Source organism: Mercurialis annua, linkage group LG3 (genome assembly GCF_937616625.2).
Source record: "Mercurialis annua linkage group LG3, ddMerAnnu1.2, whole genome shotgun sequence".
Classification (NCBI taxonomy): domain Eukaryota; kingdom Viridiplantae; phylum Streptophyta; class Magnoliopsida; order Malpighiales; family Euphorbiaceae; genus Mercurialis; species Mercurialis annua.
Genome location: NC_065572.1, coordinates 35956679 through 36028767, shown reverse-complemented (window position 1 = coordinate 36028767; position 72089 = coordinate 35956679). Strand labels below are relative to the sequence as shown.

Here is a 72089-nt window from a genome sequence, read left to right as displayed (position 1 = left end):
TCCATATACTAAGGAGTATGGGGTTGCACCAGTTGACGTTCTTGTTGTTCTTCTGTACCCGTGTAAGGCGTATGGTAATTTCTTTGACCAATCTCTGTATGTCTCCACCATTTTAGCGAGAATCTTTTTAACATTTTTATTCGCCGCTTCCACTGCTCCATTAGCCTGAGGCCTATACGGTGAAGACTTATGGTGCTCGATCCCATTTTCACGCAATAGTTGTTTCACTTCTGCTTGGAATTGTACTCCATTGTCGCTCACAATATGGTGTGGAATCCCATATCTACATATTAAGTGAGTTTCAATGAATTCAGCCATTTGTTTTGCCCCCAATGTCTTGTAGGATTCAGCTTCCACCCATCTTGTAAAGTAATTTATGGCAACCACGATGAATTCGTGACCATTTGATGCGGTCGGGTGAATTTTTCCAATAATATCGATTCCCCAAGCAGAGAAGGGCCATGGCGAAGTAAGACTATGCAATTCTGATGGCGGAATATGGCTTGGATCCCCATGAATTTGACAGTTATGGCACCTTCGAACGAAATGGATGCAATCGGCTTCCATCGTCAACCAAAAATATCCTTATCGCATGATTTTACGAGATAATTCCTTACCGTTCAAATGAGGTCCACAAACACCCGAATGAACTTCCTCCATAAGTTGTTTGGCTTTTTCTTCATCTATGCACAACAGGTGTAAGTCATGATGACGTTTATATAGTTTTCCATGTAATAAGAAAAATTGTTGAGCCAATTTCTGAATCAAATTTCTATCCTTTGTGGTAGCATCTACTGGATAATGTTTATCTTGCATGAACCTCAAAATATCATGAAACCAAGGCTTTTCATCTTGCGTGATGTCTAATATTTGTGCAGCTTGAAAGCATGGAACCTTACTCCTTACCATTACTAGTGGCTTGACAAACAATCTTCCAGGATCGTCCCATACTGAAGCTAATCCAGCTAAAGCATCAGCTATCTGGTTTTCTTCCCTAGGGATATATTTGAATTCAACTACATCAAAATGTGTCTTGAGAACTTCAGTATATTGGAGATAGGGTTTTAATTTTTCTTCTTTTATTTCCCACTCCTTTCTCACTTGTTTTATTACTAGACTGGAATCTCCAAAAATTTCTACATGTTTGATTCCTAATGATATCAATGATTCCAATCCAAAAATACAAGCTTCGTATTCAGACATGTTGTTGGTGGCCCAAAATAGCCTTTTGGATAATGGCATCCATTCACCTTCTGGGGAAACCAAAATGACGCCAATACCAGCTCCACTTTTATTTGCAGCACCATCGAAGTACATTTTTCACTTTCCAATATCTATTAGTCTAATATCTTCATCTCGGAAGGAAAAGTCAATTACTTCACTATCATCTACTGGATTTTGCGCTAGGAAGTCAGCCACAGCTCTCCCCTTAATTACCTTCTTTGGTATGTATTGTATATCAAATTCCGACAGTAGAAGTAACCACCTCCCAAGCTTTCCTATCAGGGATGGATTTTAGTATAAATATCGCATTGGATCAATTTTTGACACCACATCAATTTGGTAATTCATAAAATAGTGTTTTAATTTTTTAGTGAGCCACACCATTGCCAGACACATTTTCTCCATCATTGTATATCTCTATTCATTTTCACTTAGTTTTTTACTGAGATAGTATACGGCATGCTCCACATATCCCACGTCTTCTTGTGCTAGCATAGCTCCCATTGTTTGATCCTCTATAGAAAGATACAACGTCAAAGGTTTTCGTGATTTGGGAGGCTTTAGGATCGGAGGATTAGACAAATAGTCTTTGATCTTGTCGAATGCTTCTTGACACTGTTTTGTCCATATCATTGGCTGATTCTTTCTTAGCAATTTGAAAATTGGACCACACACGGTTGTTAATTTGGCTATAAATCTGCTGATATATTGCAATCTTCCTAGAAATCCTCTAACCTCAGTTTCCGTCTTTGGGGCCGGCATTTCTTTTATAGCTTTTTCTTTATCGGGATCAATCTTTATTCCTCTTTGGCTCACCACATATCCCAATAATTTACAAGATCCCACACCAAAAATACACTTTTTGGGATTTAGTCTAAGGTTGTATTTGATAACCCTATCTAAAAACTTTTCAAGGGCTTCAAAGTATTCCTCTTCAGACTTTGCTTTTACTACCATATCATCGACATAAATCTCCACTTCTTTATGCATCATATCATGAAATAGAGTTGTCACAGCCCGTTTGTCAGTGGCTCCTGTATTCTTTAATCCAAACGGCATAACTTTGTAGCAAAATGTTCCCCATTCAGTAATGAATGATGTCTTGGCTTTATGGATTTGGGCAGTTAGTATTTGATTGTAACCTGAAAAACCATCACAGCAAGCGTACCACAACATTTCTGCAGCTGAGTCAACCAGAACATCAATGTGAGGCAATGGAAAATCATCCTTTGGAGAGGCTTTATTGAGGTCCCTATAATCCACACACATCCTAACTTTTCCATTCTTTTTAGGTACCAGAACAATATTGGCTAGCCACTCTGGATAATCGATCACTTCAAGAAAACCTTCTTTTATTTGTTTTTCTACTTCATTTTTAACTTTTTGTGCCCACTCTGGTTTCATACGCCTAAGCTTTTGTTTGACTGGTTTAACATGGTCATGTGTTGGAATGTAATGTTGAGCAATATCTCGATCTATTCCTGGCATATCTTCATAAGTCCATGCAAAAGCTATTTCTTTTTCTTTTAAAATTCTCTCATGTCTCTAACTAAATTCAGGAGTGCAATTTCCACCTAAGAGTATTTCCCTAGGATTTTCAATTGTACCCAAATTAAATGAAATGTGTTCCATAGAATTGATATGAAATATGCTATGAAAATAATCTAATGCGCAAATGCTTCCATCAGGAAAAACATCAAACAAATAAACGAAGTTTGCTTTTATTGCATTAAACTTGGAAAGGAATACATCATTGTCATCCATTACATCAGAAAGAAAAACATCATCCTCTAAATCAAGAGGCTTGAACTTATTCATAATGCAGTCCTCCATGGAGATGGTCCCAACTTCATCTTGGATCTCGAGAGCATGGTCTAGACCAATTAACATCTTGTTAATATTCCACTTTTTCTTGGTGCAAACATCCTTGACCGCATCGTTGAAGATTTCCCATCCGGGACACTCCTTTCGCGGTATCATGTTTGCATAATTTTTTCCAGTTCCTTCTTTCACGAATATGCCTTTCTCAGTTTGCATCGCACTTTTGTGAGCATTTCTTTGGTCATAACCGAGTTCATCCTTAGTGTTTTGTCCTCAAAAATCAGGAATTGTGGGAATGCCTTGCTGATTCTTGCCTAATCCAAGGCCAGGGAAGAATTTCATATTCTTCATCATCATGGCAACTTGTGGGTCCATATAGTCTTCATATATCCCACCAACAAAATTAAAACCAGTGATTGGAGGGATTTCTGCTCCTAAATCCACTTTCGAGCATACTATATCTTCCTCAGCCGAGATGGTAATAACTTCATCATTAAATGGAAATTTAATTTTCTGATGAAGGGTGGAAGGAATCCCTCCCAGAGCATGAAACCATGGTCGCCCAAGCAATAATGCGTAGCTGATTGGTATATCCACCACCATAAACTCCACTACAGATTCAATGGGTCTTACTTTAATGACTATCTTGAAGGTTCCTTCTACTTGTCTCCTAGACTCATCATATCCCCTTATGATTAACTCCGTTTTCTGTAAGTCATCTTTAGTCATTCCCAACTTTGGTAGTACTTTCAATGGACATACATTTAATGCTTAACCATCATCCACCATGACTCTAGGAACGATTCTCCTTTTTGTTTCCACTTGAATGTGCAAAGCTCGAGTGTGATTTCTACCTTCAGACGTAAGGTCTTTATCAGAAAAGGTTACATCTTTGCTTTCTTTTACTAAGTGGACCATGTCTTGCAGAGTAGAGTTGACATCTATCTTCATACATGCAAGTGCTTCGAACATTGCATCTCTTTGAGTCTTAGACGCGACCAACAAATTCCATACAGTAGCATTTGCTTTAGTGTGTCTTAGTTGTCTCAACACTGAATCTTCCTCAGACTCTTTTGTTGTATCTCCCGCAAGCTCTTTTTCTTCGCCTTTTTCTTCGTTATAGAAGCGGCCACTACGAGTGATTGGTTTCACAGTTTCAGTCCATAAATCTTCAATTTGTTCCAAACATTCAAATTATGGTGATATATTTTCACACTCATTTTCTAACGTTTCCCAAAAATCAGAAGGTACAAGATATCCAGAATCAGGTGTTCCTCTAACCATGTTAACAACTAGATTTTGATCTCTTTCATTATTTGAAAAGATGGCTTCTTTCCATGTTGGTCCTTGTTTGGAGAGCACCACCTCCTTTTAAAAGCCTCATATGCTTCATCCTGACCAATTACGGACATCAGAAGGGGTTTATATGGTGTGACTCTAATGGAGCTTAAGATGGTCTTCTCGTTCGTGACATCAGTTGAGAGCATATAAATGCTCGGCACAGCCTGATGATTTCCATTATTGTTATTTTGGTGGTTGGGCAAAGGATTGTGTCTAGTTGAAGGTCTGTTTGGGTCATCGGGGTTAGGAATATTGCCAGAATCGATGAGATCTTGTAAGGCGTCTCGAAGCTTGTAACAGGTGTTTGTGTCATGTCCGATTTGTTGGTGGTACAAACATTTCAAGTTTGGATTGAAACTTGGTGACATTTTGGGTGGTAAAGGTTTTAGGTCTAAGGGTTTAATGAGATTTCTCTTTTTAAGATCCTCAAAGAATTTTGACATGGGAAGCTTAAAGTTAGAGTACCTTCGAGAAGGATTGTTTAGTGCTTTTACATCGGAAAATTTTGGATGAGGTGTTTGGATTTGAGGTAATATTGGTACCCTTTCTATTATTATTATTGAAGCCCCCGTATACCTTATTTCTTTCCTTTATTACCTTTTCAACCTGAAGTGCAGAATCACAAAGGTCCCTAAAATTTTTAAAGGGAAAACATGCTATCTCTTTCTTGATAGCAGGTAACGATCCGTTTATCATAAGGTGGATTTGATCTTTTTCACCAATTTGATTTTTGAGCTGGGAGGCTTTTTGTAACCATCTTCTGAAATGATCCATGAATGATTCATCAGCCTTTTGGGTTGTTGCTTGCAAATCCATTAAAGTAACCTCGATGTAGGAGGTATAATCATACCTCTTCACAAATTGAGCTATCATTTCTCTCCAATCGCTTCTCACAGCCCGACTCAGTCCGTAATACCATTCCAAAACTGGTCCTTCTATAGACAGAGAAAATAAACTCCATATGGTATCTTCATCAGCACTTGTAGTATCCATATGAGTTTTGAAATATTTGAGATGGCTAATGCAGCAACCGACCCCATTATATTTTTTTATGTCGGGATACTTGAATTTTGCCGGTAATAAACTCGGAGGGACTAAGCTTAGATCATCAAGGTCAAAAGCTTCTTTCTTTTTGCATGCCATATGAGTCTTCAATTTTTCAAGCTTCTTCGTGATCTTTTCTATCTCAGGATTGGCTTGGACTGGATTAACGACTACTTCAACAGGTCATTTTTCTCCAAATATTTGTTCCCAAACTTCTCCTTTGTCAGCCATGACATCTTGGTTCATTTGTTTTAGAAGGATTTGAATTAGCTGCCGGAGATGATTCAACAGTTACAGTGGAAGGTTCTACATGAGCTTTTCCCTTTATTAGCCTTAAAGCCTCTAAAATTGGAGCTAACTTAGCATCAAGAGTATTCTCAATTATCTTTTCCAGTTCTTCCCTTAACATAGGTTCAGTTTCATGGCTAAGATATGATTGTACTCCTTGCGATTGTGGATTTTGAGCCATTTGTGCTTGTTTGACTGGCGTTTCGAAATTGATTTCAATGGGTTCAGATAATCTGTCTAGACGCTTTCCGTGTCTAGACCAAGCAACTCATTTTTGTGACTGTTTGCTTCTTTTATACTGAGTAGTGCGAGGCAACTTTGGGGGCGCAATGATGGTTCCTAAATAAATATGATGCATGATTAGAACATTGCAATGACGTGCTCATTATACTAGATGCATGAATAGGATACTGAACATAAATGGGTGATATGCCAAATATGATATGCCAATGCATGAGGTGCATGATGTATCGACTTTGGCATTCCGAAACAATCATACAAAAGAATGTCTATACTCGGTTCGGTTAGCACTTATGTTCCCCTTTTATCCTTACCATAAAAGGACATAAGGATAAGACTCTAAAGGAAAGTGTCTAGTTATTCCTATGTGAATTTAGGGCATAAAAAGATTAACTCGTATATATTCAAATAGCAAACGATGGATATTTTTAAAATTATTTCCAATTTCCCCAGTGGAGTCGCCACTGTGATGACCGCATGCGTTTTTAAGGTCGTGTTTTCATTTTTAATGCAGGCTCACACGATTTTGGCGAATTTCGTATAATACAAATGAATTGTGAAAAATAAATATGGAGTCGCCACCCGAGGTTAACCGGGAAGGAAAAGACGGTTAAAGCATTATAACCATCTTCACTTCTTCAGAGATTCGGGTTCGGAAATACTATTTTATTCAATCCATCATTTGTTTACTGATATTTACGAGTTAAGTTTTTGATTTCTAATTCTAAGACAAAGGGGTCTCAAAACTAATATACCCTCACTGCTAATCGTATCCGAATTTAACAGGAGTTAGTTTTGAGTGAAAACTTTCGCGCAGAGGTCCGGGCTTCCCTCGAAGATTACGGTACTCATTTTCGTCTATCCTAAAACAGGGTGAATAGATCATCCGTTCCATTTTGTGAGTGTGTGTAATTAGTGAAGTTAAAAATTAATAAATAAACTAAATTAAACTAAATCCATAAATATAAGTACACATATGTATTACGAATCTAATTGCAAAAATAAAATAAATTATAACTTTACTGCTAAAACAAAATTAAATAAAAAAAGGACTATATTTGAGCATATATAAATAAACACAAAAATATATTAAACATGGAACTAAAAGTAACTTCAATTATAATACGAATCCGTATTATAAATGACAGATAAAAAAATATGATAAAAAAATCTAGATTTAAATCTGTATAAAAATAGATTTAAAAATAAATTAAATACAGACAAAATCAAAATAAATTATAATATGAATCCGTATTATAAGTGTGAGATAAAATAAAGTTATAAGAAGTCAGAATGGAACTCATATATAAATTAATGCAAAAATATACTGAACACTGAAATAAAAGTAACCTCAATTATAATACAAATCCATATTATAAATGAGATGAAATAAATTATAATTTTTATTGAAATAAAATAAAGTTTAAAAAGGCGAGACTTGGATCTAGGTCCCCAGATGCCTACGTATCCGGTGTGCCGGAATCAAAGTCGACGTACTTCGAATGAGAATTTTTATATAAAAAAAGCGAGTGTTTGAAAATTGGTTTTGAGTCCCGGTTTGTGTGCCGAGATGCCTACGTACCCAGTGTACCGGGATCAAAATCCACGTAGTTCGTTTAAACTGTATTTTAGAAAAATGAAAATATTTTTAGAAAAGTGGGTTTGAATCTCGGTTTGTGTTCCGAGACGCCTACGTATCCGGTGTGTCGGAATCAAAACCCACGTAGTTCGTTTGAACTGTAAAACATAAATTTATAGAAAAATGGATTTGAGTCTCGATTTGTGTTCCGAGATGCCTACGTATCCAGTGTGTCTGAATCAAAACCCACGTAATTCGTTTGAACTGTAAATGGATTAAACAGTTTGGGTTTTTTTTTAAAAAAAAAAATAAAATTTAAAAGTTTATTAATTTTGATATCTTATCGAAGATACCGTTAAAATTATTTATTTATATTAAACGAAAAATGAAATCCGGAATCCTATATTTCTTTTTAATAATAATAATAATAATAATAATAATAATAATAATAATAAAAAGCAAATGAAATTATAGATAAAAATCAATCATCTTGCAAAGGAGGTTGGCCATTGATGGTGTTATGTGTTGAACGCATTTTTATTTACTGAGTCCACTTAATTAACTAATATATAAGCCAATTTATTAAAGCAAAAGAAAATCATGTTTTTTATTTAATTAGCAAGACACCGTATATGATAATAAAGCCAACAATTATAAAACAAACTCAAATGTGGTAATAAGTCCAACTAAGCCCTTTTTCAAATTCACTTTCTCCTTCATCTCTTGACCTAGCCGACTCTGATATTTCCATTTTTTCCATCTCCTTCTCAATTCAATACCTTCACTCTGTTCTTATTATTATTATTTTTGTCTTAGCACCCACCACTTATTTAAATCACTAATCTCTCTCCAATTTCAAGTTCAGGATTTTCTTTTAGCCAAATAAAAAGATTAAAAGAAAAAGATGGTAAGCCATGAACAACGAAGCATAAGAAATCTGTAATCTTTTGTTTTTATTTATTATTTTCTTCTATGCTTAATCTTTGATTCCTGGTTTCTTTTATTAATTTAACTTTCAAGTTTGGACCGATCTAATCAAATCGAGGTGAGCAAATTTGATGGCAGCGATTGTGCCGTGGCTCAGTGATATCGATTAGATATGAGCAAGACCGTATGGACGAGCGACTAAAACCTACAAGACGGGTTCGAGGCACTAGAAGCAGAATTGGGAAGATGGAGGTACAGAGAGGATGAGGTAAGTAGTTATGTCTTTTTTTTATCTTTACTCTGGACTGTGTTGTGATGCAATTATATTGAGTTTTAGTATCTTTTGAACTCTAATTCATTTTGCAACTCATTCATTTTTAATAGGGTATCCACCCAGTTTGCTTGTTTAGAATAACTAAACGAAAACGGGTATCCACCCATTTGAAGTCACAACAACAAATATTCGATGAAAATGATATAAATTTATGCTAATAACCATTCACAGAGAAGAAAATAAGAGCATAATGTTATCTTGATGCATTAAAGAAAATGATAAGACATTGATTTTTAGAAGAACAATATACCTCTTTTCTTTTTTTTTTATGTCTGTTTTTGGCGTTGAAATGGAAATTCCAAGTGAGTGTGTGGTGTGGTTGGTTTCGATTCTATTCTGTGATGGATGCCCTATCACCTTTGTGTCTTGATAAGCTGTTTCTTCTAGTTGCTGCTTCAACTATTACTGAATAACTATGCCTATTTTTAACTCTTTTTTTCCTATCTGTGTTTCAGCAGCTTTCTGCTCTCTCTTTTTTTTATGTATTTTTCTTGCTATTTCTGCAGTGTTCCTCCCTCTTTTTAGCGTATTTTCTTGGTGTCCTTTTTTGCAATTGGCTGTACTCCTTATATATAGGAATAGGAGATTTCCGATTGGTTATAGGAACGGTTATTAACGTCTGATTGGATGCTGAGTGAGGTTCATTTACTTGAAGATTAAGGAGCTAAAGGGAGAGAGGATTAGGTGTTGGCTGGTTGTCACGACCCATTTTCATGAATCGCGACCGGCGCTAGGGTATGGGTAATGTAGTACCAAAACCCGTAGCTAGCCTTTCAATTAACAAATAAACACATAAACATGCAGAAAACCAATGCTCGGGGGCAACCGAGACTTCAGCCTAAATCTAGCAGTTATAATATTCAACAGTTAATATAACATGCTTATCCAATTCCGAGTCTAAAATAGATTTATCATAAACCAATGTAAATAATATAACATGCCAAAGCAATATAACCAGTCGAACCAATCCGACAAAATAAATAATAATAATAAAGACGTCTAGTTACTACTGCGGTATAAGAATAAAACAGTTTTACAGTTTATCAAAAATAAATGGAACCTCCGAGGAAAAGTAAATGCGGAGATCACCAGACTCTCTCAGATCATAACCCTGGGAAAAATTGGAAAAAACAACGGGGTCAGATATACTGAGATGAGTTTATACCACTATCTACATTTATTAAGTGGAAAATCTTTAAAACCGTTTAAAACATTTAATAACGATATTATGAATAATAGTTGGAACCCTAATCCACAATTCTAAATAAATAACATAATCCAATAGGTCTGGTCCCGAGAGCTGAGCTACACCGAGTTACCACTGACCACACTTATACCAGAGTCCCGATAGCTGAGCTACACCGAGTTACTCTACTTGGTCCCGAGAGCTATGCTCACACCGAGTTACCACATTACCATAATTACCTTTCCCAGATCATTATTGGTGCGCACGCAGTCCTAATGTCACGACCGGATTTCTCGAGCCGCAACCGGCGCTAGGGAATGGGAGTGGTAGCTCCGAAACCCGTAGCAAGCCTAAAACCTGTGTAAATTTTTCGCAAATCAAATTATTTTTTTCATATATCAAAATACATGTGACCCCATTTTACAAAAATATCAGAGTTAAAATGCGCTAGTCAAATACATAGACAAAAACATCTAGACTACTGCGGACTGCTAGAATGAAAACCTTCTTTCACTTCTTGTGCAAATGACTTCCGAGAATTAAAACTTCGGAAGCTTGACTTTCCAAATAATATCTTGCTATCCCTGAAAAATGGGAGGAGCAACGGGGTCAGTATAAAACTGAGTGAGTTCACCAAATTACACGCAATATCACATAAAGGGTTAAAACCGTTGAAAACCCATTTTATATATAGAAAATACTCTTTTAAAATCATATTGCATACCCTCTTTACTTTCCTTCATAGCTCTTTGTTTATTTCATAAACTTATAGTTTATACGTATTTGACATCTTCGATTTCTTATTATGGTTTTGATATTTTTCTTCTCTCGTTTTGTTTCATTAGTTTTCGACCGAATCTTAAATCTTAGTTTATATCATCATGATTCTAAGTCGAACTAAATCATTGGCAAGTCTCTTGTGACTTGATCCTTATGGTTGGGTCCCGAGATAGTTCAACCGAGTTACCCATAACCATATGGTACAGTCCCGAGATAATTCAACCGAGTTACTTGTACCATTTCTCAATCCCAAACGATCGATAGGAGTCCCGAGATAATTCAACCGAGTTACTCCTTATACACGGGTCCCGAGATAGTTCAACCGAGTTACCTTCGTGTCTGCATTCGGACTCTGCATCCTGCAGGTCTTTTGAACTTAACTGTCGATTCATATGATTCCTATTGACATTTAATAGGAGTATTTGTTCACATTGTGTCTCGATCTTGTTTCGTATTGATTCTCGATGTATCACACTTACTTTTTATTTCGTATGAGTTCCGAGGATTATCATCGAGAATGGATGAGATACAGGTCCCGGGATAATTCTACCGAGTTCAACCTTGTATCTCGGTTCTTATTATTTTGTGCACCATAGTACAATTCTCATTTTACGTTTTTGTATTTTTCATTCTGTTGTATTGATCCTTTATGGACCATGGCATGCACATTACAATCTGCAAGCATACATCTATAACACACGCACGTATGGGTATTTATTATGTTTGATAGTACATATCGGAATGTACTATATTTCCTTATTCATATTTGATCTGATACTTGTATATTATTCGATATTCGATTTATTAGTACATATAGGAATGTACTGTACTTTTCTTATTTATATTTGGTTCAATTCACATTTTATTACTTTACCCATCCCCGGTGTTTAAATATATATACTCTTTTCATTTACTTGTATTATTATCAAAATAGCACAATACGATAAAACATCATTTTTAAAACATACATATATATGCATTTTAAGAACATACATTTAAACATAAAAATATTCATATAGCTTTCGTATTAAAATACGTAGTTTTACGAATATTAGCGAGTAATTTAAAGTGTACTCACCACTTGCTATCCAAATTCTTCAAATAAGCTTGACAATATCTCGATCCGTTTTCCTCGAGCCTTATCGATAGTCGCTCATTCGAGTCTACGCAAATTCGATAACGCTACGAATTAATAACAAATCTAATTACGATTACGCATCTAAAACTAGTTCGATCAACCTACTTCGGTCATTAAAAACGCTTATCTAAAATCGTTTGACCCCTGAACGAAATCGGCATTCTTAAAGTTTAGAACGCCGCCTACAACTTTCATTTAGGTCTCAGACCATGAATTGCACCCGAAGGTGTCGAAAACAAGCTCAGAAGTGTTTTACATAAGGCTGTCCTAAAACTGCAGACCTGCTTGAGCAATAAAATGTTCCGCTCAATTTAACCATCCTAGAGGCAGAATTAGAGAAAGTTTAAAACTAGAAAATTGTAGAGGACACATGCAAGTTTCTGTACAGTCAAACAGAACCTGATTTGGAGTTATATAACTCCAGATATGGTGCTCGTAACATGACTGTTATGCAGAACAGTTTTCTGCAATTCGTCAATCTAGTTCGTACATTTGATTCGTAACTATAACCCGTCAAGACTCACACCTATCGACATAATGTTCCTATATAAACACAATTCAGACCTTATACATCAATACCAATCTCAAATCCAAGATATAACATTGTTCAAGTTCACTTGAACAAGAACTTCACATCAAGGTCAAAACACTAATCCATTTTTTATTCAATTTTTATAATCTTCTTTACTAACCAAACACAACTTGACTTCAGCTCTAATTGACTCATAATCAATGCCTATATTCATACTTGAATCTCATATAATCATCATAGCTTAGGGGCCGAAACCCTTAGCCCTTTCTCCTTTCAAAGTTTCAATCAATCTTACTCAACACTACACAATTTCTTACAATCAATTCATCAACCACCTAGAGCTCATGTTTATTGCCAACTCTATATGCCATTTCCATCATTCAATACATCAATCAACAATTCACAAATTTCAGAATTCAAAAATCTCACCTTGATGATTGTCTCTTGGCCGAAGGTTCCATGCCCAAATTCATCATCAAAAACCTTCCATGGAAGCTTGTAAACACCTCACAAAACAAATTAATAAAAATTCTTAAATTAGCTCATGAACCCTAACCAAGAACAACTCTCACACTCATCATAATCAAATCAATTTTCATCCATAATCACTACAACTAATCAACTACATAGCATAAACATCAAGTCTTACTTAATCAAGCATCATCACCATCAAACTTGTAAAATCCGAAATATATCTCTGAAACCTTAACTGAAATTCGATTTCCTTACCTAAAATTCAACCCACAGAGCTGTAGATAATCGTTTCCTCGTTCCGTGGCCGCAAGAATCGCTAAATTTCGTTGAGAAACGAAGAAGTTGTGATCATTTAAATTTTGGAGAAGAATTGAGAAGAAGGGTTACGGATTTGATCCTTTGTTGCTGCAAATTTTGGCTTGAAATGAATGAATATTCATTTGTGAATGATGATATTAAGTGGGCAAAGTACCTCTTTTAGTCCTTGAAGTTTCCACCTCCTTTCGCTTAACTTTCTAACTTTTCTTTCGTCCAATTTCGTCCACTAATCTTTTAATCATTCAATTCTCGATGAATTCCCTATTATTTATTTTCCAAATAAATAATATTAGTATCATATCTTATAATATCACCTTCCAATAATTTATTTTGGCAATTTTGGCCAAAAACGCTCAAATTTCCATTTTGAGCTAACTTGCACTTTTTCTCACTTTTTCGTCCAATTTTCATTTTAATGACTATCAATAACAACTTTATCAATATTATTTTCTTATCTTGAGAAAATAGAGTAAAACACAACTTCCTCCGAAAGTTTGTGGTTAAAAGTCCACTTTAGTCCTAAAAGTGGCTAATTTGCACTTTAACCCTTATTCTTATCTAACCGTCAAACTTTCTTCTAAAACGATTTCGTACACTTACGAAACTTGACGATCATTTATTAATAATATTTCACGGACCTTGACGTGAATATTATTAACTCTGGCTTTCCAACTTATTTTATCTTATTCCATTTTTGTCCCGATTAAATCCAATTCATCGCATAATAATTTTCCATTTAAATTATTATCCTACGATAATTCCAATAGACCCTCTTCGGTCTAAGTCCTTATTATCCAATCCTAATCTGATTTTCTCGTTCTTAATCTTTACGATTATGCCTCGTGGCACTACACGTAATACCTCAAAAATTTAGGTTATTACACCTAATGATGCCCATTAGGTAGCATGTTCCAACTAAGAGCCATAATATAAAAACAGTTCGAAATATACGTACAGTATATATATTTAATATTAAAAAAATAATTTACTTAATAAAGCGGTAAATAGTAAGTACAAACTCACTGCTTGCTAATTCACGTGAATACCGGCAAACAATTAATCCTGGTTCGCCTCTGGAGCACGAACAATAGACGGGTCTAGACAAATAAAATAATTATTAAAAACAGACCCTAACTCTAGAGAGTACTAGACACCACATAGGACTAGCACAGATAACACGTTGGAATAAAACAAACCAAATTAACACAAAAATACCCATTAGGTAATAAAGCCCAATTAATACAAGTCTATTGAGTTCTCGCTTAAAATCCAATTTATAAGTATTATTTAAAAATCTTTAAATAATAATTAATTTTCCAAATAGTGGGTTAGCCGAGTTATCATTAACTACCAAGTTAACCTCACTTGTCGAGTGACCCAAGTCTAACCCGACTCAAAACGTTTATCAATATAAACCCGAGTTTATATTTTAATTCAATAAAATAATAACCCATTTTAAAAGCGGAACACAATAACTTCAATTTTAAGTAACCCGAGTTACATTCCAAAAATCTAACCATTTTAAGTTTATAAAAGTTTATGGACTAAATTGCACTTTAGCCAATTAGGGACTAAACTGTACTTTAGCCAATTAGGGACTAAATTGTACTTTAGCCAATTTAATATCCAAAATCCATTTAATTGCTTTTGTTTATAATTAAAACAAAATATAAAGTTACTAACCAAAAACTTAATTAAATAAGTTTTTTAAAAACATTTAGGGGCTAAATTGTAAATTAGCCAATTTATACCAATTCGAAATTCGAAGTTAATTATAATTACCCGAGTAATTATATTAGCTTAATTACAAATACCCATCGTTTTAAATATATTACTTATAACCATATCTAAATTCAAAAGTTATTATTAAACAAATTATATGGTAAAACTCAAGGAATTCATTTGTTTTAGTTAAAATAAATTGATAACCTTTATGGCTATTTAGCCATCACCATCATTTTAAAACCCAAAATCCCCGCCTAGCTCAACCTCCATTTGCAGAAACTTAAATCTCTAGAATAACTCAACCTAGGCTTCCAAACAAAACTCTCATCACGGTTTAGACAATTTCAAAATCCTCACTTAGGCAACAACCACAAACGTTCAGAAATCAAATAAAGAACATCTCAATAGCCATCACCGTATTGATTTGTTTCAAAAAGACGAAGAACAATATTTCCGGAAACGATGAAATGACTTCAAACTGAGTTTATTCAACTAGCATCTAACATACCAAGTGTTTTATAACCATTAATATGAATGAATCAAAGCCAAACATCAAGAAAAGAATCGGCAGTAATATCAAAATGTCAAGAACAGTTAACTCATTTCTAAAACGGAAACCGCACGGCGAATGGAACGAGATCGATAGCCTACCGTTTGGCGTAAACGAGATAGGGACACGTAGAGAATTGAGTCCACAACGTCTGAGATCGAACGGAATCAATTTCGATCTAGAAACGAGCAAGAACGATCTAAATTACGTAATGCCGTTCAAATGTTAAAACTGAAATCAAAAGAATTAAGGAAGCTTACCAAGGCAGCGACTTTGAAGGACGATTACAGCTTCGATACTCAGCGAATGGACAAGAGGAAAACGGCTAGGGTTAAAGGGAAATGTGATGTAGGTTTTCTGTTTAGAAATCGATCTTAAATATCGAGAGGAACTAGGTCGAAAATGAGTTGGAAGGGGGCCGGACGCAAGGCTCGTAAGGCCTGCTATGTTCTCGAACGAGAACAGCCCATTTGGGCTTGGTTCTCGTTCGAGAACCACCTGGTCTCGTACGAGACCAGGCCTTGAATCATGATTCGCGTTCGAGAATCTCAATTTCTCGAACGGGAAATCATTAAATCCCTTTTTTTTATTTAAAAAAATTAATGGTTAAACCACAAATTAACCCACTCACGAACCAACACGAACCCGACCATTAACCTCGATTTTTAATTCAAAACGATCGGAAAATTTGTCAGAAAAACGCTGAAAATTTACTAGGTATTACACTGGTGTATACAGGAAAGGGGTGTTTCAGGGCTGGAGTAAAACTGTAGCAGGCTTGAAATTGGGTTGGGGCATGAAGAGGATGTGAATATGGATATTGGCCAAGACTTGTTGGGTCCAAAGTTTATTTCTTTGTATTTTAGATTTTTTTTATTCATTATTATATTATTAGTTGTAATTTGAAACTGAAATTGATTAAATGACCAATGCATTTTGGCTCACCCTTTTATTTCAAATTTAATAAAATAATTTTTTTAAAAAAATAAAATAAAAGACAATAAATATGCAAATTAACAAAAAAATAAAATTTTATAAATAATGTGAAAGTAAATCCTAATTGGTAAAGAAATTAAATCAGTTTTTGAAACTCAAATTTAATTGACTAAGAGTTCAATAGTTATATTAATTTTATAATTCAAGCCTGAAAATCGAACGCTTAAAGTTACGTTTGGATTAAATAGCTAAAAATGTGAAACATTTGGATTTATTTCGTAACGTTTATAAATTTTTGGCTTAAATCGCTAAAAGGGGAAACATTTGGATTTGTTTCGCATCGTTTGTAAACGTTCCGCTTAAATCAAAAAAAATGAGAAACGTTTGGTTTTATTCCCTAACGTTTGTAAACATTTGGCTTAAATATCTAAAATGGGGAAATGTTTGGATTTGTTTGCAACTTTTGTAAACGTTTGGCTTAAATCGCTAAAATGGGGAAACGTTTGGATTTGTTTCGTAAGGTTTGTAAACGTTTGGCTGAAATCGCTAAAAAGGTGAAACGTTTGGATTTGTTTCGTAACGTTTGTAAACGTTTGGCTTGAATCGCTAAAATGGGGAAACGCTTGGATTTGATTCGCAACGCTTGTAAACGTTTGGCTTAAATCGCTAAAATGAAGAAACGTTTGGATTTGTTTCGTAATGTTTGTAAACGTTTGGCTTAAATCGCTAAAAATGTGAAACGTTTGGTTTTGTTCCGTAATGTTTGTAAACGTTTGGCTTAAATCGCTAAAAATGTGAAACGTTTGGTTTTGTTCCGTAACATTTGTAAACGTTGGCTTAAATCGTCAAAAAGGTGAAACTTTTGGATTAGTTGCGTAACGTTTACAAACGTTTGACTTAAATCGCTAAAAAGATGAATGTTTGGTTTTGTTTCGTAACGTTTATAAACATTTGGCTTAAATCGCAAAAAAGTTTGAACGTTTGGTTTTATTTCGTAACGTTTGTAAACGTTTGGCTTAAATTGCCAAAAAGGTGAAACACTTGGATTTGTTTCTTAATGTTTGTACACGTTTGGCTTAAATCGCTAAAATGGGGAAACGTTTGGATTTGTTTCGTAACGTTTGTAAGCATTTGGCTTACATCGCTAAAACGGGGAAACGTTTGGATTTATTTTGTAATGTTTGTAAATGTTTGGCATAAATTGCTAAAAATAGGAAACATTTGGATTTGTTTCATGACGTTTGTAAAAATTTGGCTTAAATCTCTAAAAAGGTGAAATGTTTGGATTTGTTTCGTAACGTATGTAAACGTTGGGCTTAAATCGCTAAAATGGAAAAACGTTAGGATTTGTTTCGTAACTTTATAAAAGTTTGCCTTAAATCGCTAAAAAGGGGAAACAATTGGTTTTGTTTCGTAACATTTGTAAATGTTTGGCTTAAATTGCTAAAAAAGGGAAACGTTTGTTTTTGTTTCTTGACGTTTGTAAACGTTTGGCTTAAATCGATAAAAAGTTGAAACGTTTGGATTTATTTCATAACGTGTGTAAACGTTTGGCTTAAATTGCTAAAAAGGTGAAACACTTGGATTTGTTTCTAACGTTTGTAAACGTTTGGCTTAAATTGCTAAAAACGTTAAACGTTTAGATTTGTTTCATAACGTTTTAAGCGTTTGGTTTTATTTCGTAACTTTTGTTAAAGTTTCACTTCAATCGCTAAAAAGGTGAAACGTTTGGATTTGTTTAGTAACGTTTGTAAACGTTTGGCTTAAATCGCTAAAAAGGTGAATTATTTGGATTTGTTGTGTAAAGTTTGTAAACGTTTGGCTTAAACTGCTAAAAAAGGTGAAACGTTTTGATTTGTTTCGTAACGTTTGCAAACGTTTGGCTTAAATTGCTAAAAAGGTGAAACGTTTGGTTTTGTTTCATAATGTTTCTAAACTTTTAGCTTCAATCGATAAAAAGGTGAAACGTTTGGATTTGTTTCGTAACGTTTGCAAACATTTGCCTTAAATTTCTAAAATGGTAAAACACGTGGATTTGTTTAGCAACGTTTGTATTTGTTGTTGTAACGTTTTAAACATTAGGTTTTATTTCATAATATTTGTTAACGTTTGGCTTAAATTTCTAAAAAGATTAAACGCTTGGATTTGTTTCGTAACGTTTGTGTTTTGCTTAAATTGCTAAAAAGGTGAAACGTTTGAATTTGTTTCGTAACGTTTTTAAACGTTTGGCTAAAATTGCTGAAAAGGCGAAACGTTTGAATTTGTTTTGTAACGTTTTAAACGTTTGGTTTTGTTTGGTAATATTTGTAAATATTTTACTCAAATCGCTAAATAGGTGAAACAATTGGATTTGTTTCGTGACGTTTGTAAACATTTGGCTTAAATCGCTAAAAAGGTGAAACATGTGGATTTGTTTCGCAACGTTTATAAATGTTTGACTTAAATTGCTAAAAAGGTGAAACGTTTGGTTTTGTTTCGTAACTTTGTAAATGTTTGGCTTAAATTGCTAAAAAGGGGAAACGTTTGATTTTGTTTCGTAACGTTTGTAAACGTTTGGCTTACATTTTTAGCGATTTAAGCCAAACATTTAAACGTTTTCCCTTTTTAGAGATTTAAGCCTAACTTTTACAAACATTACGAAACAAATCCAAACGTTTCACATTTTTAACGATTTAAGCCAAACGTTTACAAACGTTACGAAACAAAACCAATTATTTCACCTTTTTAGCGATTAAAGCCAAACGCTTGAATTTAAAACATTTGAAATGCTTGGATTTATTTCGTACCGTTTGTAAACGTTTGGCTTCAATCACTAAAAAGGTGAAACGTTTGGATTTGTTTTATAACGTTTGTAAACGTTCGGCTTAAATCGCTAAAAAGGTGACACGTTTGGATTTGTTTCATGATCTTTGTAAACGTTTGGTTTAAATCGCTAAAATTTTGAAACGTTTGGATTTATTTCGTAATTTTTGTAAACGTTTCGCTTAAATCGCTAAAAAGATGAAATGTTTAGATTTGTTTTGTAACGTTTGTAAACTTTGGCTTAAATCGCTAAAAAGGTGAAACGTTTGGTTTTGTTTCGAATCGTTTGGAATTGTTTAGTAACGCTTGTAAACGTTTGGCTTAAATAGCTAACAAGGTGAAAAGTTTGGATTTGTTTCGCAACATTTGTAAACTTTTGGCTTAAATTGCTAAAAAGGTGAAACGTTTGGATTTGTTTCATAATGTTTGTAAACGTTTGGCACAAATTGCTAAAAAGGTGAAACGTTTGGATTTGTTTCGTACAGTTTGTAAACGTTTGGCTTAAATCGCTAAAAAGTTCAAACGTTTGGATTTGTTTCGTAATGTTTGTAAACGTTTGGCTTAAATCGCTAAAAAGGTGAAACGTTTGAATTTGTTTCGTAACGTTTGTAAACATTTGGCTTATATAGCTAAAAAGCGGAAATGTTTGGTTTTGTTTCGTAACGTTTGTAAACGTTTAGCTTAATTTGCTAATAAGGTGAAATGTTTGGTTTTGTTTCGTAATATTTTTAAACGTTTTGCTTAAATCTCTAAAAAGGTGAAACATTTGGTTTTGTTTCGTAACGTTTATAAACAGTTGGCTTAAATCGCTAAAAATGTTAAGCGTTTGGATTTGTTTTGTAACATTCGGTTTTGTTTCATAACGTTAATAAACATTTAACTTAATCGCTAAAAAGATGAAACGCTTGAAAATGTTTCGGAACGTTTGCAAACGCGTGGCTTTGTTTCGTAACGTTTGTAAACGTTTGTCTTAAATTGCTAAAAAGGTGAAATGTTCGGTTTTGTTTCGTAACGTTTATATATGTTTGGCTTAAATTGTTAAAAAAGAGAAACGTTTGGATTTTTTTCGTAACGTTTGTAAACGTTTGGCTTAAATTGCTAAAAAGGTTACGTTTGGATTTGTTTCGTAACGTTTGTAAATAATTGACTTAAATCGCTAAAATGGGTAAACGTTTTGATTCGTTTCGTAACGTTTTAAACGGTTGGCTTAAATCACTAAAATGGGGAAACATTTGGATTTGTTTCATAACGTTTGTAAATGTTTGGCTTAAATCGCTAAAAAGGTGAAACGTTGAATTGAGTTTTGTTACTTTTGTAAACATTTTGCTTAAATCACTAAAATGGTAAAAAGTTTGGATTTGTTTAGTAAAATTTAAATATTTGGTTTTGTTTCATAACCTTTATAAACGTTTGGCTTAAATCGCAAAAAAGGTGAAACGTTTGGATTTGTTTTGTAACGTTTGTAAACTTTGGCTTAAATCGCTAAAAAAGTGACACGTTTGGTTTTGTTTCAAAACGTTTGGAATTGTTTAGTAACGCTTGTAACGTTTGGCTTAAATCGCTAAGAAGGTGAAACGTTTGGATTTGTTTCGCAACGTTTGTAAACTTTTGGCTTAAATTGCTAAAAAGGTGAAACGTTTGGATTTTTTTTGTAACGTTTGTAAACATTTGACTTAAATTGCTAAATAGGTGAAACGCTTGGATTTGTTTCGTAATGTTTGTAAACGTTTGGCTTAAATTGCTAAAAAGGTGAAACGTAGCTCACCTGCTGGTCTCTAACGAGACATGTTCTGTTAAAGTGTTGGTCTCGTTGGAGACCTGCTGGTCTCTAATGAGACCTCATGAATTTACAGCTGATCTCGTTCAAGACCAGCAGGTGAGCTGCGTATCAGACGTGTAGTGGCACGCTATTTCTCCTCTAACCTAATTCTACCCTAATTCTTATATATTAATATCGTTTTCGAAACCCTAAAACGCTTCTCTACACATTCTTTAAACTCTAGCCGTCTTCCCTACTCCATAACTTCTGGAAATTCCTAAGAAAATCATCAACCAAAGTTGGCGTTGATCGGAAAGTTTTGTTCGTAATGTTTTCAGTTTTATTCATTATCGACACCTCCGTATTTTGATCCGTTCTCAATCGTTTCAGAATGAAATTCAGAACCGTTTCGTCTCAGTCATTGTAGACTCGATCCCCTACATTTCCAAAGTTTCAGATTCGGATCTGGTAAGTTATCCTCTCCGTATTAGCCGCTGACGTTTTACCGTTTTCGAATTATATTCTGTTTTGAATTCTAAAACGATACATTCGTTTTTAGATCCGTTTGCAGCCGTTTTTAAATCGAATTCAGAACCGTCTCGTTCCCGTAGAATTAGACTCATTCTTCTACAACTTTGCTTTCATTTTTTCGCTAATCGGTACATGAATCGCTTCGCTATCGTCGATGCCGTTTCTTCATTTGATGCCTATAATTTTCTTTTGTTTTTGAATGGTTTTTGCCGATTGTTGGGTTGGTTTTCTGAGATGATTTTGTGTAAAAAAAAATGATTACAATGTACGGTGTTCTTGATTTGTTGTTATTAATTCATAGTGTTATTTGTTAATGAATTGATGTTTGGTTAAACCTGAGATTATTTTTTGTAGTTCTGCATAAATGCATAATTGGGTTCATTGTTGTTGAAGATGAAGATGTGTCATTGGCTTATTGGATGTTTTGATTTCTTATTGGTTAAAGGTTCTTTTAGGTCACTGATTTATTTTGCTTAAAACATATTGATTCCTTAACTTATTTATTAACTGTTTTATAATTGATTTTAAATTTTAAGTTACGGATTTAGTTTCGACTATTACTTCGGCGATTTAAATTATTTATTTGGATTATATTCAATGGGAATTGGACATTATTATTTCATTACTATTTTAGAGAATTAAGCTTAGCGTGCCAACGTTACTAAATTTTTAATTTAGCTTTTAATTATTTATTAAATTATTTTATAGAATTAGGCTTAGCGTTCCAATGTGGTTTATAATTCTTGCATATTGGTTGGGTCGGGTTAGACTTGGGTTGCCCGACATTTGGGTTTAGCTTGATAGTTTTAGAAATTCGGCTAACCCAATTTATTTAAAGTTATCATTTATATATTATTTTAATAATATTTTCGGATTTGATTTTGAAGTGTGAATTCAATAGACTTGAATTGTTTTACGGCATTATAATTTATTTGAGAATTATGTTTCTCGGTGTAACTTTTATCTGTCTTATTATTTGTGCTAGTCCTACGTGATGCCGACATTTGGGTTGGAGTGATTTTAACTTATTATTTATTTTTAGACTCTTCAACTATTCGCGCTCAGGTGTCGAACCAGGGTTAGCTGTTTGTCAAAGTTTCACGTGGATAAGCAAGCAGTGAGTTTGTAGTGCTATTTACCGCTTTATTAAGTACTGCATCTTATTCTAGTATTATAAATGTTTTTGAACTGTTTTAAGCGATTATGGATCTGGATTGAAAAAAGCTGCTCGATAGGCTAGTATAGGGACTGTGTGCACCGGTAAGTACTCTTGGATCGGCAAACTAATGTCTTGCTTACGCTGGTATATGATGAGGGTTTGTTCCCGTCCACTCTGGGTTTATTAGTATGCTATATCATACTTACGCTGGGATCATTTCAATACTGTTATTCCATAATCATATTATATTAGAATAAAAGGTTTTGATTTAAGGGTTATAAACTTAATTAATGTAAATATTATTGCGAACTCATCTCAGTATATCTGACCCGCTGTTTTCCCAAATTTTACAAGTTTCTGATTTGAAAGCTGGTCCACTCCGATCCTTTTGATTCCTCGGAGGTTTTAGGTTATTTAAATTAGTCACTGTTTTCGAATTCTTAGACCGCGGTAGAACTAGATTATATAGTACTTTGGTTATTGCATTTTGAGATTATCGGTTTATCCGATTGATTATTTCTAAAAAGGTGAAACGTTTGGTTTTGTTTCGTAAATTTGTAAACATTTGGCTTAATTCGGTAAAAAGGTGGCTTAAATTGCTAAAAAGGCGAAATGTTTGGATTTGTTTCGTAATGTTTGTAAACGTTTGGCTTAAATCGCTAAAAATGGGAAACGTTTGGTTTTGTTCCGTAACGTTTGTAAACGTTTGGCTTAAATTGTTAAAAAGGTGAAACGCTTGAATTTGTTTCGTAATAATTGTAAACGTTTGGCTTAAATTGCTAAAAAGGTTGATTAAATTGCTAAAAAGGTGAAATGTTTGGATTTTTTTCATAATGTTTGTTTGTTTGGATTAAATCTGTTAAAAGGGGAAACGTTTGGATTTGTTTCGTAAGGTTTGTAAACGTTTGGATTAAATCGCTAAAAATGTGAAACATTTGGATTTGATTTGTAACGTTTGTAAATGTTTTGCTTAAATCGCTAAAAAGGGGAAACGTTTGGATTTGTTTCGTAACGTTTGTAAACGTTTGACATAAATAGCAAAAAAGGTGAAACATTTGGGTTTGTTTCTAACGTTTGTAAACGTTTGGATTAAATTGCTAAAATGGGAAAACATTTGGATTTGTTTCGTAACGTTTGTAAATATTTTGCTTAAATCGCTAAAATGGGGAAACGCTTGAATTTGTTTAGTAACGTTTGTAAACGTTTGGCTTATATCGCTAAAATAGGGAAACGTTTGGATTTGTTTCGTATCGTTTATAAACGTTTAGGTAAAATCGCTAAAATGTGAAACATTTGATTTTGTTCCGCAACATTTGTAAATGTTTGCCTTAAACCGCTAAAAAGGTGAAACGTTTGGATTTGTTTCATAACGTATGTAAACGTTTGGCTTAAATTGCTAAAAAGGTGAAACACTTGGATTTGTTTCATAACGTTTTTACACGTTTGGCTTAAATCGCAAAAATGGGGAAACGTTTTGATTTGTTTCTTGACGTTTGTAAACGTTTGGCTTAAATCGCCAAAAAGGGAAAACGTTTGGATTCGTTTCGTAACGTTTGTAAAAGTTTTGGTGAAATCGCTAAAAAGGAAAAACTTTTGGATTTGCTTCATTACGTTTGATAATGTTTGGCTTAAATTGCTAAAAAGGTGAAACGTTTGGATTTATTTCGTAAAATTTGTAAATGTTTGGCTTAAATCGCTAAAAAGGTGAAACGCTTTGATTGTTTCGTAACTTTTGTAAACGTTTAGCTTAAATCGCTAAAAAGGGGAAACGTTTGGAATCGTTTCTTAGCGTTTATAAACGTTTGGCTTAAATCGCTAAAAAGGTGAAACGTTTGGTTTTGTTTCGTAATGTTTGTAAACGTTTGGCTGAAATTTCTAAAAAGGTGAAACGCTTGGATTTGTTTCGTAACGTTTTAAACATTTGGCATAAATCGCTAAAATGGGGAAACATTTGGATTTATTTTGTAGCGTTTATAAACGTTTGGCTTAAATTGCTATAAAGGTGAAACGATTGGTTTTGTTTAGCAACGTTTGTAGGCTTAAATCGCTAAAAAGGTGAAACGTTTGGATTTGTTTCGTAACATTTATAAACGTTTGTTTAGTTTTGTAACGTTCGTAAACGTTTGGCTTAAATCACTAAAAAGGTTTAACGTTTGGATTTGTTTCGTATGGTTTGTAAACGTTTGGCTTAAATTTCTAAAAAGGTGAAACGCTTGGATTTGTTTCGTAACGTTTGTAAAAGTTTGACTTCAATCGCTAAAAAGGTGAAACGTTTGGATTTGTTTCGTAACGTTTGTAAATGTATGGCATAAATCGCTAAAAATGGGAAACGTTTGGATTTGTTTCGTAAAGTTTGTAAACATTTGGCATAAATTCCTAAAAGGGTGAAACGTTTGGATTTGATTCGCAACGTTTGGTTTAAATTGCTAAAAAGGTGAAACGTTTGGTTTTGTTTCATAACGTTTGTAAACGTTCAGCTTCAATCGATAGAAAGGTGAAAGGTTTGGATATATTTCGTAACATTTGTAAACGTTTGCCTTAAATCGCTACTAAAGGTGAAACATTTGGATTTGTTTCGTATTGTTTTAAACGTTTGGTTTAAATCGGTAAAAAGGTGAAACGTTTGGATTTGTTACGTAACATTTTAAACGTTTGGATTAAATTGCTAATAAGGTAAAACGTTTGGATTTGTTTCGTAACATTTACAAATGTTTAGCAATTTAATCCAAACGTTTACAAACGTTCTGAAACAAATCCAAGCGTTTCACCTTTTTAGCAATTTAAGCCAAACGTTTACAAACGTTACGGAAAAAAACCAAACGATTCACATTTTTAGCGATTTAAGCCAAACGTTTACAAACGTTACGAAACAAATCCAAACGTTTCACGTTTTTAGCAATTTAAGCCAAACGTTTACAAACGTTACGAAAGAAATCCAAGCGTTTAACCTTTTTAGCAATTTAAGCCAAATGTTTACAAACGTTACAGAACAGAACCAAACGTATCACATTTTTAGCGATTTAAGCCAACGTTTACAAACGTTATGAAACTAACCCAAACGTTTCATCTTTTTAGCAATTTAAGCCAAACGTTTACAAACGTTATAAAACAAATCCAAACGTTTCACCTTTTTAGTAATTTAAGCCAGACGTTTACAAATGTTATTAAACTAATCCAAGCGTTTCATCTATTTAGTGATTTAAGCCAAACGTTTGGATTTGTTTCGTAACGTTTATAAACGTTTGGCTAAAATCGCTAAAAAAGTGAAACATTTAGATTTGTTTTGTAACATTTTAAACGTTTGGTTTTGTTTCGTAACGTTTGTAAACGTTTGACTTCAATCGCTAAAAAGGTGAAACGTTTGGATTTGTTTCGTAACGTTTGTAAATGTATCACTTAAATCGCTAAAAATGGGAATCATTTGGATTTGTTTTGTAAAGTTTGTAAACGTTTGGCATATATTTCTAAAAATGTGAAACGTTTGGATTTGTTTCGCAACGTTTGTAAACGTTGGCTTAAATCGCTAAAAATGTGATATATTTGGTTTTGTTCCGCAACATTTGTAAACGTTTGGCTTAAATTGCTAAAAAGGTGAAACGTTTGGTTTTGTTTCATAACGTTTGTAAACCTTTGGGTTCAATCGATAGAAAGGGAAAATGTTTGGATTTCTTTCGTAACGTTTGTAAACGTTTGGCTTAAATCGCTAAAAAGGTGAAACATTTGGATTTGTTTAGTAACGTTTTAAACGTTTGGTTTAAATCGCAAAAAAGGTGAAACGTTTTGATTTGTTACGTAACGTTTTAAACGTTTGGATTAAATCGCAAATAAGGTAAAACGTTTAGATTTGATTCGTAACGTTTGTAAACGTTTGACTTAAATGGCTAAAAAGGTGAAACGCATGGATTTGTTTCGTAACGTTTACAAATGTTTGGCTTCAATCGTTAAAAATGGGAAACGTTTCCCCTTTTTAGCAATTTAAGCCAAACGTTTACAAACGTTCTGAAACAAATCCAAGCGTTTCACCTTTTTAGCAATTTAAGCCAAACGTTTACAAACCGTTATGGAATAAAACCAAACGTTTCACATTTTAGCGTTTTAAGCCAAACGTTTACAAATGTACGAAATAAATCCACACGTTTCACCTTTTTAGCAATTTAAGCCAAACGTTTACAAACGTTACGAAAGATATCCAAGCGTTTCATATTTTTAGCAATTTAAGCCAAACGTTTACAAACGTTACGGAACAAAACCAAACATATCACATTTTTGGCGATTTAAGCCAACGTTTAAAACCGTTACGAAACAAATTCAAACGTTTCACCTTTTTAGCACTTAAAGCCAAACATTTACAAACGTTACGAAAGAAATCCAAGCGTTTCACCTTTTTAGCAATTTAAGCCAAACGTTTACAAACGTTACGGAACAAAACCAAACATTTCATATTTTTATCGATTTATGCCAAACGTTTACAAATGTTACGAAATAAATCCAAACGTTTCACCTTTTTAGCAATTTAAGGCAAACGTTTACAAACGTTACAAAACAAATCCAAACGTTTCACCTTTATACCAATTTAAGCCAAACGTTTACAAACGTTACAAAAAAAAAGGTTTGGCTTAAATCGCTAAAATGTGAAACGTTTGGTTTTGTTTCGTAACGTTTGTAAACGTTTGACTTAAATTGCTAAAAAGGTGAAACGCTTGGATTTCTTTCGTAACGTTTTTAACGTTTAGTTTAAATCGCTAAAATGGGGAAACATTTGGATATGTTTTGTAACGTTTATAAACATTCGGCTAAGTCTCTAAAAAGGTGAAACATTTGGTTTTGTTTCGTAACATTTGTAAACGTTTGGCTAAAATCGCTAAAAATGGAAAACGTTTGGTTTTGTTCCATAACGTTTGTAAACGTTTGGCTTAAATTTCGTAGCGTCCGTAAACGTTTGGCTTCAATCACTATAAAGGTGAAACGTTTGGATTTGTCTCGTAATGTTTGTAAACGTGGGTTAAATCGCTAAAAAAGTGAAATGTTTGAATTTGTTTTGTAACGTTTTAAACGTTTTATTTTGTTTCGAAACGTTTGTAAACGTTTGACTTCAATAGATAAAAAAGGTGAAACCTTTGGATTTTTTTCATAACGATTGTAAACGTTTGGCTTAAATCGTTAAAAAGGTAAAACGTTTGGATTTGTTTCTTATCGTTTGTAAACGTTTGGGTTAAATTGCTAAAAAGGTGAAACGTTTTAATTTGTTTCGTAATGTTTGTAAACGTTTCACTTCAATCGATAAAAAGGTGAAACGTTTTGTTTTATTTCAAAACGTTTGTAAACGTTTGGCTTAAATCGCTAAAAATTGTGAAACGTTTGGATTTGTTTTAAAACATTTGAGAACGTTTGGCTTAAATTTCTAATAAGGTGAAATGCTTGGATTTGTTTTGTAATGTTTGTACACGTTTGACTTAAGTCGCTAAAATGGGGAAACGTTTGGATTTGTTTCGAAACGTTTGTAAACGTTTGGCATAAATCGTTTAAAAAGTGAAACGTTTGGATTCGTTTCGTAACATTTATAAGCGTTTGGCTTTTTCGCAAAAAAGGTTAAACGTTTGTATTTGTTTCGTAAAGTTTGTAAACATTTGGCTTAAATTGCTAAAAAGGTGAAACGTTTGGATTTGTTTCGTAACGTTTGTAATCGTTTGGCTTAAATTGCTAAAAAGGTGAAACGTTTGGATTTGTTTTGTAACGTTTTAAACGTTTGGTTTTATTTTGCAACGTTTTAAACGTTTGGTTTTGTTTCGTAACGTTTGTAAATGTTTGTCTTAAATCGCGAAAAAGGTGAAACGTTTGGATTGATTTCGTAACCTTTTATAACATTTTAAACGTTTGGTTTTTGTTTCGTCACGTTTGTTAACGTTGGCTTAAATTGCTGAAAATGTGAAACGTTTTGTTTTCTTTCGTAACGTTTGTAAACGTTTCGTTTTGTTTTGTAACGTTTGGAAACGTTTGGCTTAAATCGCTAAAAAGGTGAAACGTTTGGATTTGTTTTGTAACGTTTGTAAACATTTGGCTTAAATTGCTAAAAAGATAAAACGTTTGGATTTGTTTCGTAACGTTTATAAACGTTTGGCTTAAATTGCTAAAAAGGTGAAACGTTTGGTTTTGTTTCGTAACGCTTGTAAACGTTTGGCTTAAATTGCTAAAAGGTGAAACGTTTGTAAATGTTTGGCTTACATTATTAGCGATTTAAGCCAAACGTTTAAAACATTTCACCTTTTTAGTGATTTAAACCAAACGTTTACCAACGTTATGAAACAAATCCAAATGTTTCACATTTTTAGCGATTTAAACCAAACGTTTACAAACGTTACGGAACAAAACCAAACGTTTAAAGCGATACGAAACAAATCCAAACGTTTTATATTTTTAGTGATTTAAGCCAAACATTTACAAACGTAATGAAATAAAACAAAACATTTCCCCTTTTTAGCGATTGAAGTCATACGCTTGTATTTAAAACGATTGAAACTCTTGGATTTGTTTCGTAACGTTTGTTAACGTTTGGTTTTAATCGCTTAAAAGGTTATACATTTAGATTTGTTTCATAACGTTTGTAAAGGTTCGGCTAAAATTGCTAAAAAGGTGAAAACGCTTGGATTTGTTTCGTAATATTTGTAAACGTTTGGCATAAATCGCTAAAAAGGTGAAACGTTTGGATTTGTTTCGTAACATTTGTAAACATTTGGCTTACATCGCTAAAAAGGTGAAACGTTTAGATTTGTTTCGTAACGTTTGTAAACGTTTGGCTTCAATCCTTAAAAAGTTTAAACGTTTGGCTTCAATCCTTAAAAAGTTTAAACGTTTGGATTGTTTCGTAACGTTTGTAAACGTTCGGCTTAAATTGCTAAAAAGGTGGAACGCTTGGATTTGTTTCGTAACATTTATAAAAGTTTGGCTTAAATCGCTAAAAAGGGGAAACATTTGGATTTGTTTCGTAAAGTTTGTAAATGGTTGGCTTAAATCGCTAAAAAGGTTAAACATTTGCATTTGTTACATAACGTTTTTAAACATTTGGCTGCAATCACTAAAAAGGTGAAACGTTTAGATTTCTTTCATAACGTTTGTAAACGGTCGGCTTAAATTGCTAAAAAGGTGAAACGCTTGGATTTGTTTCATAACTGTGATAACCGCATGCGTTTTTAAGGTCGCATTTTCATTTTAAATGCAGGCTCACACGATTTTGACGAATTTCGTATAATACAAATGAATTGTGAAAAATAAATATGGAGTCGCCACCCGGGGTTAACCGGGAAGGAAAAGACGGTTAAAGCATTATAACCATCTTCACCTCTTTAAAGATTCGGGTTCGGAAATACTATTTTATTCAATCCATCGTTTGCTTACTGATATTTACGAGTTAACTTTTTGATTTCTAATTCTAAGACAAAGGGGTCTCAAAACCAATATACCCTCACTGCTAATCGTATCCGAATTTAACAGGAATTAGTTTTGAGTGAAAACTTTCGCGCAGAGCTCCGGGCTTCCCTCGAAGATGACGGTACTCATTTTCGTCTATCCTAAAACAGGGTGAATGGATCATCCGTTCCATTTTGTGAGTGTGTGTAACTAGTGAAGTTAAAAATAAATAAATAAACTAAATTAAACTAAATCCATAAATAAAAGTACACATATTGAATCTAATTGCAAAAATAAAATAAATTATAACTTTACTGCTAAAACAAAATTAAATAAAAAAAGGACTATATTTGAGCATATACAAATAAACACAAAAATATATTAAACATGGAACTAAAACTAACGTCAATTATAATAAGAATCCGTATAATAAATGACAGATAAAAAAAATATGATAAAAAAATCTAGATTTAAATCTGTATAAAAATAGATTTAAAAATAAATTTAATACAGACAAAATCAAAATAAATTATAATATGAATCCGTATTATAAGTGAGATAAAATAGAGATATAAAAAGTCAGAATGGAACCCATATATAAATTAATGCAAAAATATATTGAACACTGAAATAAAATTACCCTCAATTATAATACGAATCCATATTATATAAATGAGATGAAATAAATTATAATTTTTATTGAAATAAAATAAAGCATAAAAAGGAGAGACTTGGATCTGGGTCCCCAGATGCCTACGTATCCGGTGTGCCGTAATTAAAGTTGACGTAGTTCGAATGAGAATTTTTATATAAAAAAAGACAAGTGTTTGAAAATTGGATTTGAGTCCCGGTTTGTGTGCCGAGATGCCTACGTACCCAGCGTACCGGGATCAAAACCCACGTAGTTCGTGTGAACTGTATTTTAGAAAAATGGAAATATTTTTAGAAAAGTGGGTTTGAATCTCAGTTTGTGTTCCGAGACGCCTACGTATCCGGTGTGTCGGAATCAAAACCCACGTAGTTCGTTTGAACTATAAAACATAAATTTTTAGAAAAATGGATTTGAGTCTCGGTTTGTGTTCCGAGATGCCTACGTATCCAGTGTGTCGGAATCAAAACCCACGTAATTCGTTTGAACTGTAAATGGATTAAACAGTTTCGTTTTTATTTATTCATTTTTTAAAAAAATAAAATTTAAAAGTTTATTAATTTTGATATCTTATCCAAGATACCGTTAAAATTATTTATTTATATTAAACGGAAAATGAAATTCGGAATCCTAGATTTTGTTTTAATAATAATAATAATAATAATAAAAAAAAGCAAATGAAATGATAGATAAAAATCAATCATCTTGCAAAGGAGGTTGGCCATTAATGGTGTTATGTGCTGAACGCATTTTTATTTACTGAGTCCACTTAATTAACTAATATATAAGCCAATTTATTAAAGCAAAAGAAAATCATTTTTTTCTAATTAGCAAGACACCCGTATATGATAATAAAGCCAACAATTATAAAAGAAACTCAAATGTGGTAATAAGCCCAACTAAGCCATTTTTCAAATTCACTTTCTCCTTCATCTCCTTCTCAATTCAATACCTTCACTTTGTTCTTATTATTATTTTTTTTGTCTTACCACCCACCACTTATTTAAATCACTAATCTCTCTCCAATTTCAAGTTCAGGATTTTCTTTTAGCCAAATAAAGAGATCAAAAGAAAAAGATGGTAAGCCATGAACAACGAAGCATAAGAAATCTATAATCTTTTGTTTTTATTTATTATTTTCTTCTATACTTAATCTTTGATTCCTGATTTTTTTATTAATTTAACTTTCAAGTTTGGACCGATCCAATCAAATCGAGGTGATCAAATTTGATGGTAGCGATTGTGCCGTGGCTCAGTGATATCGATTAGATATGATCAAGACCGTATGGACGAGCGACTAAAACCTACAAGACGGGTTCGAGGCACTAGAAACAGAATTGGGAAGATGGAGGTACAGAGAGGATGAGCTAAGTAGTTATGTCTTTTTTTTTATCTTTATTCTGGACTGTGTTGTGATGCAATTATATTGAGTTTTAGTATCTTTTGAACTATAATTCATTTTTAATAAGGTATCCACCCAGTTTGCTTGTTTAGAATAACTATACGAAAATGGGTATCCACCCATTTGAAGTCACAACAACAAATATTCGATGAAAATGATATGAATTTATGCTAATAACCATTCACAGAGAAGAAAATAAGAGCATAATGTTATTGCATTAAAGAAAATGATAAGACATTGATTTTTAGAAGAACAATATACCTCTTTTCCTTGTTTTTTTATGTCTGTTTTTGGCGTTGAAATGGAAATTCCAAGTGAGTGTGTGGTGTGGTTGGTTTCGATTCTATTCTGTGATGGATGCCCTATCACCTTTGTGTCTTGATAAGCTCTTTCTTCTAGTTGCTACTTCAACTATTACTGAATAACTATGCCTATTTTTAACTCTGTTTTTTCCTATCTGTGTTTAAGCAGCTTTCTGCTCTCTTTTTGTTATGTATTTTTCTTGCTATTTCTGCAGTGTTCCTCCCTCTTTTTAGCGTATTTTTCTTGGTGTCCTTTTTTGCAATTGGCTGTGCCCCTTATATATAGGAACGGTTATTAACGTCTGATTGGATGCTGAGTGAGGTTCATTTACTTGCAGATTAAGGAGCTAAAGAGAGAGAAGATTAGGTGTTGGCTGGTGTATACAGGAAAGGGGTGTTTCAGGGCTGGAGTAAAACTGTAACAGGCTTGAAATTGGGTTGGGGCATGAAAAGGATGTGATTATGGATATTGGCCAAGACTTGTTGGGTCCAAAGTTTATTTCTTTATATTTTAGATTTTTTTTATTCATTATTATATTATTAATTGTAATTTGAAACTGAAATTGATTAAATGACCAATGCATTTTGGCTCACCCTTTTATTTCAAATTTTATTAAATATTTTTTTTTAAAAATAAAATAAAAGACAATTAATATGTAAATTAATAAAAAAATAAAATTTTATAAATAATGTGAAAGTAAATCCTAATTGGTAAAGAAATTAAATCGGTCTTTGAAACTCAAATTTAATTGACTAAGAGTTCAATAGTTATATTAATTTTATAATTCAAGCCTTAAAATCGAACGCTTACAGTTTGCCCCCTGCTTTGGAGAAATTTATGAACAATGAAGAACTATGCGATAAAGTTTTTTCTTTTTCTTTGAACGGTTTAATTCATAAATTACGACAAAGCAACGAGTAAGCATTTTAGCATAGATTTTTATAGGAATTATAAAATTAAGAAAAGTAAAGAACAGAAGTCTGAATTTAAAATGGGTTTCTATTGGTTTATGCAACATTTACCCATTAAAGCTGTAAAGTTAGCAAAATTTGAACTACCGAATAGCCAATGTTCAGGCTACGCGATACTCAAAGGTTAGTAAATAGCTGATGTGCCAGCCACGAGCAAAAAAAAAATATGTTAGTGATAACTGATGTGCTAGCTACGGGAAAGTGAAAAATTAATTAATAGCTGATGTGCGAGCCATGCAGTTGTGAAGAGTCCGTAAATAGCTGATGTGCCAGCTACATGCATGTTAAGGGAAAGTAAAGAGTTAGTGATGATTTAGTAAATAGCCGGTGCACAGGCTATAAGTTAGTGAAGATTTAAGATAGCCATTGTGTAAGCTACCTAATTCGTAACCGTTGCGTAGGTTTTGAATAATGTGGACCGTTGTGTGGGTCAACGAACAAGACCATTGTGTAGGACGAAAATATTATCATGGCCGTTGTGTAGGCTATCCAATTCATAACTGTTGCGTAAGTTACGAGCTTCATAGACCCTTGTGTAGGTCAACGAATATGACCGTTGTGTTGGTCAAAAAGATTTTCATAGCCGTTACGTAAGCTATCCAATTTCATAACCGTTGTGTAAGTTATAAGCTTCGTAGACCGTTGCATAGGTCAACAAATATGATCATTATGTTAGTCAAAGATATTTTTTAGCCGTTGCGTAGGCTATCCAATTTCATAACCGTTGTGTAAGTTATGAGTACCATTGACTTTTGTATGAGCCAATGAATAAGACCATTAAGTAGGTCATAATATTTCCATATACAGATTTTCCATATTATTTTGTATGATTCGGAATGTTCCAAAAGTAAATCAAAAGATGTCGTGTATATGAATGCCCCTAATTTTTTAGAGACAACATGTATGCATGGATATGTGTGAGTGTAAGAACATTGCCCCCAATAGGTTGTCGTTGATGATTCAAATGATCTTTCATTCAGTTTTTTTTTCTTACTTCAAAAGTCTTGACAGATTATCTTCACGCCGCATATATCATTTACTTGCCATGAAATCTTTATTGGTAGCTCAAAATAAGAAATGATATAATTCTTTAAAGTAAAATTGCGCGATAATAGATCTTTCAATGTTGTTTCACCTCATTGTCTTGGGCAAAGTTTTTATATTGATCTTTATCTAAGCCGCCCTTTTGCGGGTTTTCAGCTTAGTCAATTTGTGTGCTCTAATTTTTGCCCGAGTCGCCCTTTGCGGGTTTTCAACTTGACGAGCTGCTCTAATTTTTGCTCGAGCCGCCCTTTGCTGGTTTTCGGCTCGATGAGCTTTTATTTCATTTTATTTTTGTTCACTCTTTTTTTTTTGCTTGAGCCGCCTACAGAGGTTTTCGACTCAACGGGATTTGCTCTAATTTTTGCTTGAGCCGCCCTCTTTGGGTTTTCAACTCAACGAGCTGCTCTAATTTTTGCTCGAGTCGCCCTTTGCGGATTTTCAACTCGACGAGCGTTTATTTTATTAATTTTTTTTTCTTTTTATTAATGAGGGAAAATATGCTCAATGATGAAATTTATGATGTAACGGATGACAAAGGAAAAAAAATCAGGTTTGGAAAGATTTTGAATGAAGTAAGTTTAAATTAGAAATTTGGAGGGGGTAGATATTTCATGAGGTAAATTTGTTAGGATAGATGAATGTATGAAAATGATTTTTTTTTAATTAACTAGACTTGAACTCAATGATTTGAGTGCCTACGTACCTGCTGTGGCAGGATCAAAGTTAGCGTAGTTCGGCAATAGACTTCCAAAATTTATTTTCAATGGTAGGTTGCGAAATAAATGGACATATTTGTTTTGTAATTGGACTTGAACTCAATGGTTTGAGTGCCTACGTACCTGTTTTTGCAGGATCAAAGTCCACGTAGTTTGACCACTTTGTGGATAGGGTAGGTGACTTATTTGTTCTAAGTCTTCCCTGATTAATGCATAATACAATACTAAATTAAATGCACTCATATTTATATATCAATTTGATATGTTTATTTCATTTAATAAGGGTACAATGTTTTAGCAATTTGCACAACCTGTTATTAGTTTGCCCATAAGGGTTTTCAAACTAAATATTTTCTCTCAATCCCTAACTTTTGCCTAAGTTGCTGTTGGATGTAGCAGCCTAGCGGGATAAAGCACACTCTCACTTAAACATAGTATTTCTTCAACCTATCCAGGTTGATTGGTTCAGTGAATTCATTGCCTTCCACATATATGATAGCTTGACAGCTCCTTTTGAGAGGATCTTTTTGACTAAGTATGGACCTTCCTAGTTAGGTCGAAATTTTCCTCTTGGGTCAAATGGAATTGGTCTCGATTGCTTCAACACCAAATCGCCTGTTTTTATTTTGCTTATTTTGACCTTCTTGTTGAAAGTTCTGGCAATTCGCCTTTGGTACATGTGGTTATTGAACATTGCTCGCGTTCTTTTCTCGTCCAATGCAGCCAATTGTTCATATCTTGCTCAAGCCCATTCGTATTCTGGGACTTGAGCCTCCAACACCACCCTAAGTGATTGTAATTCAACCTCAACAGGCAAGACAACCTCCATTCCATATACTAAGGAGTATGGGGTTGAACCAGTTGACGTGCTTGCTGTTCTTCTGTACCCGTGTAAGGCGTATGGTAATTTCTTTGACCAATCTCTGTATGTCTCCACCATTTTAGCGAGAATCTTTTTAACATTTTTATTCGCCGCTTCCACTGCTCCATTAGCTTGAGGCCTATACGGTGAAGACATATGGTGCTCGATCCCATTTTCACGCAATAGTTGTTTCACTTCTGCTTGGAATCGTACTCCATTGTCGCTCACAATATGGTGTGGAATCCCATATCTACATATTAAGTGAGTTTCAATGAATTCAGCCATTTGTTTTGCCCCCAATATCTTGTAGGATTCAGCTTCCACCCATCTTGTAAAGTAATCTATGGCAACCACGATGAATTCGTGACCATTTGATGCGGTCGGGTGAATTTTTCCAATAATATCGATTCCCCAAGCAGAGAAGGGCCATGGCGAAGTAAGACTATGCAATTCTGATGGCGGAATATGGCTTAGATCCCCATGAATTTGACAGTTATGTCACCTTCGAACGAAATGGATGCAATCGGCTTCCATCGTCAACCAAAAATATCCTTATCACATGATTTTACGAGATAATTCCTTACCGTTCATATGAGGTCCACAAACACCCGAATGAACTTCCTCCATAAGTTGTTTGGATTTTTCTTCATCTATGCACAACAGGTGCAAGTCATGATGACGTTTATATAGTTTTCCATGTAATAAGAAAACTTGTTGAGCCAATTTCTGAATCAAATTTCTATCCTTTGTGGTAGCATCTACTGGATAATGTTTATCTTGCATGAACCTCAAAATATCATGAAACCAAGGCTTTTCATCTTGCGTGATGTCTAATATTCGTGCACCTTGAAAGCATGGAACCTTACTCCTTACCATTACCAGTGGCTTGACAAACAATCTTCCAAGATCGTCCCATACTGAAGCTAATCCAGCTAAAGCATCAGCTATCTGGTTTTCTTCCCTAGGGATATATTTAAATTCAGCTACATCAAAATGTGTCTTGAGAACTTCAGTATATTGGAGATAGGGTTTTAATTTTTCTTCTTTTATTTCCCACTCCTTTCTCACTTGTTTTATTACTAGACTGGAATCTCCAAAAATTTCTGCATGTTCGATTCCTATTGATATCAATGATTCCAATCCAAAAATACAAGCTTCGTATTCAGACATGTTGTTGGTGGCCCAAAAATCTAGCCTTTTGGATAATGGCATCCATTCACCTTCTGGGGAAACCAAAATGACGCCAATACCAGCTCCACTTTTATTTGCAGCACCATCGAGGTACATTTTCCACTTTCCAATATCTATTAGTCTAATGTCTTCATCTGGGAAGGAAAAGTCAATTACTTCACTATCATCTACTGGATTTTGTGCTAGGAAGTCAGCCACAGCTCTCCCCTTAATTACCTTCTTGGGTATGTATTGTATATCAAATTCCGACAGTAGAAGTAACCACCTCCCAAGCTTTCCTATCAGAATGGAGTTCTGTATAAATATCGCATGGGATCAATTTTTGACACCACATCAATTTGGTAATTCATAAAATAGTGTCTTAATTTTTTAGTGAGCCACACCATTGCCAGACACATTTTCTCCATCATTGTATATCTCTATTCATTTTCACTTAGTTTTTTACTGAGATAGTATACGGCATGCTCCACATATCCCACGTCTTCTTGTGCTAGCATAGCTCCCATTGCTTGATCCTCTATAGAAAGATACAATGTTAAAGGTTTTCGTGATTCGGGAGGCTTTAGGATCGGAGGATTAGACAAATAGTCTTTGATCTTATCGAATGCTTCTTGACACTATTTTGTCCATATCATTGGCTGATTCTTTCTTAGCAATTTGAAAATTGGACCACACATGGTTGTTAATTTGGCTATAAATCTTCTGATATATTGCAATCTTCCTAGAAATCCTCTAACCTCAGTTTCCGTCTTTGGGGCCGGCATTTCTTTTATAGCTTTTTCTTTATCGGGATCAATCTTTATTCCTCTTTGGCTCACCACATATCCCAGTAATTTACAAGATCCCACACCAAAAATACACTTTTTGGGATTTAGTCTAAGGTTGTATTTGATAACCCTATCTAAAAACTTTTCAAGGGCTTCAAAGTATTCCTCTTCAAACTTTGCTTTTACTACCATATCATCGACATAAATCTCCACTTCTTTATGCATCATATCATGAAATAGAGTCGTCACAGCCCGTTGGTAAGTGGCTCCTGCATTCTTTAATCCAAACGGCATAACTTTGTAGCAAAATGTTCCCCATTCAGTAATGAATGATGTCTTGGCTTTATGGATTTGGGCAGTTAGTATTTGATTGTAACCTGAAAAACCATCACAGCAAGCGTACCACAACATTTCTGCAGCTGAGTCAACCAGAACATCAATGTGAGGCAATGGAAAATCATCCTTTGGAGAGGCTTTATTGAGGTCCCTATAATCCACACACATCCTAACTTTTTCATTCTTTTTAGGTACCGGAACAATATTGGCTAGCCACTCTGGATAATCGATCACTTCAAGAAAACCTTCTTTTATTTGTTTTTCTACTTCATTTTTAACTTTTTGTGCCCATTCTGGTTTCATACGCCTAAGCTTTTGTTTGACTGGTTTAACATGGTCATGTGTTGGAATGTAATGTTGAGCAATATCTCGATCTATTCCTGGCATATCTTCATAAGTCCATGCAAAAGCTATTTCTTTTTCTTTTAAAATTCTCTCATGTCTCTCTCTAAATTCAGGAGTGCAATTGCCACCTAAGAGTATTTCCCTAGGATTTTCAATTGTACCCAAATAAATAAAATGTGTTCCATAGAATTGATATGAAATATGCTATGCAAATAATCTAATGCGCAAATGCTTCCATCAGGAAAAACATCAAACAAATAAACGAAGTTTGCGTTTATTGCATTAAACTTGAAAAGGAATACATCATTGTCATCCATTACATCAGAAAGAAAAACATCATCCTCTAAATCAAGAGGCTTGAACTTATTCATAATGAAGTCCTCCATGGAGATGGTCCCAACTTCATCTTGGATCTCGAGAGCATGGTCTAGACCAATTAACATCTTGTTAATATTCCACTTTTTCTTGGTGCAAACATCCTTGACCGCATCGTTGAAGATTTCCCATCCGGGACACTCCTTTCGCGGTATCATGTTTGCATAATTTTTTCCAGTTCCTTCTTTCACGAATATGCCTTTCTCAGTTTGCATCGCACTTTTGTGAGCATTTCTTTGGTCATAACCGAGTTCATCCTTAGTGTTTTGTCCTCAAAAATCAGGAATTGTGGGAATGCCTTGCTGATTCTTTCCTAATCCAAGGCCAGGGAAGAATTTCATATTCTTCATCATCATGGCAACTTGTGGGTCCATATAGTCTTCATATATCCAACCAACCAAATTAAAACCAGTGATTGGAGGGATTTCTGCTCCTAAATCCACTTTCGAGCATACTGTATCTTCCTCAGCCGAGATGGTAATAACTTCATCATTAAATGGAAATTTAATTTTCTGATGAAGGGTGGAAGGAATCCCTCCCAGAGCATGAAACCATGGTCGCCAAAGCAATAATGCGTAGCTGATTGGTATATCCACCACCATAAACGCCACTACAGATTCAATGGGTCTTACTTTAATGACTGTCTTGAAGGTTCTTTCTACTTGTCTCCTAGACTCATCATATCCCCTTATGATTAACTCCGTTTTCTATAAGTCATCTTTGGTCATTCCCAACTTTGGTAGTACTTTCAATGGACATACATTTAATGCTGAACTATCATCCACCATGACTCTAGGAACGATTCTCCCTTTTGTTTCCACTTGAATGTGCAAAGCTCGAGTGTGATTTCTACCTTCAGATGCAAGGTCTTTATCAGAAAAGGTTACATCTTTGCTTTCTTTTACTAAGTGGACCATGTCTTGCAGAGTAGAGTTGACATCTATCTTCATACTTGCAAGTGCTTCGAACATTGCATCTCTTTGAGTCTTAGACGCGACCAACAAATCCCATACAGTAGCATTTGCTTTAGTGTGTCTTAGTTGTCTCAACACTGAATCTTCCTCAGACTCTTTTGTTGTATCTCCCGCAAGCTCTTTTTCTTCGCCTTTTTCTTCGTTATAGAAGCGGCCACTACGAGTGATTGGTTTCACAGTTTCAGTCCATAAATCTTCAATTTGTTCCAAACATTCAAATTATGGTGATATATTTTCACACTCATTTTCTAACGTTTCCCAAAAATCAGAAGGTACAAGATATCCAGAATCAGGTGTTCCTCTAACCATGTTAACAACTAGATTTTGATCATCTTTCATAATTTGAAAAGATGGCTATTTTCCATGTTGGTCCTTGTTTGGAGAGCACCACCTCCTTTTAAAAGCCTCATATGCTTCATCCCGACCAATTACGGACATCGGAAGGGGTTTATATGGTGTGACTCTAATGGAGCTTAAGATGGTCTTCTCATTCGTGACATCAGTTGAGAGCATATAAATGCCCGGCACAGCCTGATGATTTCCATTATTGTTATTTTGGTGGTTGGGCAAAGGATTGTGTCTAGTTGAAGGTCTGTTTGGGTCATTGGGGTTAGGAATCTTGCCAGAATCGATGAGATCCTGTAAGGCGTCTCGAAGCTTGTAATAGGTGTTTGTGTCATGTCCGATTTGTTGGCGGTACAAACATTTCAAGTTTGGATTGAAACTTGGTGACACTTTGGGTGGTAAAGGTTTCAGGTCTAAGGGTTTAATGAGATTCCTCTTTTTAAGATCCTCAAAGACTTTTGACATGGGAAGCTTAAAGTTAGAGTACCTTCGAGATGGATTGTTTAGTGCTTTTACATCGGAAAATTTTGGATGAGGTGTTTGGATTTGAGGTAATATTCACTACTAGAAAACACTGTTTTAGCGACGGATTTTAGGGACGGACTCTAAATCCGTCGCTAAAGCAGTAATTTTGCGACGGATTTTGCGACATAATTTCAATTGGTCGTTATTGTGCTTAGAGGTAAGGCGGGAATGATCCCGCCAAATTGGCGACGGATTATCTGTCATTAATCCGTCGCCAATTTGGCGGGCTTTGGAGGGAAAATATTTTCAGCCAATCTCCCGTGCTGCTCCTCCGGTTAGTAATTGTTTTTCTTTATTTAATATGTTAATTGCTGGATTCTAAATTAGTTTAGCTAATTATTAAATTAGATTTGATTATATATTAGATTATAAACTAGGTTAGTGGATTGTAAAATTAGATTATTAGGTTAATCTAATTAGATTTTAGATAATTTAATTAGGTTAATTCAGTTTATTAGATTATTGTTTAATGTAGGTTAAATTAATTTAAAATTATGTTAGTTAATTAGTGTAATTACAATTAGGGTTTATATTAATTAGAATAAATATAATTGTTAATATAATTTTAGTTTAAATAATATATATATATATATATATATATATATATATATATATATATATATATATATATATATATATATATATATATATATATATTAATAGATAGTATTTAGGTTAATTGTTAGGTTAAATTAGATTAAAATGTAGTTAATTTGTATTAATTTATTAAATATTTTATAATTGTGTAATTAGTATTAATTGTAAGCATTTTTATTAATTGTTAGATAAATTAGATTATTAATTAGTTAATTGTTTTAGTTTAATTTAAATTATATCAGTTCATTAATTTATTAGATGATATTAGTTAAATGGTGTAATTAACGTATTAAATGTTAATTCCAGTGTAATTGTATTGTGGTTTTGGTTTGCACGTTTTGTAAATTGCTTGCAGGACTTCCCTGAAAAATGGGTGATGCTCATTTTTAGGGGAAGTGCTGTCCAATTTTTTTTAGAAAATGAATGTTTTTATTAATTATATAATAACAAAATAGTGAAACTGATTGCGTGATAGGTTTGCTAGCTTTTGTTGGTTGCATCGGTCCGATATTCCACATCGATTATTTTTATCTTTTGCGGTTCTGCTCTGCAACAAGTAAGTACTGTTATTATTTCAATTTTTGTTTTAATTTATAATCAGTTAATTTATAAGCTGTTTAAACCTAAAATGACCTCGATTTTATTCCCACCGAATAAAATCGTAAACCTAGCCGTAGAGTTCCCGTCCCGTGTGTTCAAGCGATTGAATGACACGGGATTGTACAGTTTGTACAGTTCGCAAAACTGGTCCTCCCGTAACTCGATCATGAAAATTATATATGTCTAGTAGCGGTAGAAAAATATTCGGTTGTTTTCCAGCGTTTGTTCTCCGGGGGGATGTATAGTATATGTTATGTAACGCTTATTCCTCGCGGAATATATAATTAGCGTTACACCACATATGCTAAATATCGCACTGAAGGAGAACGACGCCAGGAGGGCTGCCGAATATTTTTTCCGTTGCTAGGCATATATCTTGGCCGAGTTAAGGGGCGCCAGTTTTGCGAATGGGATAGGTCCATACCTTTAAAGCAGTCAATTACATTGACTTTGCTATTTACGAGCGAAAACCCCTCCTAATTATCCGTGCTACAGAAATGGATACAGACCGAAGTTGGATGTATAGACGGCTCCAGGGCGGGTTGCTATACCCAGGCTTTACCGAGCGCGTGCAAGAGTTTGTTAATTTCGCTTTACGCCATCCCGCGTGTATGAGTGGGCCCCAGATTAAATGCCCTTGCCCTAAGACAAGATGTAAAAATACGAGTTATCGAGACGTCGAAACGGTGAAACTACACATTCTGCAGAAAGGGTTTGTGGCAGATTATCAAGTGTGGGTTTTTCATGGGGAGGGAAATGTTTTAAATCCCCGTCCCGTTGCACAGCTACCGGAGTATGACGTTGACATGGAAAATGAGGGGGGAGACGACTTCAGCTCCGTTCAGAGAATGGTTATCGATGCTGCCGGTCCAGAAGTAGTGTTCACGGAGGAGGAACCGAATAACGAAGCTAAACATTTTTATGATATGATGCGTGCGGCCGAAGAACCTGTATTCCCCGGTAATAGCAAACACTCTCCGTTATCTGCGGCTGTTAAAATGTTGGACATCAAATGTCGTCACAGTGGCTCAGTAGCTTTAGTAGATGATGTGATCGAATTTATACAAGAGCTACTCCCAGAGGAGAACAAGATGCCAAAGAACTTTGCCGAAATAAAGAAGATGGTTAGAGGTCTTGGGTTGCCGGTCGAAGTTATCGATTGCTGTTTGCGCAACTGCATGATTTACTGGGGGTCAGACGCGGATTTAACGCGATGTAAAATTTGCGATCACGAACGGTGGAAACCGCCCCCTAAAGGAAATTCTGTGAAAAGACGAGTTAACGTCCCTTATAGGAAAATGTTTTATTTTCCTATAACTCCGAGACTGCAGAGACTGTACGCTTCTAAAGCCACCGCCAAGCATATGACGTGGCACGCAAAACACGAAATGGTTGATGGAAAGATGTGTCACCCGTCAGACTCCCCAGCATGGAAATTTTTTAGTGAATTGCATACAGAGTTTGCGGAAGAAGTTCAAAATATTAGACTAGGCCTGTGTACTGATGGGTTTCAACCATTTGGGGCCTTCGGGCAGAATTATTCATCATGGCCAGTAATTTTGACACCCTACAATCTCCCCCCAGGGATGTGTATGAAAGATGAGTTCATGTTTTCAACTGTTATTGTCCCTGGGCCTCGAAATCCTAAACATCAAATGGATATTTTCCTGCAGCCGTTGATAGCTGAGCTGAACCACTTGTGGGAATTTGGAGTCCAGACATTTGATGTGCACAGGCGACAAAATTTCCAATTGAAAGCGGCACTTATGTGGACGATTAATGATTTTCCCGCTTATTCTATGTTATCTGGCTGGAGCACATCTGGGAGACTAGCTTGCCCACACTGCATGGAAAATACAGATGCTTTCACGCTTAAAGGGAGTAGAAAACAATCGTGTTTTGATTGCCACAGGAAGTTCTTGCCTCGTGGTCACATATACCGGCGTAATACCACTGATTTCCGAAAAGGAAAAACCGTAAATAAAGAATTCAGTCGGCCGAAAACCGGTGAAGAATTGTTGGCAGAGGTGGACCATTTGGGGTTTATGAAGGCATATGAAATTGAGGCTGGGACAAATAATGCGGCGAAGTCGACAGATTATGGTTGGAATAAAAAAAGCATCTTCTGGGATTTGCCGTATTGGAAAACGAATCTCATTCATCACAATCTCGATGTCATGCACATTGAGAAAAATGTATTCGACAACATTTTCAATATTGTACTAAATGTTCCCGGGAAAACAAAAGACCATGCAAAATCTAGAGAAGAGTTGAATGACATATGTGATCGGCCTGAGTTAGCAAAAGACCCGATTACTGGGAGATTTCCTAAGGCGATGTATGCTTTGGATAAGGACGGAAAAAAAAGCTTTACTTGAGTGGATTAAGTTAATAAGGTTTCCAGATGGCTACGCGTCCAACTTGTCCAGATGTGTCGATACAGTCGGTCTGAAAATGCATGGAATGAAAAGTCACGACTACCACATTTTTATGCAAAGACTTCTGCCAATCGCTCTCCGTGAGCTATTACCGAAGGAAGTGTGGGAGCCTTTAACAGAGTTGAGTATCTTCTTTCGTGAGTTAACTTCCACGTCTCTAACAGAGAAAGATCTAGATCGTATGAGGCTGGAAATCCCAAAGATATTATGCAAGCTGGAGCGTATTTTTCCGCCCAACTTTTTTGACTCCATGGAACATCTACCTGTACATCTTCCGTACGAAGCTATGATTGCGGGTCCGGTTCAGTATTGCTGGATGTATCCATTTGAAAGGTAATGTCACTGAAGTTTCTCAATTCTGTGTATCAGTATATTAACATGTAATATATACTAATTATGACTTGTGGAATTAGATATTTGAGAAAACTAAAAAGAAAAGTCGGAAATAAAGGGAAGGTGGAAGGAAGCATCAGTAGCGGATACTTGAATGAAGAAACCGCAAAATTTGCAGCTTATTACTTTTCAGAAGGTGACCCAATGGTGCCTGAGCGGCTGCAAAGGAATGAAGTTTGTGACATTGAAGTCGACGACGATGTAGACAAACTATCTATTTTCAAGCCGCACGGGCAATCAGTGGGTGCGTGTCGCAAGAGATATCTTGAAGAAGCTGAGATTGTTGCTGCCCGGATATATGTTCTGTTGAATTGTTCAGAAATTGAAAATTACAGAGAGTAAGCTTTAATACAGCTGTCAATGTAATAATAATAATTATTCAGGTTCTAATTATTGTTATCTTCTTCACTAAAGGGTCTTCGAGGGCGAGTTGCGTAGAGGAAACCCCGAAATCAGCACCTCGCAAATTGAAGCGAAGTTCGAGAGTGACTTTGCCTTCTGGTTCGAACAATATGTAAGTATTTTACAAAATATTTTTTGATTTTGTTCAATAAAAAGTCTCGATTTATAATACACTTTAACGCTACAGGTACAAGATCCAACTGTCTGTACCAATCCATTCATTCTTAGTCTCGCTAAAGGACCTCTTAGATCAGTCAGAACATTTAAGGGATATCGTGTAAACGGATACAAGTTTCAGACTCAAGCTTATGGGGAGGAACAACTTACGATGAATAGTGGAGTGTGCGTGAAGGGAACTCAATATGTTGATAGCGAAAATGACTTTTATGGAGTTCTGACCGACATAATTGAGTTAGAGTATCCGGCGCTTCCAATGAAGACAACTGTCTTATTTAAATGCGAGTGGTTCGACCCAGCGCCAAATTCCGTGACAATTAGTAACAAAAAATATAACATGGTTGATATTAATAACAGAAAGAGATACAATAAGTATGAACCATTCATCTTAGCCGAACAGGCCGACCAAGTTAATTACCTGCCATATCCGAGTAAAAGAAGGGATAAATTACATTGGTGGGCAGTTTGTAGGATAAAGGCGCGATCGGAACTTGACATGCCCGATGGGATTATCTCGGCCTTTCAAGATGAGATAGAAGAAAATCCTCTTGTTGTTGCAACGGACGACGATCCGACATGTTTGGCTGATCAAAATGGAGTAGCTGAAGAAGATGCATTGTTCGTGCCTCCTGAAGAAGAAACAGAATTAGATGAGTTCATCGCAACCTCATCAGACGAAGATGAAAGCGAAGAACTTTAGTTGTGTACAGTAGATTTTATGTATTAATTAGATTGTTTCTTAATTATACTTATGTTTCTGAATTATATTATTCAAGTGTACTTTTTGAATTTGAATTCATATTAATTATTTGTTATATGTTTCACGTATGAATGTATAATTGTTGATATAATATGTTGTCTAGTTGTGGAACAATTAAGCTTGACATGTTTACAGGTATGAGAGGAAGAGGCTCAGGCAGAGGCTCAGGTCGGGGATCAGGCCGAGGACGCGGACATGGAGACCCTACCGAGCCTGATGTCGAGGAGCAGCAGCAGGGGCAGGCTGAAGGACCTGTTCAGCCTCTGCAGCAGCGTGAGACTGGTGAGCCAGCAGCTATTCTAGACGACCAGGGTAGGGCGATGGTTCGCCCGGACCGTAGCAGGTTACAGCATAATTTTTTAATTTTTGTATATTATAATATGTAATTAAATGTGTATTGAAAGTAAATTATGCTTATTAAATCACAGGACATTGTTGCTGGACTCTGGGCCTGTTTCCAGGGCTATACGGGACATTTTCAGACAATGCTGGTTTGAGACTGGATCAACATGGCGCTTTCTGACAGCGGACCAGAGAGAGTTCTATTTTCAAGAATTTCAGGCAATTAAATTTTCAATTTCCTATATTTAAGTTGTGATTTTTGTGAATTAAATGCTAACTCGCAGCTCATGTTATTACTTTTGCAGAAAAAGTTTTGGTGGGATACGTAGGCCTACAGCGAGGGGCTCATCAGACAGGTCTTTATGACCCACGCAACCACTCGGTACAAAGATAATATCCACAAAATGAAGAAGTTGAAAGCTAAGCACACATCTGTGAACCAGGAAATCTGGGACGCCTGGAATGCTTTTTGGGACACAGAGAAGGAGAAGAAAAAGTCAGAGACAGCCCGGGAAAACCGGATGAGCGAGCCGGCAGGTGCTGGTACTGGACCTGTCCGCCATACCGGGGGATCTCGCTCCGCAATCAAGCATATGGATGTGATGGTTTGTCTCTAAATTCAGTAATTAAAAACGTATTTGGTTTTAATTTAATACTAATGAAATTGTATTTTTATGACAGGCTAAGGAGCTCGGCCGGGAGCCGACTGCGACGGAGCTGTACAGTCGCCTTCACTCAACGAAGGCTGACAAGAAGCCGGTCGACAAGCGGGCTCAAGACATGACTGTAAGTCGCACAGTATTTGTTGGCTGTGTTATATTGTAATTTATTTGCAGGACTTCCCTGAAAAATGGGTGATGTTGATATTATAGCGGAAATGCTGCCAAACTTTTGTTAGAAATTAGGATTATCTAATTTAATATATTTTTTTATTTGTTATAAAGCTAAATTAATATGTTTGTATATAACTGTTTTGTAGGATGCCATCGCTCAGAGGCTCGCTGCCGCGACACAGTCGCAGGCCGGAGAGGGTAGCTCTGCAAGTCCAGCGGAGGTGAACGAGACCCAGCTGTTTCTAGACATTGAGGGCGTCAACAAGAAGCACCGGGTGTACGGTCTGGGTTCGGCGAGCAGCAGATATGCAGGCCCGAGCAGCAGGACGCAGCGAGGCAGCTCTTCCAGGACGTCGCAGCAGACAGAAGAGGAGATTGATCCCCGTGTTCAGGCCGGCATTCAAGAGGGTCTGCGGGAGGTTGAGCAGAGGCTAGCAGAGAAGCAGAGACAAGAGTTGGCGGAGCAGCTGGCGGCTGCGCGGCGTGAGCAGCAGGAAAGCATGGCCCAACTTATCCGTGAGGAGGTCGCGAGACTGATGCCTACTCTTCCTACAGAGTATCGATCACTGTTCCCCCCTCCTCCGCCAGACGGCGACGACACTACAGATTTGTAGTCTTGTTCTAGTTTACTTTTCGAACAAATTGTGGGTTTTTTCTTTCAGATGTTATATGTATACTTTAATATTACTTATATATATATTCAGTGTTTGTTTCAATTTATTGTGATTTATGAACGTATTAATGTTACTGTATTTAGTAGGTGTAAAACGACAGGAATTAACGTAAAAATTGGCTGAAAACAGCAAATTTCTGCCAAAAAAGCAGTGCAATTGGCGACGGAATAAATTAAATAGCGACGGATATATCCGTCGCGAATGGCGCCATTTCTGAGACAGAAATGGCACCATTCGCGATGGATTATAGTCCGTCGCTACTTAAATAAAATAGCGACGGATATATCCATCGCTAAGTGTGCCATTTCTGAGACAGAAATGGCACCATTAGCGACGGATATATCCGTCGCTATTTTATTTAATCCGTCGCCAATTTGTCTCAGGATCGGTCTCATCCTGAGACAAATTGGAGACAGATCTAGCAAAATTAGTGACAGATATTCCGTCGCTAATTTTGCCACGGAATTGAAGAATGGTCGCAAATTCTTTTGCGACCATTCTTGTGGCGACGGACAGAGTCCGTCGCTATTCCGTCGCTAACTCACGTTAGCGACGGATAATTCCGTCGCTAAAAGGCTGTTTTCTAGTAGTGATTGGTACCCTTTCTATTATTATTATTGAAGCCCCCGTATACCTTATTTCTTTCCTTTATTACCTTTTCAGCCTGAAGTGCAGAATCACAAAGGTCCCTAAAATTTTTAAAGGGAAAACATGCTATCTCTTTCTTGATAGCAGGTAACGATCCGTTTATCATAAGGTGGATTTGATCCTTTTCACCAATTTGATTTTTGAGCTGGGAGGCTTTTTGTAACCATCTTCTGAAATAATCCATGAATGATTCATCAGCCTTTTGGGTTGTTGCTTGCAAATCCATTAAAGTAACCTCGATGTAGGAGGTATAATCATACCTCTTCACAAATTGAGCTATCATTTCTCTCCAATCGCTTCTCACACCCCGACTCAGTCCGTAATACCATTCCAAAACTGGTCCTTCTATAGACAGAGAAAATAAACTCCATATGGCATCTTCATCAGCACTTGTAGTATCCATATGAGTTTTGAAATATTTGAGATGGCTAATGCAGCAACTGACCCCATTATATTTTTTTTATGTCGGGATACTTGAATTTTGCCGGTAATGAACTCGGAGGGACTAAGCTTAGATCATCAAGGTCAAAAGCTTCTTTCTTTTTGCCTGCCATATGAGTCTTCAATTTTTCAAGCTCCTTCGTGATCTTTTCTATCTCAGGATTGGCTTGGACTGGATTAACGACTACTTCAACAGGTCGTTTTTCTCCAAATATTTGTTCCCAAACTTCTCCTTTGTCAGCCATGACATCTTGGTTCATTGTTTTAGAAGGATTTGAATTAGCTGCCGGAGATGATTCAACAATTACAGTGGAAGGTTCGACATGAGCTTTCCCTTTATTAGCCTTAAAGCCTCTAAAATTGGAGCTAACTTAGCATCAAGAGTATTCTCAATTATCTTTTCCAGTTCTTCCCTTAACATAGGTTCAGTTTCATGGCTAAGATATGATTGTACTCCTTGCGATTGTGGATTTTGAGCCATTTGTGCTTGTTTGACTGGCGTTTCGAAATTGATTTCAATGGGTTCAGATAATCTGTCTAGACGCTTTCCATGTCTAGACCAAGCAACTCATTTTGGTGACTGTTTGCTTCTTTTATACTGAGTAGTGCGAGGCAACTTTGGGGGCGCAATGATGGTTCCTAAATAAATATGATGCATGATTAGAACATTGCAATGACGTGCTCATTATACTAGATGCATGAATAGGATACTGAACATAAATGGGTGATATGCCAAATATGATATGCTAATGGATGAGGTGCATGAGGTGCATGATGTATCGACTTTGGCATTCTGAAACAATCATACAAAAGAATGTCTATACTCGGTTCGGTTAGCACTTATGTTCCCCTTTTATCCTTACCATAAAAGGACATAAGGATAAGACTCTAAAGGAAAGTGTCTAGTTATTCCTATGTGAATTTAGGGCATAAAAAGGTTAACTCGTATATATTCAAATAGAAAAAGATGGATATTTCTAAAATTATTTCCGATTTCCCCAGTGGAGTCGCCACTGTGATGACCGCATGCGTTTTTAAGGTCGCATTTTCATTTTTAATGCAAACTCACACGATTTTGGCAAATTTCGTATAATACAAATGAATTGTGAAAAATAAATATGGAGTCGCCACCCGGGGTTAACCGGGAAGGAAAAGACGGTTAAAGCATTATAACCATCTTCACTTCTTCAGAGATTCGGGTTCGGAAATACTATTTTATTCAATCCATCGTTTGCTTACTGATATTTACGAGTTAACTTTTTGATTTCTAATTCTAAGACAAAGGGGTCTCAAAACCAATATACCCTCACTTCTAATCGTATCCGAATTTAACAGGGTTAGTTTTGAGTGAAAACTTTCGCGCAGAGGTTCGGGCTTCCCTCGAAGATGACGGTACTCATTTTTGTCTATCCTAAAACAGGGTGAATGGATCATCCGTTCAATTTTGTGAGTGTGTGTAACTAGTGAAGTTAAAAATAAATAAATAAACTAAATTAAACTAAATCCATAAATAAAAGTACACATATTGTATTACGAATCTAATTGCAAAAATAAAATAAATTATAACTTTACTGCTAAAACAAAATTGAATAAAAAAAGGACTATATTTGAGCATATATAAATAAACACAAAAATATATTAAACATGGAACTAAAAGTAATGTCAATTATAATACGAATCCGTATTATAAATGACAGATAAAAAAAATATGATAAAAAAAATCTAGATTTAAATCTGTATAAAAATAGATTTAAAAATAAATTAAATACAGACAAAATCAAAATAAATTATAATATGAATCCGTATTATAAGTGTGAGATAAAATAAAGTTATAAAAAGTCAGAATGGAACCCATATATAAATTAATGCAAAAATATACTGAACACTGAAATAAAATTACCCTAAATTATAATAGAAATCCATATTATAAATGAGATGAAATAAATTATAATTTTTATTGAAATAAAATAAAGTTTAAAAAGGCGAGACTTGGATCTGGGTCCCCAGATGCCTACGTATCCGGTGTGCCGGAATCAAAGTCGACGTACTTCGAATGAGAATTTTTATATAAAAAAAGCGAGTGTTTGAATATTGGATTTGAGTCCCAGTTTGTGTGCCGAGATGCCTACGTACCCAGTGTACCGGGATCAAAACCCACGTAGTTCGTTTAAACTGTATTTTAGAAAAATGGAAATATTTTTAGAAAAGTGGGTTTGAATCTCGGTTTGTATTCCGAGACGCCTACGTATCCGGTGTGTCGGAATCAAAACCCACGTAGTTCGTTTGAACTGTAAAACATAAATTTTTAGAAAAATGAATTTGAGTCTCGGTTTGTGTTCCGAGATGCCTACGTATCCAGTGTGTCGGAATCAAAACCCACGTAATTCATTTGAACTGTAAATGGATTAAACAGTTTGGTTTTTATTTATTTATTTTTTTAAAAAATAAAATTTAAAAGTTTATTAATTTTGATATCTTATCCAAGATACCGTTAAAATTATTTATTTATATTAAATGAAAAATGAAATCCGGAATCCTATATTTCGTTTAAATAATAATAATAATAATAATAATAATAATAATAATAATAAAAAGCAAATGAAATGATAGATAAAAATCAATCATCTTGCAAAGGAGGTTGGCCATTGATGGTGTTATGTGCTGAACGCATTTTTATTTACTGAGTCCACTTAATTAACTAATATATAAGCCAATTTATTAAAGCAAAAGAAAATCATGTTTTTTATTTAATTAGCAAGACACACGTATATGATAATAAAGCCAACAATTATAAAACAAACTCAAATGTGGTAATAAACCCAACTAAGCCATTTTTCAAATTCACTTTCTCCTTCATCTCTTGACCTAGCCGACTCTGATCTTTCCATTTTTGCCATCTCCTTCCCAATTCAATACCTTCACTCTGTTCTTATTATTATTTTTTGTCTTAGCACCCACCACTTATTTAAATCACTAATCTCTCTTCAATTTCAAGTTCAGGATTTTCTTTTAGCCAAATAAAGAGATTAAAAGAAAAAGATGGTAAGCCATGAACAACGAAGCATAAGAAATCTGTAATCTTTTGTTTTTATTTATTATTTTCTTCTATGCTTAATCTTTGATTCCTGGTTTTGTTTTATTAATTTAACTTTCAAGTTTGGACCGATCCAATCAAATCGAGGTGAGCAAATTTGATGGCAGCGATTGTGCCGTGGCTCAGTGATATCGATTAGATATGAGCAAGACCGTATGGACGAGCGACTAAAACCTACAAGACGGGTTCGAGCCACTAGAAGCAGAATTGGGAAGATGGAGGTACAGAGAGGATGAGGTAAGTAGTTATGTCTTTTTTTTATCTTTACTCTGGACTGTGTTGTGATGCAATTATATTGAGTTTTAGTATCTTTTGAGCTCTAATTCATTTTGCAACTCATTCATTTTTAATAGGGTATCCACCCAGTTTGCTTGTTTAGAATAATTAAACGAAAACGGGTATCCACCCATTTGAAGTCACAACAACAAATATTCGATGAAAATGATATGAATTTATGCTAATAACCATTCACAGAGAAGAAAATAAGAGCATAATGTTATCTTGATGCATTAAAGAAAATGATAAGACATTGATTTTTAGAAGAACAATATACCTCTTTTCCTTTTTTTATGTCTGTTTTTGGCGTTGAAATGGAAATTCCAAGTGAGTGTGTGATGTGGTTGGTTTCGATTCTATTCTGTGATGGATGCCCTATCACCTTTGTTTCTTGATAAGCTGTTTCTTCTAGTTGCTGCTTCAACTATTACGGAATAACTATGCCTATTTTTAACTCTGTTTTTCCTATCTGTGTTTCAGCAGCTTTCTGCTCTCTCTCTCTTTTTATGTATTTTTCTTGCTATTTCTGCAGTGTTCCTCCCTCTTTTTAGCGTATTTTTCTTGGTGTCCTTTTTTGCAATTGGCTGTGCTCCTTATATATAGGAATAGGAGATTTCCGATTGGTTATAGGAACGGTTATTAACGTCTGATTGGATGCTGAATTTACTTGTAGATTAAGGAGCTAAAGGAAGAGAGGATTAGGTGTTGGCTGGTTGTCACGACCCATTTTCATGAATCGCGACCGGCGCTAGGGTATGGGTAATGTAGTACCAAAACCCGTAGATAGCCTTTCAATTAACAAATAAACACATAAACCTGCAGAAAACCAATGCTCGGGGGCAACCGAGACTTCAGCCTAAATCTAGCAGTTATAATATTCAACAGTTAATATAACATGCTTATCCAATTCCGAGTCTAAAATAGATTTATCATAAACCAATGTAAATAATATAACATGCCAAAGCAATATAACCAGTCGAACCAATCCGACAAAATAAATAATAGTAATAAAAGACGTCTAGTTACTACTGCGGTCTAAGAATAAAACAGTTTTACAGTTTATCAAAAATAAATGGAACCTCCGAGGAAAAGTAAATGCGGAGATCACCAGACTCTCTCAGATCATAACCCTGGGAAAAATTGGGAAAAACAACGGGGTCAGATATACTGAGATGAGTTTATACCACTATCTACATTTATTAAGTGGAAAATCTTTAAAACCGTTTAAAACATTTAATAACGATATTACGAATAATAGTTGGAACCCTAATCCACAATTTTAAATAAATAACATAATCCAATAGGTCTGATCCCGAGAGCTGAGCTACACCGAGTTACCACTGACCACACTTATACCAGAGTCCCGAGAGCTGAGCTACACCGAGTTACTCTTCTTGGTCCCGAGAGCTATGCTCACACCGAGTTACCACATTACCATAATTACCTTTCCCAGATCATTACCGGTGCGCACGCAGTCCTAATGATGCCCATTAGGTAGCATGTTCCAACTAAGAGCCATAATATAAAAACAGTTCGAAATATACGTACAGTATATATATTTAATATTAAAATAACAATTTACTTAATAAAGTGGTAAATAATAAGTACAAACTCACTGCTTGCTAATCCACGTGAATAACGACAAGCAACTAATCTTGGTTCGCCTCTGGAGCACGAACAATAGACGGGTCTAGACAAATAAAATAATTATTAAAAACAGACCCTAACTCTAGAGAGTACTAGACACCACATAGGACTAGCACAGATAACACGTCGGAATAAAACAAACCAAATTAACACAAAAATACCCATTAGGTAATAAAGCCCAATTAATACAAGTCTATTGAATTCTCGCTTAAAATCCAATTTATAAGTATTATTTAAAAATCTTTAAATAATAATTAGTTTTCCAAATAGTGGGTTAGCCGAGTTATCATTAACTATCAAGCTAACCTCACTTGTCGAGTGACCCAAGTCTAACCCGACTAAAAACGTTTATCAATATAAACCCGAGTTTATATTAATAAAATAATTCAATAAAATAATAATCCATTTTAAAAGCGGAACTCAATAACTTCAATTTTAACTAACCCGAGTTACATCCCAAAAATCTAACCATTTTAAGTTTATAAAAGTTTAGGGACTAAATTGCACTTTAGCCAATTAGGGACTAAACTGTACTTTAGCCAATTAGGGACTAAACTATACTTTAGCCAATTACGGACTAAATTGTACTTTAGCCAATTTAATATCCAAAATCCATTTAATTGCTTTTGTTTATAATTAAAACAAAATATAAAGTTACTAACCAAAAACTTAATTAAATAAGTTTTTTAAAAACATTTAGGGGCTAAATTGTAAATTAACCAATTTATACCAATTCGAAATTCGAAGTTAATTATAATTACCTGAGTAATTATATTAGCTTAATTACAAATACCCATCGTTTTAATTATATTACTTATAACCATATCTAAATTCAAAAGTTATTATTAAACAAATTATATGGTAAAACTCAAGGAATTCATTTGTTGTAGTTAAAATAAATTGATAACCTTTATGGCTATTTAGCCATCACCATCATTTTAAAACCCAAAATCCCCACCTAGCTCAACCTCCATTTGCAGAAACTTAAATCTCTAGAATAACTCAACCTAGGCTTCCAAACAAAACTCTCGTCACGGTTTAGACAATTTCAAAATCCTCACTTACGCAACAACCACAAACGTTCAGAAATCAAATAAAGAACATCTCAATAGCCATCACCGTATTGATTCGTTTCAAAAAGACGAAGAACAATATTTCCGGAAACGATGAAATGACTTCAAACTGAGTTTATTCAACTAGCATCTAACATACCAAGTGTTTTATAACCATTAATATGAATGAATCAAAGCCAAACATCAAGAAAAGAATCGGCAGTAATATCAAAATGTCAAGAATAGTTAACTCATTTCTAAAACGGAAACTGCACGGCGAATGGAACGAGATCGATAGCGTACCGTTTGGCGTAAACGAGATAGGGAAATGTAGAGAATTGAGTCCACAACGTCTGAGATCGAACGGAATCAATTTCGATCTAGAAACGAGTAAGAACGATCTAAATTACGTACTGCCGTTCAAATGTTAAAACTGAAATCAAAAGAATTAAGGAAGCTTACCAAGGCAACGACTTTGAAGGACGATTACAGCTTCGATACTCAGCGAATGGACAAGAGGAAAACGGCTAGGGTTAAAGGGAAATGTGATGTAAGTTTTCTGTTTAGAAATCGATCTTAAATATCGAGAGGAACTAGGTCGAAAATGAGTTGAAAAGGGGCCGGAAGCAAGGCTCGTAAGGCCTGCTATGTTCTCGAACGAGAACAACCCATTTGGGCTTGGTTCTCGTTCGAGAACCACCTGGTCTCGTACGAGACCAGGCCTTGAATCATGATTTTCGTTCGAGAATCTCAATTTCTCGAACGGGAAATCATTAAATCCCTTTTTTTTATTTAAACAAAATTAATGGTTAAACCACAAATTAACCCACTCACGAACCAACACGAACACGACCATTAACCTCGATTTTTAATTCAAAACGATCGGAAAATTTGTCGGAAAAATGCTGAAAATTTACTGGGTATTACACTGGTGTATACAGGAAAGGGGTGTTTCAGGGCTGGAGTAAAACTGTAGCAGGCTTGAAATTGGGTTGGGGCATGAAGAGGATGTGAATATGGATATTGGCCAAGACTTGTTGGGTCCAAAGTTTATTTCTTTGTATTTTAGATTTTTTTATTCATTAGTATATTATTAATTGTAATTTGAAACTGAAATTGATTAAATGACCAATGCATTTTGGCTCACCCTTTTATTTCAAATTTTATTAAATAATTTTTTTTGAAAAATAAAATAAAAGACAATAAATATGCAAATTAACAAAAAAATAAAATTTTATAAATAATGTGAAGTAAATCCTAATTGGTAAAGAAATTAAATCGGTCTTTGAAACTCAAATTTAATTGACGAAGAGTTCAATATTTATATTAATTTTATAATTCAAGCCTGAAAATCGAACGCTTAAAGTTATGTTTGGATTAAATAGCTAAAAATGTGAAACATTTGGATTTATTTCGTAACGTTTGTAAATTTTTGGCTTAAATCGCTAAAAGGGGAAACGTTTGGATTTGTTTCGTATCGTTTGTAAACGTTCCGCTTAAATCGCAAAAAATGTGAAACGTTTGGTATTATTCCCTAACGTTTGGATTTGTTTGTAACTTTTGTAAACGTTTGGCTTAAATCGCTAAAATGGGGAAACGTTTGGATTTGTTTCTTAAGGTTTGTAAACGTTTGGCTGAAATCGCTAAAAAGGTGAAACGTTTGGATTTGTTTCGTAATGTTTGTAAACGTTTGGCTTGAATCGCTAAAATGGGGAAACGCTTGGATTTGATTCGTAACGCTTGTAAACATTTGGCTTAAATCGCTAAAATGAAGAAACGTTTGGATTTGTTTCGTAATGTTTGTAAACGTTTGGCTTAAATTGCTAAAAATGTGAAACGTTTGGTTTTTTTTCCGTAATGTTTGTAAACCTTTGGCCTAAATCGCTAAAAATGTGAAACGTTTGGTTTTGTTCCGTAACATTGGTAAACGTTGGCTTAAATCGTCAAAAAGGTGAAACGTTTGGATTAGTTTCGTAACATTTACAAACATTTGACTTAAATCGCTAAAAAGATGAATGTTTGGTTTTGTTTCATAACGTTTATAAACATTTGGCTTAAATCGCAAAAAAATTGGAACGTTTGGTTTTGTTTCGTAACGTTTGTAAACGTTTGGCTTAAATTGCCAAAAAGGTGAAACACTTGGATTTGTTTCTTAATGTTTGTACACGTTTGGCTTAAATTGCAAAAAATGGGGAAACGTTTGGATTTGTTTCGTAACGTTTGTAAGCGTTTGGCTTACATCGCTAAAACAGGAAAACGTTTGAATTTGTTTTGTAATGTTTGTAAACATTTGGCTTAAAATGGAATGTTTGGATTTGTTTCATGACGTTTGTAAACATTTGGCTTAAATCGCTAAAAAGGTGAAATGTTTGGATTTGTTTCGTAACGTATGTAAACGTTGGGCTTAAATCGCTAAAATGGAAAAACTTTTGGATTTGTTTCATAACTTTATAAACGTTTGCCTTAAATCGCTAAAAAGGGGAAACAATTGGTTTTAATTCGTAACGTTTGTAAATGTTTGGCTTAAATTGCTAAAAAAGGGAAACGTTTGTTTTTGTTTCTTGATGTTTGTAAACGTTTGGCTTAAATCGATAAAAAATTGAAACGTTTGGATTTATTTCATAACGTGTGTAAACGTTTGGCTTAAATTGCTAAAAAGGTGAAACGCTTGGATTTGTTTCTTAACATTTGTAAACGTTTGGCTTATATTGCTAAAAACGTTAAACGTTTAGATTTGTTTCATAACGTTTTAAGCGTTTGGTTTTATTTCGTAACTTTTGTAAAAGTTTCACTTCAATCGCTAAAAAGGTGAAACGTTTGGATTTGTTTAGTAACATTTGTAAACGTTTGGCTTAAATCGCTCAAAAGGTGAAATATTTGGATTTGTTGTGTAAAGTTTGTAAACGTTTGACTTAAACTGCTAAAAAAGGGGAAAGTTTTTGATTTGTTTCGTAACGTTTGCAAACGTTTGGCTTAAATTGCTAAAAATGTGAAACGTTTGGTTTTGTTTCATAATGTTTGTAATCGTTTAGCTTCAATGTTGTAATGTTTTAAACATTAGGTTTTATTTCATAATATTTGTTAACGTTTGGCTTAAATTTCTAAAAAGATAAAACGCTTGGATTTGTTTCGTAACGTTTGAGTTTTGCTTAAATTGCTAAAAATGTGAAACGTTTGAATTCGTTTCGTAACGTTTTTAAACGTTTGGCTAAAATTGCTGAAAAGGTGAAATGTTTGGATTTGTTTTGTAACGTTTTAAACGTTTGGTTTTGTTTGGTAACATTTGTAAATATTTTACTTAAATCGCTAAAAAGGTGAAATGATTGGATTTATTTCGTAACGTTTGTAAACATTTGGCTTACATCGCTAAAAAGGTGAAACATGTGAATTTGTTTCGCAACGTTTATAAATGTTTGACTTAAATTGCTAAAAAGGTGAAACGTTTGGTTTTGTTTCGTAACTTTGTAAACGTTTGGCTTAAATTGCTAAAAAGGTGAAACGTTTGGTTTTGTTTCGTAACGTTTGTAAACGTTTGGCTTACATTTTTAGCGATTTAAGCCAAACGTTTAAAACGTTTTACCTTTTTAGAGATTTAAGCCTAACTTTTACAAACGTTATGAAACAAATCCAAACGTTTCACATTTTTAACGATTTAAGCCAAACGTTTACAAACGTTACGAAACAAAACCAATTGTTTCACCTTTTTAGCGATTGAAGCCAAACGCTTGAATTTAAAATATTTGAAACGCTTGGATTTATTTCGTACCGTTTGTAAACGTTCGGCTTAAATCGCTAAAAACGTGACACGTTTGGATTTGTTTCATAATCTTTGTAAACGTTTGGTTTAAATTGCTAAAATTTTGAAACGTTTGGATTTATTTCGTAACTTTTGTAAACGTTTCGCTTAAATCGCTAAAAAGGTGAAATGTTTGGATTTGTTTTGTAACGTTTGTAAACTTTGGCTTAAATCGCTAAAAAGGTGAAACGTTTGGTTTTGTTTCGAAACGTTTGGAATTGTTTAGTAACGCCTGTAAACGTTTGGCTTAAATAGCTAACAAGGTGAAAAGTTTGGATTTGTTTCGCAACATTTGTAAATTTTTGGCTTAAATTGCTAAAAAGGTGAAACATTTGAATTTGTTTCATAATGTTTGTAAACGTTTGACATAAATTGCTAAAAAGGCAAAACGTTTGGATTTCTTTCATACAGTTTGTAAACGTTTGGCTTAAATCGCTAAAAAGTTGAAACGTTTGGATTTGTTTCGCAATGTTTGTAAACGTTTGGCTTAAATCGCTAAAAAGGTGAAACATTTGAATTTGTTTCATAACGTTTGTAAACATTTGGCTTATATAGCTAAAAAGGAGAAATGTTTGGTTTTGTCTCGTAACGTTTGTAAACGTTTAGCTTAATTTGCTAATAAGGTGGAATGTTTGGTTTTGTTTCGTAACATTTTTAAACGTTTTGCTTAAATCTCTAAAAAGGTGAAACATTTGGTTTTGTTTCGTAACATTTATAAACAGTTGGCTTAAATCCCTAAAAATGTTAAGCATTTGGATTTGTTTTGTAACGTTCGGTTTTGTTTCATAACGTTAATAAACGTTTAACTTAATCGCTAAAAAGATGAAACGCTTGAAAATGTTTCGGAACGTTTGTAAACGCGTGGCTTTGTTTCGTAACGTTTGTAAACGTTTGTCTTAAATTGCTAAAAAGGTGAAATGTTCGGTTTTGTTTCGTAACGTTTATATATGTTTGGCTTAAATTGTTAAAAAAGTGAAGCGTTGGATTTTTTCGTAACGTTTGTAAACGTTTGGCTTAAATTGCTAAAAAGGTTACGTTTGGATTTGTTTCATAACGTTTGTAAATAATTGACTTAAATCGCTAAAATAGGGAAACGTTTGGATTCGTTTCGTAACGTTTTAAACGGTTGGCTTAAATCACTAAAATGGGGAAACATTTGGATTTGTTTCATAACGTTTGTAAATGTTTGGCTTAAATCGCTAAAAAGGTGAAACGTTGAATTGAGTTTTGTTACGTTTGTAAACATTTTACTTAAATCACTAAAATGGTAAAAAGTTTGGATTTGTTTAGTAAAATTTAAATGTTTGATTTTGTTTTATAACCTTTGTAAACGTTTGGCATAAATCGCAAAAAAGGTGAAACGTTTGGATTTGTTTTGTAACGTTTGTAAACTTTGGGTTAAATCGCTAAAAAGGTGACACGTTTGGTTTTGTTTCGAAACGTTTGGAATTGTTTAGTAATGTTTGTAACGTTTGGCTTAAATCGCTAAGAAGGTGAAACGTTTGGATTTGTTTCGCAACGTTTGTAAACTTTTGGCTTAAATTGCTAAAAAGGTGAAACGTTTGGATTTGTTTCGTAATGTTTGTAAATGTTTGGCATAAATTGCTAAAAAGGGGAAACATTTTGATTTGTTTCGTACCGTTTGTAAACGTTTGGCTTAAATCGCTAAAAAGTTGAAACGCTTGGATTTATTTCGTAATGTTTGTAAACGTTTGGCTTAAATCGCTAAAAAGGTGAAACGTTTGGATTTGTTTCGTAACGTTTGTAAACGTTTGGCTTAAATCTCTAAAAAGGTGAAACATTTGGTTTTGTTTCGTAACATTTATAAACAGTTGGCTTAAATCGCTAAAAATGTGAAGCGTTTGGATTTGCTTTGTAACGTTCGGTTTTGTTTCATAACGTTAATAAACGTTTAATTTTGTTTCGTAACGTTTATAAATGTTTGGCTTAAATTGCTAAAAAAGTGAAACGTTTGGATTTTTTCGTAACGTTTGTAAACGTTTGGCTTAAATTGCTAAAAAGGTTACGTTCGGATTTGTTTCGTAACGTTTTTAAGTAATTGACTTAAATCGCTAAAATGGGGAAACGTTTGGATTCGTTTCGTAACGTTTTAAACGTTTGGCTTAAATCACTAAAATGGGGAAACGTTTGGATTTGTTTCATAACGTTTGTAAATGTTTGGCTTAAATCTCTAAAAAGGTGAAACGTTCAATTTAGTTTTATTACGTTTGTAAACATTTTTCTTAAATCACTAAAATGGTAAAAAGTTTGGATTTGTTTCGAAAAATTTTAAATGTTTGGTTTTGTTTCATAACCTTTGTAAACGTTTGGCTTAAATCGCAAAAAAGGTGAAACGTTTGAATTGTTTTGTAATGTTTTAAACGTTTAGTTTTGTTTCATAACGTTTGGATTTGTTTCATAACATTTGTAAACGTTTGGCTTAAATAGCTAAAAAGGTGAAACGTTTGGATTTGTTTCGTATCGTTTGTAAACGCTACGAAACAAAACCAAACGTTTACAACGTTACGAAACAAATCCAAACGTTTCACCTTTTTAGCGATTTAAGCCAAACGTTTACAAAGGTTATTAAACGAAACCAAACGTTTCACCTTCTTAGGGATTTAAGACAAACGTTTACAAAAATTACGAAACAAATCCAAATGATTCACCTTTTTAGCAATTTGAGCCAAACGTTTACAAACGTTACGAAACAAATCCAAACGTTCCCCCTTTTTAGCGATTTATACAAAACGTTTACAAACGATACGAAACAAATTTAAATGTTTCCTCTTTTTAACGATTTAAGCCAAACGTTTACAAACGTTATGAAACAAATCCAAACGTTTCCCCTTTTTAGTGATTGAAGCCAAACGTTTACAAATGTTACGAAACAAATCCAAACGTTTCGAAACAGATCCAAATGTTTAAAACGTTACAAAACAAATCCAACTGTTTCATCTTTTTAGCGATTTAAGCCAAACGTTTACAAACGTTACGAAACAAATCTAAGTGTTTTACCTTTTTAGATATTTAAGCCAAACGTTTACAAATGTTACGAAACAAATCCAAGAGTTTCACCCTTTAGCTATTTAAGCCAAACGTTTACAAACGTTACGAAACAAATCCAAGCGTTTCACCTTTTTGGCGATTAAAGCAAAACGTTTACAAATTTTACGGAGCAAATCCAAATGTTCCAGTGATTTAAGCCAAACGTTTACAAACGTTACGAAACAGATCTGAACGTTTCACCTTTTTTAGCGATTTAGGCCAAACGTTTACAAGCGTTACGAAACAAATCCAAACGATTCACCTTTTTAGCAATTTAAGCCAAATCTTTATTTCATTGTCAGCATCTTAATTCAATCATATATGGAATTAGATTTTAAAAAGGTGAACATTTGGATTGGATATGAAACAAGGCCAAACGTTTGGCTTAAATCGCTAAAATTGGGAAGCGTTTGGATTTGTTTCGTAACCTTTGTAAACGTTTGGCTTAAATCAATAAAAAGGTGAAATGTTTGGATTTTTTTCGTATCGTTTGTAAACATTTGGCTTAAATCGCTAAAAATGTGGAACATTTGGATTCTTGTTTTGTAATGTTTTAAACGTTTGGTTTTGTTTCGTAACGTTTATAAACATTTGGCTTAAATCGCTAAAAAGGTGAAACGTTTGGTTTTTTTTCGTAAAGTTTGTAAACGTTTGACTTAAATCGTGAAAAAGGTGAAATGTTTAGATTTGTTTTGTAACGTTTGTAAATGTTTGGCTTTAATCGCTAAAAAGGTGAAACATTTGGTATTGTTTCGTAACATTTGTAAAGGTTTGGCTTAGCAAAAAGGGGAAACGTTTGGTTTTGTTTCGTAACGTTTGTAAATGTCTAGTTTATATCGCTAAAGAGTTGAAACGTTTGCATTTGTTTCATAACCTTTGTAATCGTTTGGCTTAAACGTGTGAATATGGTTCGTAACGTTTGTAAACCTTTGGCTTAAATCACTAAAAAGGTGAAACATTTGGATTTATTCCGTAACATTTGAAAACGTTTGGCTTAAATCACAAAAAAGGGGAAACGTTTGGTTTTGTTTCGTAACGCTTGCAAACATTTGGCTTAAATTGCTAAAAAGGTGAAACGTTTGGATTTGTTCTGTAACGTTTGTAAACGTTTGGCTTAAATCGCTAAAAAGGTGAAACATTTGGATTAGTTTTGTAACGTTTACAAATGTTTGGCTTAAATTGCTAAAAAGGTGAATGTTTGGTTTTGTTTCGTAACATTTATAAACATTTGGCTTAAATCGCAAAAACTTTTGAACGTTTGGTTTTGTTTCATAACGTTTGTAAACGTTTGGCTTAAATTGCCAAAAAGGTGAAGCACTTAGAATTGTTTCTTAATGTTTGTACACGTTTGGCTTGAATCGCTAAAATGGTTAAACGTTTGGATTTGTTTCGTAACGTTTGTAAGCGTTTGGCTTACAACGCTAAAACGGGGAAACGTTTGGATTTGTTTTGTAACGTTTGTAAACGTTTGGCATAAATTGATAAAAAGGGGAAACATTTGGATTTGTTTCGTGACGTTTGTAAACGTTTGGCTTAAATCGCTAAAAAGGTGAAATGCTTGGATTTGTTTCGTAGTGTATGTAAACGTTAGGCTTAAATCGCTCAAATGGGAAAACCTTTGGATTTGTTTCGTAACTTTATAAACGTTTGGCTTAAATCGCTAAAAAGGGGAAACATTTGGTTTTGTTTCGTAACGTTTGTAAATGTTTGGCTCAAATTGCTAAAAAGGTGAAACACTTGGATTTGTTTCGTAACGTTTTAAACGTTTGGCTTAAATCGCTAAAATGGGTAAACGTCTGGATTTTTTTTGTAACGTTTATAAACGTTTGGCTTAAATCGCTAAAAAGGGGAAACGTTTGTTTTTATTTCGTGACGTTTGTAAACGTTTGGCTTAAATCGCTAAAAAGGTGAAACGCTTGGATTTGTTTCATAACATTTATAAACGTTTTTTTTTTATTTCGTAATGTTCGTAAACGTTTGGCTTCAATCAATAAAAAGTTGAAACGTTTGGATTTATTTCGTAATGCTTGTAAACGTTTGGCATAAATTGCTAAAAAGGTGAAACGCTTGGATTTGTTTCTTAACGTTTGTAAACGTTTGGCTTAAATTGCTAAAAAAGTTAAACGTTTAGATTTGTTTCATAACGTTTTAAGCATTTGGTTTTATTTCGTAACTTTTGTAAAAGATTCACTTCAATCGATAAAAAGGTGAAACGTTTGGATTTGTTTCGTAACGTTTGTAAACGTTTGACTTAAATTGCTAAAAAAGTGAAACATTTGGATTTGTTTTGTAACGTTTGTAAACGTTTGGCTTAAATTGCTAAAAAAGTTAAACGTTTAGATTTGTTTCGAAACGTTTTAAGCATTTGGTTTTATTTCGTAACTTTTGTAAAAGTTTCACTTCAATCGCTAAAAATGTGAAATGTTTTGATTTGTTTCGTAACTTTGGCAAACGTTTGGCTTAAATTGCTAAAAAGGTGAAACATTTGGTTTTGTTTCATAGCGTTTGTAAACGTTTGGCTTCAATTGATAAAAAGGTGAAACGTTTGGATTTGTTTCGTAACATTTGCAAACGTTTGGCTTAAATTGCTAAAATGGCGAAACACTTGGATTTGTTTCGTAACGCTTGTAAACGTTTGGCATAATTCGCTAAAAAAAGTGAAACGTTTGGATTTGTTTTTGTAACGTTTTAAACATTAGGTTTTGTTTCGTAATATTTGTAAACGTTTGGCTTAAATTTCTAAAAAGATAAAACACTTGGATTTGTTTCGTAACGTTTGTGTTTTGCTTAAATTGCTAAAAAGGTGAAACGTTTGAATTTATTTCATAACGTTTATAAACGTTTGGCTAAAATTGCTGAAAAGGTGAAACGTTTGGATTTGTTTTGTAACGTTTTAAACGTTTGGTTTTATTTGGTAATATTTGTAAATATTTGGCTTAAATAGCTAAAAAGGTGAAACGTTTGGATTTGTTTCGTAATGTTTGTAAACATTTGGCTTAAATAGCTAAAAAGGTAAAACATGTGGATTTGTTTCGCAACGTTTATAAATATTTGGCTGAAATTGCTAAAAAGGTGAAACGTTTAGTTTTATTTCGTAACTTTGTAAACGTTTGGCTTAAATTGCTAAAAAGGTGAAACGTTTGGTTTTATTTCGTAATGTTTGTAAAGGTTTGGCTTACATTTATAGAGATTTAAGCCAAACGTTTAAAACATTTTACCTTTTTAGCGATTTAAGCCAAACTTTTACAAATGTTATGAAACAAATCCAAATGTTTCACATTTTTAACGATTTAAGCCAAACGTTTACAAAGGTTACGAAACAAAACAAATCGTTTCACCTTTTTAGCGATTGAAGCCAAACGCTTGAATTTAATACATTTGAAACGCTTGGATTTGTTGCGTACCGTTTGTAAACATTTGGCTTCAATCACTAAAAAGGGGAAACATTTGGATTTGTTTTATAACGTTTGTAAACATTCGGCTTAAATCGCTAAAACGATGACACGTTTGGATTTGTTTCGTAATTTTTGTAAACGTTTGGTTTAAATCGCTAAAATTTTGAAACGTTTGGATTTGTTTCGTAGCGTTTGTAAACGTTTCTCTTAAATTGCGAATGTAATAACCCGTATTTTTATAATTTGTTTTGGTGGTTGGTTATCCGTTTAAAGTTTGGTTTGTGATGGACTTTGGTTGTGTTTTCACTTCGACATGTTTTCGTTGTTCTTCCGACTTGTTTTCGGATTGATTTATGTGCGAATTAGCATATGTGGTACCTTGGTTGTGTCATGTTGAATGACTTATGTGTACCCCTTGAACCTTTAAGTATTTGATGTTAAATTGATTTATTTCCGGATTGTTATCGAAACAAAGTTTGCATGTTTTTCAAATCTGCCATGCGTTAGTAAAACAACCATATCTCCCAATTTAACCGTCAGATCGGGCTGCCCTTTGGATATGTTGTACCTAAGAGGATTATCTTTCATTCGACTATTCGGATCGTCGTTTTGACCCCTTTTCGGGTCAACCGGACCTATAACCGGACCTGCTGGGTAGAACCGGCCATAGGTCCGGTCCACTCTGATTTCTGCATTGGCAATGAGTCAACCGGTTTTATAACCGGTTCTGCTGGGCAGAACCGGCCGTAGAACCGGGTCATTACGGGTTTGCTTATAAAAACTTCGTTTTTCGAAAAAATCAGCCCCCACTCGTTCCCACAAACCCTAAACTGATTTCTAAACATTTATAAACGATTCCCAATCACATTTTGGTGCCTCAAGACACTTGGTAAGTGTTCTAACATCCATTCCATCATTCAATTCATGGTTTATGTAATCAAATTATTTGGGTATTCATTGGTCCTTTGGTTTTTCATTGTTGTAGCCATTATTCCACTATTTTTTTGAGTTTTCCTTGCTCTTTTGGATTGCTAAGGTAATTAATCCTTCCTTTACCCTTTTAATTTGAATCGTTGGTGTGATGGTTGTTGTTAGATTTCAATTTAAAATGTTAGTTGTTGTGGCATGTAATTATGTGGGCTGTTTTGATTTTGTTTTCTTATTAGTGTATCAAATTCATTGTCAATACTTGTTGGGCATTCGTTGTAGTCGTTTATGCTCTCTTGAATTCGATTCATTCATGCGTTGTATGGATTTCATAAAAGTGGAATGCTAGGGCTACCCATAATTTCATTGACATGATGTTGTTGTTTAAAGAATTAGATTGCTATAAATTATTTTATTTTGATTTTGTTATAGGGCTGTAAATAATTGAATTAACATGTGTTTGGTGATTAAAAATCAAATTGACTGAGTTGGATTAGTTTGGGTTGAGCATATCAAATTGTTTGTTATTTGGCTTGATAATCATGATCAATTGGTATGTTTTGGTTGGAGGTTTTGAAACTGTAAATGTGATTGGTTTAAGCTTTTGAGATGAATTGGATTCATTAAAGTGTCATGGCATGATTGTTTTGAGGTTGGCTTGTTTTTCCGATTTTGGCTAAATGTTGAATTTGTTGCCATGTAATGTATTGATTGTTTAAACAAGTTAGTTGGGTTGTTTAACATTATTGGTTAATGTTGGATTGTTGTTAGCATGTCAGTATGATGTATAAATTACTGTTAATCTTGCTTGGGCATGTTTAATGTTAGAGGGCATGCTAAGGTGATTGTATATTTTATGCTGGCCGTTTGAGCATGTTTATCCATTGAGGACTTTTGTCGAGAACCTTATGAGCATTATGATATTTTTGTTATTGAGTTCTTATTGAGTTCCCTTGCTTTCTAAATTAAGACATTGATTTGTTAAAGTATTTTCGAACTTTAAACGAATTGTTTTACTTTGGTTGGATGTTTGGTTTGGGTTAGACTTGGGTCGCCCAATTTGTGAGTATAGGCTTGGCAGTTTTGATAACTCGGCTAACTCACCACTTTGGTTTAAACTTGGTTTTATGAATTTAACTAAGTTATTGAAATTGTTTTCCGGTTAATGTTTTAAAAGTGGGAACTTAATTTGACTTGACTATCATATAACTTTGGTTATGTTGAGTAAGTATGATTACTCTACTTTTGTTTATGCTTTGGCTATGGATTAATTAAGTGTGTTTGATGTATGTCTTGTCTTGTTGATGTTTGTGCTAGTCCTATGTGGTGTCTAGTACTCCCTAGAGTTAGGACATGTTTTAATTCTGATTTATGTTTTCTTAGACTCCTCGACTGTTCGTGCGTCGGAGTCAAACCATGTTTAGTTACTTGCCAGGTTATCACGTGGATTAGCAAGCAGTGAGTTTGTACTTACTATTTACCGCTTTATTATGTAAACTGTTATTTTAATATATAAATATATACTGTATGTATATTTCGAACTGTTTTTTCATTATGGCTTGTAGTTGGAACATGCTACCTAATGGGCATCATTAGGACTGCGTGCACACCGGTATTGATCTAGACAAGGTATGTGATATATGGTGGTAACTCGGTGTGAGTATAGCTCTCGGGACCGGTAGAGTAACTCGGCGTAGCTCAGCTCTCGGGACTCTGGTTATTGATAACGAGTGGTCGGTGGTAACTCGGTGTAGCTCGGCTCTCGGGACCAGGCCTATTGGATTATGGTTAAATTTAGTATTGTGGATTAGGGTTCCAACTATTAAACGTAATGTTTTTATTAAATGTTTTAAACGGTTTTAAAGGTTTTCCACTTGATAAATGTAAATAGTGGTATGAACTCATCTCAGTATATCTGACCCCGTTGTTTTCCCAATTTTTCCAGGGTTATGATATGAGCGAGTCAGCTGCTCTCTGATTCTTTATTTCCTCGGAGGTTTTACTTTATTTTAAAAAGTTTATTAAATTGATTTTATTCTTAGACCGCAGTAGTAAATAGAAGTCTTATGTCGAATACTTGTTATAAATGTATTCAATGAATTATTGCTATGTTGGCATTCTTTTATTAACTTGGGTTAATATATACTTCTGCCATGTTTAAGACTCAGAGTTGGCTAAGCACTTTATAATAAATGTTGTATATTATGAACTGCTAGAACTAGGCTGAAGTCTCGGTTGCCCCCGAGCATTGGTTTTCTTGCAGGCTTATGTATTTGTTGGTTATCCGCAAGGCTAGCTACGGGTTTTAGTACAACCATACCCATACCCTAGCGCCGGTCGCGATTCATGAAAATGGGTCGTGACAGCTAAAAAGGTGAAACGTTTGGATTTGTTTTGTAACGTTTGTAAACTTTGGCTTAAATCGCTAAAAAAGTGAAACGTTTGGTTTTGTTTCGAAACGTTTGGAATTGTTTAGTAACGCTTGTAAATGTTTGGCTTAAATCGCTAAAAAGGTGAAATGTTTGGATTTGTTTCGCAACGTTTGTAAACGTTTGCCTTAAATTGCTAAAAAGGTGAAACATTTGGATTTGTTTCGTAATGTTTGTAAACGTTTGGCATAAATTGCTAAAAAGGTGAAACGTTTGGATTTGTTTCGTACCGTTTGTAAACGTTTGGCTTAAATCGCTAAAAAGTTGAAACGTTTGGATTTGTTTCGTAACGTTTGTAAATGTTTGGCTTAAATCGCTAAAAAGGTGAAACGTTTGGATTTGTTTCGTAATGTTTGTAAACGTTTGACTTATATAGCTAAAAAGGTTAAACATTTGGTTTTGTTAGTAACGTTTCTAAACGTTTAGCTTAATTTGCTAATAAGGTGAAATGTTTGGTTTTGTTTCCTAACGTTTTTAAACGTTTCGCTTCAATCTCTAAAAAGGTGAACATTTGGTTTTGTTTCGTAACGTTTATAAACGTTTGACTTAAATCGCTAAAAGTTTTAAGCGTTTGGATTTGCTTTGTAACGTTCCGTTTTGTTTCGTAACGTTAATAAACGTTTAACTTAATCGCTAAAAAAGTGAAACGCTTGAAAATGTTTCGGAACGTTTCTAAACGTGTGGCTTTGTTTCGTAACGTATGTAAACGTTTGTCTTAAATTGCTAAAAAGGTGAAACGTTCGGTTTTGTTTCGTAACGTTTATAAATGTTTGGCTTAAATTGCTAAAAAAGTGAAACGTTTGGATTTTTTTCGTAATGTTTGTAAACGTTTGGCTTAAATTGATAAAAAGGTTACGTTTGGATTTGTTTCGTAACGTTTGTAAATAATTGACTTAAATCGCTAAAATGGGGAAACGTTTAGATTCGTTTCGTGATGTTTTAAACGTTTGGCTTAAATCACTAAAATGGGGAAACGTTTGGATTTGTTTCAGAAAATTTGTAAATGTTTGGCTTAAATTACTAAAAAGGTGAAACGTTCAATTTAGTTTTGTTACGTTTGTAAATATTTTGCTTGAATCACTAAAATGGTAAAGAGTTTGGATTTGTTTAGTAAAATTTTAAATGTTTGGTTTTGTTTCATATCCTTTGTAAACGTTTGGCTTAAATCGCAAAAAAAGGTGAAACGTTTGGATTTATTTCGTAATGTTTTAAACGTTTAGTTTTGTTTCGTAACGTTTGGATTTGTTTCGTAACGTTTGTAAACGTTTGGCTTAAATAGCTAAAAAGGTGAAACGTTTGGATTTCTTTCGTATCGTTTGTAAATGCTACAAAACAAAACCAAACGTTTACAACGTTACGAAACAAATCCAAATGTTTTCACCTTTTTAGCGATTTAAGCCAAACGTTTACGAAGGTTATGAAACAAAACCAAACGTTTCACCTTTTTAGGGATTTAAGACAAACGTTTACAAACATTACGAAATAAATCCAAACGATTCGCCTTTTTAGCAATTTGAGCCAAATGTTTACAAACGTTACGAAACAATTCCAAACTATTCCCCTTTTTAGGGATTTATGCAAAACGTTACGAAACAAATCCAAACGTCTCCTCTTTTTAACGATATAAGCCAAACGTTTACAAACTTAACGAAACAAATCTGAACGTTTCACCTTTTTAGTGATTGAAGCCAAACGTTTACAAATGTTACAAAACAAATCCAAACGTTTCGAAGCAGATCCAAATGTTTAAAAAGTTACAAAACAAATCCAACTATTTCACATTTTTAGCGATTTAAGCCGAACGTTTACAAAGGTTACGAAATAAAACCAAATGTTTCACCTTTTTAGTGATTTACGCCAAACGTTTACAAACGATACGAAACAAATCCAAGTGTTTTATCTTTTTAGATATTTAAGCCAAACGTTTACAAATATTACGAAAGAAATCCACGAATTTCACCTTTTAGCTATTTAAGCCAAACGTTTACAAACGTTACGAAACAAATCCAAGCGTTTCACCTTTTTAGCGATTGAAGCCAAACGTTTACAAACTTTACGGAACAAATCCAAACGTTCCAGTGATTTCAGCCAAACGTTTACAAACTTTACGAAACAGATCTGAACGTTTCACCTTTTTTAGCGATTTAAGCCAAACGTTTACAAGCGTTACGAAACAAATCCAAACAACTCACCTTTTTAGCAATTCATGCAAAATCTTTATTTCATTGTCAGCATCGTAATTGAATCGTATATGGAATTAGATTTTGAAAAGGTAAACATTTGGATTGGATACGAAACAAAACCAAACGTTTGGCTTAAATCTCTAAAATTGGGAAGCGTTTGGATTTGTTTCGTAACCTTTGTAAACGTTTGGCTTAAATCGCTAAAAATGTGGAACGTTTGGTTTTGTTTCGTAACGTTTGTTAACGTTTGACTTGAATCGTGAAAAAGGTGAAATGTTTAGATTTGTTTTGTAACGTTTGTAAACGTTTGGCTTTAATCGCTAAAAAGGTAAAACATTTGGTTTTGTTTCGTAATATTTGTAGACGTTTGGCTTAAATCGCTGAAAAAGGGGAAACGTTTGGTTTTGTTTCGTAACGTTTGTAAACGTCTGGCTTATATCGCTAAAGAGTTTAAACGTTTGCATTTGTTTCATAACCTTTGTAATCGTTTGGATTAAATGTTTGAGTCTGTTTCGTAGCGTTTGTAAATGTTTTGCTTAAATCACTAAAAAGGTGAAACGTTTGGATTTGTTCCGTAACATTTGAAAACGTTTGGCTTAAATCGCTAAAAGGTGAAACATTTGGATTTGATTTTTAATGTTTGTAAACGTTTGGCTTAAATTGCTAAAAAGGTGACACGTTTGGATTTGTTTCGTAACGTTTGTAAACGTTTGGCTTAAATTGCTAAAAATGTGAAACGCTTGGATTTGATTCGTATAGTTATAAACATTTTGTATAAATTGCTAAAAAGGTTAAACGCTTGGATTTGTTTTGTAACATTTGTAAACGTTTGGCTTAAATAGCTAAAAAGTTGAAACACTTGGATTTGTTTCGTAACGTTTGTAAACGTTTGGCTTAAATTGCTAAAAAGGTGAAACGTTTGGATTTGTTTCGTAACTTTTGTAAATGTTTGACTTGAATTGCTTAAAATTTGAAACATTTGGATTTGTTTCGTAATGTTTTAAACGTTCGGTTTAAATTGCTAAAAAGGTGAAACGTTT

The 72089-nt window shown here is 34.3% G+C and overlaps 2 protein-coding genes across 2 annotated transcripts; both read right to left on the bottom strand.

The window, feature by feature from the left end:
- Window positions 1–585: 585 nt before the first annotated feature.
- Window positions 586–1317, bottom strand: LOC130015259 (uncharacterized). Its single transcript, XM_056105033.1, has one exon. It carries the CDS (start codon window positions 1315–1317, stop codon window positions 586–588), a length of 732 nt encoding a protein of 243 aa, XP_055961008.1.
- Window positions 1318–35919: 34602 nt separating this feature from the next.
- LOC126672520 (uncharacterized) lies at window positions 35920–37637 on the bottom strand. Its single transcript, XM_050366473.1, has 3 exons — window positions 37614–37637; window positions 36624–37524; window positions 35920–36491 (listed from the first exon to the last, which is right to left on the bottom strand). Exons 1-3 carry the CDS (start codon window positions 37635–37637, stop codon window positions 35920–35922), a joined length of 1497 nt encoding a protein of 498 aa, XP_050222430.1.
- Between the last annotated feature and the right edge of the window lie 34452 nt (window positions 37638–72089).

Coding starts and splice junctions, on each gene's coding strand:
- LOC130015259 (XM_056105033.1), bottom strand. CDS start 1,317: ATGTACTTCGATGGTGCTGCAAATAAAAGTGGAGCTGGTATTGGCGTC.
- LOC126672520 (XM_050366473.1), bottom strand. CDS start 37,637: ATGGAGAAAATGTGTCTGGCAATG. Junction 37,525..37,613: donor AGAAAATGTGTCTGGCAATG/GTGTGGCTCACT, acceptor ATATTTATACAG/AACTCCATTCTGATAGGAAA. Junction 36,492..36,623: donor TTGTGGACCTCATATGAACG/GTAAGGAATTAT, acceptor TTCCGCCATCAG/AATTGCATAGTCTTACTTCG.